At 49.2% G+C, this 60,948-nt stretch overlaps 1 protein-coding gene and 1 long non-coding RNA gene across 8 annotated transcripts; one reads left to right on the forward strand and one right to left on the reverse strand.

Annotated features, from left to right (window-relative positions):
* The first annotated feature begins 8,636 nt into the window (after nucleotides 1-8,636).
* Nucleotides 8,637-12,697, forward strand: LOC308590663. 2 transcript variants are annotated; one of them, XR_014009852.1, is made up of 3 exons: nucleotides 8,637-9,082; nucleotides 10,952-11,647; nucleotides 12,015-12,697. It is a non-coding gene; the product is annotated as an uncharacterized lncRNA (long non-coding RNA). The 2 variants fall into 2 exon arrangements; XR_014009853.1 differs by lacking the exon at nucleotides 8,637-9,082 and adding an exon at nucleotides 9,985-10,079.
* Nucleotides 12,698-17,537: 4,840 nt separating this feature from the next.
* On the reverse strand, nucleotides 17,538-57,280 carry ERF (ETS2 repressor factor). Of its 6 annotated transcripts, XR_014009766.1 has the most exons (6): nucleotides 56,942-57,280; nucleotides 51,194-51,280; nucleotides 24,546-24,780; nucleotides 22,239-22,354; nucleotides 18,647-20,637; nucleotides 17,538-18,566 (listed from the first exon to the last, which is right to left on the reverse strand). XR_014009766.1 is itself a non-coding variant. In XM_081200410.1 (5 exons), the coding sequence occupies exons 1-5, from the start codon at nucleotides 56,985-56,987 to the stop codon at nucleotides 19,403-19,405; spliced, it is 1,719 nt and encodes a 572-aa protein (XP_081056536.1). In that variant the 5' UTR covers nucleotides 56,988-57,280; the 3' UTR covers nucleotides 17,538-19,402. The 6 variants fall into 6 exon arrangements, 5 of the variants coding, with proteins under 5 accessions (XP_081056536.1, XP_081056538.1, XP_081056537.1 ...); XM_081200410.1 differs by having other exon boundaries at nucleotides 17,538-20,637; XM_081200412.1 differs by having other exon boundaries at nucleotides 17,538-20,637; nucleotides 51,199-51,280; nucleotides 56,942-57,277.
* Between the last annotated feature and the right edge of the window lie 3,668 nt (nucleotides 57,281-60,948).

Consider the following 60,948-nt stretch of genomic DNA (forward strand, 5'->3'; position numbering starts at 1 on the left):
CGCTCAGCGCGGACGCCCCGTGACGCGTTTGGCGGAGGGCCCCCGTCCTTCCAACAATTAGCGGACTACACTTCCCATCGTGCACCGCGACGAGAAGGGGCGCGATTGGCAATGGGAGGCCGCTGTGGCTCGGGAACGGCCCGCGAGGCCCTTCAGGCCCGCCACTCTTGTAAGGCCGGCGCGTTATGCGGTGGGGCGGTCCATTCTCGCTTGGTGTAGAGTGGTTCCTTGGCATTCGGGCTCCCGTCGTTCAGCGCCACACTGGGGCAGCGGCGTAGCTCCCGGCATGCACTGCGCGTCTCCCGTAGGGGGTTTGTGGGAGATGTAGTTTTCTCGGCATTTCCAGAGAGCAAATGGAGGGGGTCTCTTCTCTAACGTTATTTGCAAGGAGGAAAACACGGGAACTAATTATATATTTATTTATGTATTCATTCATACACTGCCTTTTCCACCCTGACAGGGACTCTGGGAAAATGCTAGTTGCAGCACAGTCAATAAGTAAGCCCATAACTTAACATGCATTTAACTTACGCACATTCAGCTTTTTTTGGCCATGGCTAAAGAAATAAAAGGGAGCAGAATGGGTGCAGGGTTCTGGGGGAAATGACTTTGGCAGTCCCACCCAGCATTGGACCCAGTAGGTTTTGGCAAGGGCTTGATGGTTCGAGCCCACCCAGGGACCACTGTGGGCAGGATCCCTGCATTGCAGGGGGTCGGACTAGATGACCCTTGGATCCCCTTCCAGCTCTACAGTTTTATGATTTTGACTTTAGGCACAAACCCTGGAACGTAACCCGTGTGTAGGTTGCAGGCTATTTTTTTTAATTAATTACTTTTATTTTGCTTTAAACAAATACATATGAATATAGACAACCAAAATTACAAAAGAAAATTCCTTAATAATAATAATAATGGGGGGGACTTAAAAACTACAAAAAATATCAAAATACATGGCACAGAACATAAGCAACTATGGGAAAGAAAAAAGAAAAGAGGAAAAGGAAAAGGAAGATAAGCCAAAACAGGAAAGCTCATCTATTGTACACTTCTGTCAAGTTCACAACAGATCATTATTCTTATCAATTCTATCTGCATTCCAAAGGATTCCCTCATCTTGGTATCAGGGAGCATTTCTCTATGTGGTATCATTCTATACATAACCAGGTCTTTCTTGTTGAGCCCTTGTCCCCTAAATAATTATTTAAACAGGTTATTAAATAATTATTTAAACAGGTTGCAGGCTATATTATATTTCTCCCACTGGACACCTGCAAAGCTAATGAAGGCAAGAACAAATAGGGTGACCACTTGCGCACTACTGTTTCCCCTGCGGAAAAAGAGTTGTGCAGTTTTTCATAAAATTTGCATATGCACATCTACATGTGGAGTTTCAAATTTATAAATAATGACCAGGGGCCCCATGGGCATAACCAGGATTTTTGTTGGGGGGTGGGGCTGGCCATTTGTTGGGGCGGGGACAGAACCTCAGTTAGCTATGTATTTTTATTGATATGGGAGGGGGCAGCTGCCCTTCCCTGCCCCACCCCCGGTATACCCATGAGTGGCCCTCCAGGATGTTGGTTGACTATAACTTGGGATAACTCAGTTGGTAGAGAATGAGAATCTCAGGGTTGTGGGTTTGAGGTCAAGCCCCCCATTGGGCAAAAGATTCCAGCATTGCAAGGGGTTGGACTAGAATAGATGACCCTCTCATGGTCCCTTCCAACTCTACGATTCTGTGATTCATTGAGGGTTAACCGCTGGCCATGCTGGCTGGAGCTGATGGGAAGAGGTGATTTCAGAATCAGTGCCAAGCACTGTGCCCATGGCATCAGTGCCCATGGCATTTCTGGGCTAGTACCTCCCTACTTCCCACCCTCCCACCTCTGCCAGCTTCTCTTAATGTAGAAGATCTGATTCTATGATTTATGATTCATATATATAGACAGAGAGAGATGAAACTTGAATGCACCTTGAAACAACACAAGAGTTAGATCCAAAAATATTTTTATTCCATGCCCTGGAGGCTGCTGTCGGTTTGCCAGCAATTGGTTTCTGGATGGATATGTTTTAACTATCGGGGCATGGCAGCATAATAGCCACACACCTTTCTAGCCTCGAGGCTTTTTATAAAAGGAGAGCTTAAGGTTGCAATAGGGGAACTTCTAAGTAGGCATGCCTAGAATTGCAGTGTGAGTTGTTTTAAGGAACATTCACCCTAGAGTCATACTTCCAATATAAATCTTGCCATGAAAAAGGCCAGTGCTCTCTCTTTCTCTGCCCCAACCCCTGTAAGTAGTATTATGTACAAAAGAGGTCTAGCAGCTATTAAGCCTTAAGGCTCAGATTACCATCTCAGAAATGAAAGAAGTTTAGGGAGAACAATGGCTGCAACAAGACGACTTAGAATCATGGAAGGAACCGCAACGGCCATCTACTGCAAGCCCCTGCAATGCTGGAATCACAGCTGAATAATCCCTGACAGATGGCCATCCGACCTCTGTTTAAAAACCCTCCAATGAAGGAGAGTTTGCCACCTTCCAAGGGAGTCCAGTCCACTGTCTTACTATCAGAAAGTTCTCCCTAACAGAATCATAGAATCGTAGAGTTCCATTCTGAAGGAAATCAGCCCTGAGTGCTCACTGGAAGGACAGATCCTGAAGCTGAGGCTCCAATACTTTGGCCGCCTCATGAGAAGAGAAGACTCCCTGGAAAAGACCCTGATATTAGGAAAGATAGAGGGCACAAGGAGAAGGGGACGACAGAGGACGAGATGGTTGGACAGTGTTCTGGAAGCTACCAGCATGAGTCTGACCAAACTGCGGGAGGCAGTGGAAGGCAGGAGTGCCTGGCGTGCTCTGGTCCAGGGGGTCACGAAGAGTCGGACACGAGTAAACGACTAAACAACAACACAAGAGTTGGAAGGGACGCAGAGGATCATGCAATCAAAAGCCTTGCATTGCAGGAATATGCAACAGGCCTGTAAGGGGATCAAACCCATGACCTTGGCATTATCAGCATCACACTCTAACCAGCTAGAACTATTGGTTTGGGCCCTACCCCCTGGAGCAGCAGAAAACAAGCTTGCCACATGTGACAGCCCTTCAGATATTTGAAGAAGGCTTAACCCACCTCACAGGATGGTTGTGGGGATAAAATGGGCTTGGAAGCTGTCCCGAGTGAGATAAAAAATGGACTGCATAATAACACAAACTAATATGAGTCATCCCATTTCCTGATGCAGAAATCCTGTCCAGAGTTACTTGATAATAACTTCCCATTGAACCCAATGGGACTTATTTCTAAATGCCCATAAATAGAATTGGGCTGCTAGTCAGCAGGTGAGCTCTTTTAGAAGCTCTCGGGTTTTTGGGGGTGTGGAAAGGAGGTTTTTTTATAGAGTGCAATGCTTTTGCATTCAAACTGTCCAAGATTCAATTCTTGGCATTTCCAAGGATCTAAAGTGACCGGTGCTGCAGCCAATCAAGGCAGATAATCAGGGTGGTTGAGGATTGTGGCTCCAGCGACCTCCAACCATATCAGTTGCTGACCACAGCTATCATGTCCAAGCCAAGAGAGATACATGAAACAGAGAAGGTCTGCCTGTACATTGCGCCTCTAAAACACATCCCCATGCCTCAAAGAATTCTGGGCACTGTAGTTTACCCATCTCAAGAGTTACAGCACCCAGTAACCCTTAACAAACTACAGTACCCAGAATTCTTCGAGGGAGGCAACGAGGGGTGTGTGTTCTTTCAATGTGCCTTAAAGGCATATACAGCCCAGGTTGAAGCCATGCTATGGAATACAGTCGCCACAAGGGGGCACTTGGAGCATTGTGTTCCTACAGGGCAGAGGACTGTTTCCACTCCAGCAGTATAGATCTGACCTAAAGGGAGTTTTGAAATATATATTTGCACAAATCTGCTAGGTGTCTTTAGAAGGCCAAACCTGCCCTGCAGGTGAGCAGCTACAAAGAGCCCCTCATCCCACCTCCTGCAAAGGGGACGATCCTTATGGTAATTATAGGTGGGAACAATGTGCGAGCTTGAGCACATCTTGAATTTAAAGAACGCACACAACCAGGAGTGGTCTCCTGGGTGGATTAAGTGTCCAAACCAGAGTCAGCCAAAGCAATAGAGCAGGCCAAGGCCTGTACTAATTTAGGAATTCTGTGTTCAGCTGCCTGGACCCCGGGACTCTTCCCCAGACTACAACCCCTCAGTGGCTCTGCTCTGATCCCTCCTGAAATGCTGTTGCCTAACTGGTAAGGGCAGACGAGCTGGGGTGATGTCTCTTGCTTGCTTGCTTGCTTGTGCATGTTAGTAGAAGCCCTTGCCTGGCTTTTTGCATGGCAAGAAAGTTACCTACACAGAACAACAAAGCCCTGTGTTGCAAACTTAACGCAATAAACAACACAAGCAACACGAAGACCAGTATACTAGATAGCATTGTAGTTCTTATTGCATAATGTACATGATTTAGTACAGTGGTACCTCGGGTTACATACGCTTCAGGTTACAGACTCCGCTCACCCAGAAATAGTGCTTCAGGTTAAGAACTTTGCTTCAGGATGAGAACAGAAATCGTGCTGCGGCAGCAGCGGGAGGCCCCATTAGCTAAAGTGGTGCTTCAGGTTAAGAACAGTTTCAGGTTAAGAACGGACGTCTGGAATCAATTAAGTACTTAACCCGAGGTACCACTGTACAACAAAAACAAAATATGTACACTTGTAAATTCTCTGATATATCTGAAAACAAATGAACACACGTCTGTCAATCTTGTAGAAGTATAACGAGTCTATGGTTGAAACAAAGTAATAGATGCTATCCTGTGGGCTAAGCGGTAAAACTTTTTAGGCGTTCATGGTGCCGAAGTAGTAAGTGAATAACAATGTAGGAGAGTGATCCTGGATAACCTGACTGTTTCGCTGGAATCTTCTTCAGCACAACCCATAGATTAGAAAAATGCACAAGGGCCACAGTGGTTACATCAAAAATTATATCCTGCTTGATTGTGTAAATAGAAGCTCTAAGTGGATTGCAATAAATAAATAAAAATGGTCAATAAAACAGGAAGATGAAAACAGGAATTCTGAAAAAAAAAATCAAAATATAATTAAAATCAACATTTACGCTAGAAACAGATTACAAGCACACGTCAGTTTTTAAACGCCCGGCTAGGCTTGCCTGAAGAAAGCTGTTTTTAGCAGGCACTGAAAAGAGCACATCGAAGGCACTTGCCAGGTGTCAATCAGCAGGGAGTTCCACAAGTGTTGGAGCTGCCTCCCTGAGAGATTGATTTCTTACAAGTGAATAATGATATTATGCAACACCTGTAAAGGTCCCAGTTTTGCAGATCTAAGCTAATTATTGATATACAGCCTCTTGGCTGTGGAGGTTCCATTTAATTATCATGCCTTCCAGCTGCTGATAAGGCAAATCGATGGAGGTGGAGAGTTCATTCTTTCTTGAAGCTGTCAGAGTTGGTGGCTCCCATTACAAGCTTGTGGCAGGGAATGCTGCACCCTGATTTCATGTTGTTCGAAGAAGTCCTGAGCTATAATTGTTGATCTACTTCACCGGGTGAATCCAGCTTCTTGTATAATTATTGAGTGGGGTGGGAGAGAGAGAATCCATAATGAGACCGAGACATCCTTTGCTTGTTAAAACAAGTTTTGCTGTGGAGTAGTACAACTTCACCTGAGCCAAGTCTCAGCCTTCAGAAACCTTCTTTGTTTGGTTCCCCCCCCCCCCAGTTCCTGGAACGTGCAAGGCAATTATGAAGTGCGGAGTGCTTCTGAGCATGTGTAAAATGCATCTAGCTCCACCCAAGAGGAAAGCGATAGCCTACTCCTCTCCCCACCCCAAATGGACCTGAGGTTAGGAGTAGAGTCCTTGCATGATTGAAACGGCAGCCCTTTTGGAGAGTAACCACTGTTCTGTAATAAACAAATTTCTTTTCATGTAAGACCAGGCACTTGTGGTCAGCCACCCGTTGGTTGTGGCTGGGAAGAGCAAATGGTACCCTAGGACTGCTACCACGGTGGAGAATTCACATACAAACACACCGTTTTGCCTGAAGTACCTTGGAAGATCAGAAGCCAAGGAACCTCAAAGGAGATCTGAGGGCAGATATTACCCTCCGTGGAGAGTACCAGTGGAAAGACACACACTCATTCACTCCAAGGCAACACTGAGCACTTGAGCTACACACCAATTAATTTTGCTCCGCGCTACAAAGCCTGCCACAGTAGCAGCCTGATCCTAAGCATCTTTACCCAGAGGAAAGGAGCCAGGTTTTTTTCTAACCAGCCTCTCAGCCTCATAAGGAACATAGGAAGCTGCCTTAGAGCGAGTCACACAATTGGTCCATCCAGTTCATCATTGTCTACACTAGTCAGCTGTCAGGGGCGGGTCAGCAGTAAATCACTCCGAGAAAGTGAAGTCAACTATTAGAAGAAACAAGGTCTGCTCAGGAGTGCCAGGCCTAATGAGCACAGCAACTCTTCGTAGGTCTGGCCCCTATGAGGCCGTTGTGGAGGCTGAAGCTCCCTGCCTTCCCACAGCTGCCTATGTCTCCTCCACTGATCCTTCCCAAGCAATCTGAGACTACGCCGGGGCACCTGCCTTTGCTACTCTCGCTTCATACCACTTCTGGTCCTGGGAGACCAGCAGGGAAGGGAGCTTGTTGCACCAGGAGGGGGAGACACCCTGGTTTCTTCACCAGCCTGACTCCTCTCTGCCTCTTGGCCATCCTCCTCTCCTGTTTTACCTTCTGCACTTCTCTCTGCCACAGACCCTCCCTGCTCACTAAACCCTATTATCTCTTCAGCTTCAGATACCTCCTCCTCTCAGTCTTCTTCCTCTGACCGCTCATCGTCATCCCACCATCACTCCCCAAACTCTGAGCCATCTTCCCTTGGAGGTTCCTCAGCTGGTGTCTCCCACCCACCACCCCTGCATCCAGCCGGTTCATGACAGGTACATGTTGCAGGTATCAGCCAGCGGCAGGGAGTCGCTCCCAGGCCTCCCTCGAGATGCCAGGGATTGAACCTGGGATTTTGGCATGCAAAGCAGATGCTGAGCTGTGGCCCATCCCCAAAGCCTCTGCCTCTAGAATCAGCACATGATAAACACTTACCCTACAGCTTTGCAAGCAATTACATCAGATTCTTGTTCCCAAAGAAATGCAAAGGCTGTTTGAAAAAAAGGCTTAGATAGCTTGATGGGAGAGGTATTAGGCTGCAACAGCTATATAAAACCTTCACATCCAGGAGGAGTTTATCAGAAGTTATAAAAGGAAGTAAAGGTAAAGGGACCCCTGACCATTAGGTCCAGTCGCAGACAACTCTGGGGTTGCGGCGCTCATCTCGCTTTACTAGCCAAGGGAGCCGGCATACAGTTTCCGGGTCATATGGCCAGCATGACTAAGCCGCTTCTGGCGAACCAGAGCAGCACACGGAAACGCTGTTTATCTTCCCGCCAGAGTGGTACCTATTTATCTACTTGTACTTTGACATGCTTTTGAATTCCCAGGAGCTGGGACCGAGCAATGGGAGCTCATTCCGTTGCGGGGATTCAAACCACCGACCTTCTGATCGGCAAGCCCTAGGCTCTGTGGTTTAACCCACAGTGCCACGCGTCAGTCTATAAAAGGAAGTACTTCCTCAGAAAACACATAGTTAAAAAAACCTCCAAGTGTCCCTGTTTTCCAGGGACAGTCCCAGATTTACAGAAGCCATCCCAGTTTCCAATTTGATCCCGGAATGTCCCGCTTTTCCTTAGGACGTCCCTATCTTCATCAGAGAAAATGTTGGAGGGCATGCAGTTATGCAACCCCTGAACCAGGGAGATAAGTAGCCATACGACCTTTAGAAGACATCTGAAGGCAGCCCTGTGTGGGGATGTTTTTACAGTAAATGTTTTGTTGTTGTTTTTAGATGTTGGAAGCCACCCAGAGTGGCTGGGGCAACCCAGCCGGATGGGCGGGGTGCAAATAATAAAATTATTATTATAACGGAATAGGACATCCCTATTTTCATCGGAGAAACATGGGAGGGATGAATCAATAGAGTCAAGGCGTTCAGCGGCCGCTAGCCACAATGGCTGTGTACTATGCCCAGGGGTCAGGGACGGCATGTACCCAAATGCCAGCTGCCGGAGATCAGCTGTTGACCTCAGCTGCTGCTTGTGGGCTTCCTGTCGGCCCCTGCGGGGACAGGATAGGTGTTGGTCCACCTTCAGCAGCCATACTCTTCCTGGGCAAGGCAACCTCCATCATCTTCTGAGCTACTCAGTGGTCTGCCACTGACGAAGGCAGAGGCCCCTTGGAAGCTAAGCCGTTGTTAAACCCGATTAATGTGGCTGACCCATTGCGGCCTACGCCTTACTGCAAGAATGTTTTCGGCGTGTGCCGAAAGCAAGGACCTTTGTCGCTCGGCCCAGCAGTAGCCGGGCGCGAGTCCATGCCCCCATAAACACTGGTGGGGATTCCTGCCTGCCCTCCCCAGATCTCTACTCAGGAATGTGCGCAACCCAAAGGGTTAAAGCTTCTTCAGCGCGGGGGGGGGGAGGTGTGTGTGGGGAGATGGAGAGGTTAATGAATTATTGAGTAAGTCAAGGGTAAGAAGCAAAGAGCCTCCCACCGGGAGCAGGCAAGATTAATTCAATTAGGGGATGACGGCACTCGGCACTCGCGCACACTCCTGCCAGCTCATGTCAACAGAGTTTGCATGCTGGGGGGGGCAGCAAAATTGGGACGAAGCTCGTGCGCGGGCAGCCGGCCGTTTTATACTGCTGCATGCATCCAGCATCCTCTCTAATGCTGCCGGGCCCTCACATTGCTGCTCCGTAGGGGAGGCATCGCTGTTGCTAAGAGACAACCAAGTCTTTTGGTTCAGGCCTTGCTTCCCAAAATAGCAGAGCCAGCAAGAGGCCGCACCCGCCATTCTTCCCCCGTCTCAAAAGGGGTGGCAGGTGGATTGACCTCCCCAGCCTCGCTCCCTCCTGGCAATAGGTGGCGGGTGCTGCCTTCTGGCCCAGCTCTCGCCCTACGATAGGCCCAGATCCAGCTCTTTGTGGTAGGCCCCACAAGGCTATGTTACCTGCCTGGAAATAAGATTTGAAGGATTTGCTTAATTATTAGGATCCGCACCAGGACAGTGGGGCTTAAAGGTCATAGAACTGTCGGTTCAGAAGGGACCACAAGGGTTATCTAGGCCAATCTTTTTGCCCAACTTGAGTTTCGAACCCATGACCTTGGGATCAAGAGTCTCATGCTCTACCAACAGTCACTGGGGTAGTCGTAGGCCAGTGGCCCTCTCACTCAGCCTAACCTACCTCACAAGTCAAAATAAAAAAATTCCTTCCAGTAGCACCTTAAAGACCAACTAAGTTAGTTCTTGGTATGAGCTTTCGTGTGCATGCACACTTCTTCAGAAGTGAAGAAGAAGAAGAAGTGTGCATGCACACGAAAGCTCATACCAAGAACTAACTTAGTTGGTCTTTAAGGTGCTACTGGAAGGATTTTTTTTATTTTGACTATGGCAGACTAACACGGCTACCTACCTGTAACTTACCTCACAAGGTTGTAGTGAGGATACAGTGGAAGGGAAGGGAACCGCCACATAGCCCTGCGCTCCGTGAAGGAAAGGGCAATTCATAGATAGCCCAAGAAGACTGTTCCAACTGATAAAACACTTTTTATCAGGGCCTTTTCTGATGCCCGTCGCAGGCAAACCACTATCTCTGCTTCGAGATATGCATGTTAAAAAATGTCCTTAGCATGTCACCATCCTTCCTTCCCGCACTCCTCAGATCTTTAGAAATTGAGCGAGTTGTGTACCAAACCTGTCACCGCTGCACAAACATGCATGCACACGAATGCTCAGGCTATAGCATAGTGTGTTTATTGCCATAGCTGGCAAGGTTCCTTTTGCTCATCTGACGATCCGTTCTAGAACAATTGTGTTCCCTGTACAAACACCCTCCCCAGCCATATTTCTTGAACAGAACAACACCCTCTTTGCCTTTCGGGCCCTGCAAGCCAGGTACGCAGGCAGCCATCAGAGTTATGAGGTACATTTAAGGTACGGGGAAATGTCCGTTTCCTTCCGAGAGACACTGCCAGCTTTTGCTGCCGTTCCTTTGGACAAGAGACTCTGCTTTGCACCAGAAGGTCCCAGGTTCAGTTGCCAGGTAGGCCCAGGAGAGACTCGCTTTGTGAAACCCTGGAGAGCATCTACCTGTGAGCACAGAATCTGCGGCGGGGAACCCATGGCCCTGCAGAGGTTGCTGGATTCCAACTCCCATCAGCCCCAGGCAGGACAGTCAATTGTTAGGAATGATGGGTAGCGTAGTCAAAACTCAACAGCCAGATTGCTCACCGGAACAATTCATTTCCGGGCCCAAATCAAAGTGCTATGCAGCCTTACACAGATCAATACCTTAAGGACTGCCTTTCCCCATACGAACCAAGCCAGACCCTGAACTTGTCGTCAAATGTTGTTTTCTATGCCCCCATTCCCAGAGAGGCTCGGGGGGGGGGCGCAACATGAGAACGGGCCTTTTCTGTGGTGGCTCCCCGTCTGTGGAATGCTCTCCCCAGAGAGGCTCGCCTGGCACCATCATTACATGTATTTAGGTGCCGGGCAAAAACACTCCTCTTTACCCAGGCATTCAGCTGTTAAATAATCTATGGCCTGTTGAATGTGCTGTTGGGGGGGTTGTTGTTATTTTGTTCACATGCTGTCTATTGGTGTATAAATTGAATGAATGAATGGGCCATCTGGGTGGCCCATGCTTCCCCTACCTCAGACATGAGTTATCCTAAGTTAAGATGCCAGAATTGGCACAAACCATTTTGCTACATATATGGCACAGAGTCCCTCTCTGGGGCGTCTGCAGGTTTTGGCCAATAGGCAACCGACAACCTTCCTCTTTTCGCTTAGGAAGTCTGCTGTCTCCAGAATGACGGAGCCCTGATTTCTGCTGGGTGGGCAGATTGTTTCATCGCACTGCAGGCCATGGCAAGAACAGGAAGGACAAGATATTCCGGCACCCACAACTGCCCCACATTTCCTTCGACTAATTACTCGCTTCAACAAGGGTGCAATGGGACTTTCAGAGGAGAAACGTTTGCAACAGTAGGAGGAGCTGGCTGCCCTTGAGACCAGCTAACTGTCCGAACATCAGCCATGGTTTGTATCATTTATAGAACCACAGTCAATGGAGGGGGGGGGAGCCTCTTAAGACTATATTTTAAGGGGTGGGAAGAAGTCCTTGTTCCACAGAGCTTACATTCTAAAAAACTTGACACCAGAGAAGCAACTGGGGGAGAAAAATAAGGTGGTAGTAAGAAGGGGAAAGGTATTCAGTTTCAGAAAATTGCAGAAATTTATATAGGATTAGACCCAAAGCTTTTGGGAAGCATGTTCCAGGCAGCAAAGGGATGCAAGGCAGTTGAAGGGACTGTTGGGTGCCTGATTCTGAGGACTTCTTATTAACGATGCGTGTTTTTTGGTCCAGAAAGGTGGGTTCAATGCAAGGTAAAAAACAAGTGTAGAAATGTTAAAAAGGAGTGTAGGAAACAGCCTAAAATGCTGCCCGATAATACGGAATGAAGGTCACAAATAGGGATAGTAAAGGTAAAGGGACCCCTGACCATTAGGTCCAGTCATGGCCGACTCTGGGGTTGCGGCGCTCACCTCGCTTTACTGGCCGAGGGAGCCGGCGTATAGCTTCTGGGTCATGTGGCTGGCATGACTAAGCCGCTTCTGGCGAACCAGAGCAGCGCACGGAAACACCGTTTACCTTCCCACCGGAGCAGTACCTATTTATCTACTTGCACTTTGACATGCTTTCGAACTGCTAGGTTGGCAGGAGCAGGGACCGAGCAACAGGAGCTCACCCCGTTGCGGGGATTCAAACTGCCGACCTTCTGATCGGCAAGTCCTAGGTTCTGTGGTTTAACCCACAGCGCCACCCGCGTCCCTACAAATAGGGATAGGAGAGTGCAGAAATGAGCATCTAGGAGACCTCAAGATAATGACGTTTGAAGACAGAACGATGCAAACACTCCAAGTGTCCCTATTTTCCAGGGACAGTCCTGGATTTATAGAAGCCATCCCAGTTTCTAATTTGATCCCGGAACGTCCTACTTTTCCTTATCATGGTCCCTGTTTTCATCAGAGAAACGTTGGAAGCCACTCAGAGTGGGTGGGGCAACCCAGTCAGATGGGCAAGGTATAAATAATAAAATAATTATCATTATTATTATGAAATAGGATGTCCCTATTTTCATGGGAGAAATGTTGGAGGGTATGACAACGCCTACTAAAATATCAAGCAATAAATATTGGTAGGATTTTCAACGACTGGGGGGATGAGGCTTCAGAGTCCTTGACAGCCTCTTTCTTTTTTTGCAAATCTGCAGAAATTGGATTGCCTGGGTACATCATTTCCAGTCTTGTGTTAATAAATTGACAATAATATTAAAAAGTACAGACGTTGCTACAGCACTTCCATGAAACGCTACTTGCACGGCTCCACATATTGCTGTTTCAGAGATTGCGATGGGTAGCTCAAAGAAACAGGGCCTCTTCTGCGGTGAAACTACAGCAACCCTGGGGAACATCATGGCCCCAGCCAATGATCAGGGATGATGGGAGTTGTAGTAAAAAAACACACACCATACAGAGGTTTGCTGACCCTGAACTATGGCATTCTCTCCCCACCCCCACCCTCGGAGACAGTGGTCTTGTTCATTCCTCAATTGCCTTCTGCAGAATAGCAGGCCTTTATTTTTCGGGAAAGTATTTAGGGATGCGTTATTTTACATGTGCTGGCTCCTGTTAATATTTTTAAATGCTCCGGGTAACTATTAAGGGAAAACACATTTTTTCCTCCCCAGAACCCTGCACAAACCTCACACATTTATTGCCTTAAGTGATACGGCCCACTTAACAAAATGAAACCAAACATTTGATTCTGCCGGATCGTAATTTACGTCAGCTGCTCAATTCCCATGGAAATCAATGAAACTTAACTTCACTCCTTAACTCCCATTGAAACCAATGTGAAAAGTTGAGCAAAATCTAGTTTGCACTCCATCCTTCTCCTCTTACTTACAAGCTCGTTGGGGAGTATTAAGCAAAGTGGTAATGAACGCTCAGACGGACACTGAAAATGCTAAGAGACCTTGGTGCTTTGTTTGAGGGTCCATAACTCTGCTCCAACTTCCTTTTGCACCCAAGGGTGCTTGGCTAGGTTGCAGCCTAGGTGGAAGAGGAAGCGAGTTCTGCAGACAGAGCTTGCCCCAGGGTAGGACCTGAGATGTGCGCTGTCTCTCTTCCCTGCCACCCCCCAGTCTTGTGCAGCACAAACCGGTCTTTCTGGCAGGCATGATGCTGGAGGCTGGCTCCATAGGTATTAAGAGAGGTGAACGAGTGCAGTCCTTTTCAGGCTTGCTCTGGGGTCTTAATATCCTTTAAGCCCCACCCTCTAAAAGCAAACAGGAGCAAAAGGAGGCTATTAATTCTACAAACATCTCCTCAAACCTTAAGAGATAACAGCCCCAAAAAACCACAAACACGCATGGCAGTTTCTAGAAAAGGACTTCAACAACTGGCCTGGGTTTATTTTGTACCGAAAAGAAATTAAGGTCCTGCTTCCAGACATGCCAGATTCTCAAGCCAGCACAAGTTAGGCAAACTTGCACAATTTACTTCCATGTGTTTTCTAGTTGCAAAGACGTCCTATTGCATCCTGATCTTAAGTTTACTTCTCCCTACCCCATTGCCGCTGGCTTCTGAGATTTCCAGAAAGCTTCACTCTTCATTTTCAACGTGTATATTTGCAACTACCAAGTACTAGAAACTGCTTTGCCCCAACGCCTTTGTTCCTTTTAAAAAAACCAAAAACCACAGCATACGTGCAAGCGGAGTTTCCAAAAAATGAATTTGGCAGTCCATACCGCAATTTCACAAAGTTGCACCATAGAGGTGAAGCAAAGTTTTCTCAAATCTTCCACAATAATGGAGATCGTGGCGATGGGGAAAGAAAGCAGCATTTCCAAAGCAATCTCGGAAAAGCATCTGTGCACCAATAGAGATCAGTCTTCCTCTGCTTGTGGTTATCTAGCCAAAAACTACGAGACACTTACCAGCAGACTGTGCATACTTCTGGGATACCCCAAAATTATGAAAAATCTGCAGAGGGGAAAAAACACATCCATAAAAATGCCCCCCTAAGGACATTAGGAGAGCCTTTTTGCATTAGACCAGTGGCTCGTCTAGTCCAGTATCTCAGTGACCAACCAGATGCATGGACTGCCTCCAGCTGCTTCTGTGCGGTTGGTGCCCCTGAATTGTGCAACTGCTTAAGAACCCGAAGAGCGTACTGGATCAGGCCAGTGGTCCATCTGCTCCTGCATCTGGTGAACCAGATGCTTGTGGAAAGCTCACAAGCAGGAAAATAGTGCAACAGCAGCACTCTTCCCTGCTTGCTTTGTTGTTTAGTCGTTTAGTCGTGTCCGACTCTTCGTGGCCCCATGGACCAGAGCACGCCAGGCCCTCCTGTCTTCCACTGCCTCCCGCAGTTTGGTCAGATTCATGCTGGTAGCTTCGAGAACACTGTCCCAACCATCTCGTCCTCTGTCGTCCCCTTCTCCTTGTGCCCTCAATCTTTCCCAACATCAGGGTCTTTTCCAGGGAGTCCAAAGTACTGGAGCCTCAGCTTCAGGATCTGTCCTTCCAGTGAGCACTCAGGGCTGATTTCCTTCAGAATGGAGAGGTTTGATCTTCTTACAGTCCATGGGACTCTCAAGAGTCTCCTCCAGCACCATAATTCAAAAGCATAAATTCTTCGGCAGTCAGCCTTCTTTATGGTCCAGCTCTCACTTCCATACATCACTACTAGGAAAACCATGGCTTTAACTATACGGACCTTTGTTGGCAAGGTGATGTCTCTGCTTTTTAAGATGCTGTCTAGGTTTGCCATCGCCTTTCTCCCAAGGAGCAGGCGTCTTTTAATTTCCCTGCTTGCAGTTGCAAGCAATTGGTATTCAGAGGCATTCAAATGGCCTAGATCAGGGTTCCCCCAAACTCTGGCCTCCAGCTGTTTTTGGACTCCCACCATCCCTAGCTTGCAAGACCAGTGGTCAGGGATGACCAGTGGTCCCTGACAAGTGGGTGGGAGAGCAAATAATGGAGGGACAAAGAGGGCAGTGAAAGTGCCTTGATGTGCTGTGCTGTTTTAATAATTCCATCTGGTCCGCTTTAAAACAAACCAGCTTGATTTGCAGTCCCAAGATTCGCTTGTGGCTCAGAATGCAGTTATCAAATCATGCTTCTGCATTTTGATGTAGAGCTGCACATAAAAATACGTACGATTTAAATGCAACTAGAGCTTTGTTTTTAAATCCACATCAACGGGAAGCCTATCAAACACATGCAGAACTGACACGGAACTAGGAAACACATCCATCCACCCATTGCTAACTGAGTAGCAGAGATGGGCACCCTGTGAAGCTTCAGATGCAGTTAAGACTCTAGTTCCCATCAGGTTCAGCTGGCGTAGCCTATAGTTCGGATTAACAACATCTGAAGGTTCTCCAGCTCCAAAGCAGAGGAAAAACATCTCGTTAAGTGGGCTCGCGTGAGGATTATGAAACCAGTTCTGATCCCGAAAGCAAATTCCTGTGCCCAGGAGCCACCGTGCTCTTCATCTGAAGTGTACTGGAGCAATCTCCGCCATTATTTTGCATCTGGCTCTGGTTGGGGTATCTTCATATCCAAATAATAATTGGGGGGAAAGAAATACCTGAAGTCTGCCTAACCCTGCCCTAGGCAACCATCACTCCTTCCTTCAGGCTCACTTCCACTTGGCAGCTTTTAAAATAAGGTATTAAGAGGCTCCTCGGTGAGAATAATCAATGATGTCAAATGATTGCACCCAATGTGTAGCACTACGTTCCATTAATGTAAGGATTTACACTTGTGCAACAGAACCCCCTCCCTTTTCCTTTTGTACTGTTCTGGGGTTTCCCTCAATCCTCGAGCAAATTTGGGTCCCTTCAAACTCGACAATTTTGTGGAATCCTTGTGCTAATGGAATCCGTGTCTTAGATACTGCCCGTGGTTCTTTTGACGGACAGCTTGCTCACTACAGTACTGTCCTGTCTTCCACCGCAAAGGACTGTCACAAGGGGAGTGTCCCAGGGACCACTTGAATTCATCCAGAGCTACAGTAAGGTCTGCTAGGCCTTGCCAGCATCCCTGTTTATAACTCTGGAGCACACGATGATCCCCATGCCACTTATCACAGCGCTGAGCCTTTTCCAAGCATGCATATTCAACCAGTGTTGACTATGATATAACAGGGCTGCTCCTGTGGATCAGCAGTGTCTCTGTGGGAAATACATAGCCGCAAAACCTACCCCTCAAGATTAGCTCTTTGCAACGGGATTATCTGCAATTTTGCGGCCTTGGAACACTAGGCACAACCCTAGAAGGGATCCTTTAAAATGATTCTCCACAGGTTTCCACTCACAGAATGGAAATGTGGGGCAGGAAGCCAGCCAGCCCAGGGCTCCTTGCAAAGCACATTCGATATTCAGGTTAAGATAGGAAAGGAACATGTGAAAGAGAAGTTTTCCATCAGCCTTGAAGATTTGAGGGAAGGAGAAATCTCATCCTAGAAATTCCATGCATTATCTTTAATCAGAAGCAAGGCCTCTTTGGAGAACCAGTAGCTCTCTCCAAATATTGACCATCCTCGCTCAGGCTGATGGGTGTTGGGAGTCCGAGGACCACAGAATCCTCACCCCTACCATGTTATAAGCAGAGTCATATATGCATCTATAAGGGACGCGGGTGGCGCTGTGGGTTAAACCACAGAGCCTAAGACTTGCCAATCAGAAGGTTGGTGGTTTGAATCCCCACGACAGGGTGAGCTCCCGTTGCTCGGTCCCTGCTCCTGCCAACCTAGCAGTTTGAAAGCACGTCAAAGTGCAAGTAAATAAATAGGTACCGCTCTGGTGGGAAGGTAAACGGCGTTTCCGTGCGCTGCTCTGGTTTGCCAGAAGCGGCTTAGTCCTGCTGGCCACATGACCCAGATGCTGTATGCCGGCTCCCTCGGCTAATAAAGCAAGATGAGTGCCGCAACCCCAGAGTCGGCCACGACTGGACCTAATGGACAGGGGTCCCTTTACCTATATGCATCTATAGCAGCAGAGTCTGGAATTTTACCTTTTCAAGAATCTCAGCTTATATCATCTCGAATAGGTCTACCAAACTCTGCTTGTAAATCCATGGGCAATAATCCCCACTCTCTTAGAAGCTAGAGGTGGAGAAATAAGCTTCCACTATTAAGCTTCATGTGGCAGAATTCAGATGTTCTTGGTAGAGAACTTGCAGTCAATGCAGAACCACTTTTTGGGGAAACATTATAGCAATGCACTCAAAGCAAGAGCAATGCATTAAACAGTAACTTTCCAAGATTCACGAAGCCGTTTTCTTTTTCTAAGGGAGCACAAAGTTATGAAATCTCAAAACCCTTTTTTATTGGTTTTTTTTGTTGTTTTGTTTTTACATTCTTAAAATGAGACACCCCCATTTCCTCGATATGTACAAGAATTTGAATAAGGCTGTATAAAAAAAAAAACCTTTAGCATGATGCCTCGTTATGTCCACCCGACAAACAGCAGGTTATGATCGAAGACCTAGCCTTCCAGGCTAACAGCACTCTTCCCAAACCCGTTTTGAGTGGTGGTTTTGTTTTTTCATCTGGATGCAGAAAAAACAACAGACAACATTTCTCTCTCCTGCTGGGACATGGAAATAGTCTCTTCCCTGCTTGAATGTGGGGTAGCTGAAAACAAAGGCGGGTATATACGCCTGCCTGGGTTGGGGCGCAATTAGGAGGTACACAAGTGATTGTTTTGGGGGGAAAGATCCCTGCTTTGTTTTTTTTTGCAAGGCACTGTCATCCTGCAGTCACCCCCCGGCTCCAAATCTCCCTCTTTGACAGAAGGGGGGAGGTGGGGCAGCTTCCAGCCCTCCCTCTTGAGGAGGGATTTATTCAGCGAGGTGGCGAAACAGTGCCTTAATTTGGGGGTGGGGGAAGAGGCGTGGAGAGAGGAAGGAAGGGGGGTTTCGTGGGACAAAGAGTATTGGAAAAGTAGGGTTGGGAGAAAAAAAGAGAAATAGGAGTGCCCACTCTCTTGGAAAAAGCACTTGCAACAGGCACTTAAAAACCCCTTTGAAATCCCACCCACCCAAGACAACAGTGGGACAGGCAGAGGGGGGGCACACTGTGACCAAGCCTACTATTTCATTTTTGGTTACATAAAGCAATGGATTATGAAGGCGGTTCTTTGGAGGACTGGGTGGGGAAATCCCTCTTCTTCTGTCATTATTCTGGATCCCAAAGTTTCACAAATATACCAACTTACTATTCATAGGAGAGATGGGCTGGGGGAAGAGATTAAGACAATGCTCTGGAGCGAGACTCAAGAGCAGTCCCACTCTCTCTGCCCTAGGAACCTCTAGAAAATGAGGTTGGTTTCTGTGTTTTTTTGGTGGGGCAGGGGAAGAGCGTGGTTGAGGGGCGTGCATTTTATTTTTTAAAAGGTACATCACTTCTACATAATATGAGTTAGAAGGGGATATTAATTACCCCACACCCCACTTCTCGGGAGCTATTAAAATGGAGCGAGATGCGTGAAAAATATGGCTAATTCTCTTCTCAATCCCCTAGAGGATTAAAAAGTGTATTGTGCTTAAAACTTGCCAATCGCAAGGGGGGGGGGGAGAAGGAAAATATTGGGGAGGTGGGTTCTTTTAATAAGACCACCCCTTAAAAACCCCTGTGAAGGCAAAACCAAAATTATGAGCTTTCGTTCTTTTAAAAAATAAAAAACCCTACTTATTCCTGCGGGGTTTTCTTTTTTTAAAAAAGGCCTTGGACTATATAACCGTAAAGGATTTTAAGGGAAAGGGGGTTGAACAGGAATAAAGAGAACCCTTAAAAGTCGTCCCAGCATATTACTTTTTTAGAAATCCCCCCTCCCCGCAAAGAGTTTATATATATATATATTTATATATGTATATAGACACGTAAAAACTGTTCAATATTTTTTTTTCGCCCTGTCCCCTAATTCTTTTTCTTTCCTCCTTTTTTTTTCCTTTTCGTCTGGCTTCCAGATAAGAAATAATAATAAAATTTACAGAGTTTCCGGAATAAACAGGGGGCGGAGGGGTGGAGAGAAGGGAAACTGACAAAAGGTAAAAAGATAATCTCTGAGTTAAGGCAGCAAAACCAGCCCCCCCTTCTTCCCCCTCCTGCCCATTTTGTCCGTCTGTCCTGGGAAGGGAGCCGTGGGGGGGCTGCGCATCCCAGCTCTAGGAATCCCGGTTCTCCAGGGTGAGCTCGGCCGTGGCCCGCTGCAGCTCAGTGCTGATCCGCCGGCCGCCCACCCCATCCCCGTGGTTGCTGGCGTCGTCTTCCCCCTTCACCTTCTTGTCATCCGTTTCTTCGGCTCCCGCGCCCGCTTCCAGCCTCTGGTCCTCGCTCCAGCGGCGCTTGAAGCGCAGCTTGAGAGGGATGCATTTGCCGCTCTCCCCAGCGCGGGAGGCGGAGGGCGCGGCCGCCATTGCGGCCGCTGGGGTCTCCTCCTCCTCTTCCAGCTTTTCCAGAGGCACGAGAGGAGCCTTGAAGACGTCCTCGTCGTCTTCGCTGATGTCGGTCACCTCGACGGTCAGGTCCTCCTCCGACTCGCCCTCAGAAATGGGCTCCACCTTGATCTGGGGCAGCAGAGGCGGCTCCGCCCCAGATGTAGAGGCAGAGGAGGAGGAAGAAGAGGAGGAGGAGGATGGCATGCCGCTGCTGGACTCTCCCGGGGACAGGCCGGGGGGCTGCTGCTTGTCGCGGTTGCGGCGCCCCAACGGCGGCGGCTGCAGCTTGAACTTGAAAGGGGAAGGCGGCTCTTCGGCCTGCGGTGGTGGCGGCGGCGGCAGGGGCGGCTTCTCAAGACGCTGGGGCTGCGGGATGACGATGTTTGGGTAGTGGAGGAAGGCCCTGGGGCTGAGGTGGTAGTTGTACACACTCTGAGTGTGGGCCTGGAGATAGCGCTTCATGTCCTCTGGGTTGAAGGAGAAGTGGGAGCCGCCGGGGTACATGGGGCTGAGGGTGGGCGAAGGGGTGTAGTTCATGTGCGTGGGCGTGAGGGGGAGGGCTGGGGACAGCTGAGGGGGCAGGAGGCCCGCAGGCCCGGCCATGGGAGACACAGGAAAAGGGCTGAGGGGCTCGGGGACCCGTGGGCGCGGGTAGACCCGGAAGAGGCCGTCGTGGGTCAAGCGGGCGTGGCCGGGCATCGGGGGGCCCCGGAAGCTTCCGGGCTCGCCGCCACCGCGACGCTGCTCCTCAGCCAGGGACTCCTCCACCTCCGAGTTGGCAGAGGTGCCGTCGCTGCAGTCGCTGACCGAGCCCCGCGCCAGGCGGCGCGCCACGGCTGAGAAGACGCCCGGCGAGCGCAGGTCTTCGGCGGGAGACAGCACATCGGACGGTGTCGAGGGGGGGAAGCGGAAGTGGGAGCCGCCGGACGGCACGGGAGGGGCGCTCTGGGGCACAGCCCCGCCTGCGGAAACGAAGAGAAGTTAGGGAGATCCAACATACGGGAGGAGCAGGGGTCTGCAACCTTTAAGACAAAAAGAGCCACTTGGACCCGTTTCCGAAGGAAAAAAAACTGGGAGCCGCAAAACCCATCAATAAAAAAAATAACTTTTTGGTCACTTTTTTTATTATTTCTTTGTTTGACCCCTCAGAATTACTCCTCCTCATAGAAATAAACGTTAAGTTAACAAGTTACCTTTTTTTGTGTATGTGTTCTTCACTCCCCTTCAAAACAGTGACCAGCGTACATGCCCCCTTTCAATGCAGTGACCAGCGTACATGCCCCTTACAATGTAGCGGGCGGGCGGGAAGGTGACGTCGGGACGGTGCGTGACTAACGCATGCACTGCCCCCATGCGACATCACAGCCAGAACAGCGCCCGCCACAGTGGGGAGTGTCGGGGCGCACAATGCGCCTCCTCCCCTCGCTAGTATCCGCCCTGGAGCCGCGGCAAATGTGTAAAAGGGCCACATGCGGCTCCGGAGCCGCGGGTTGCAGACCCCTGGGGAGGAGGAAGTAAGAAGTAGCCAAAACTGACCCAGTCCTATCCCCACTTTCTTTGTCTTCTATCACATCCCTCCAAAATTCTATTATTATTATTAAATTAAATTTGCATACCACCCTTCATCCATAGATCTCAGGGCAGTTGACAACATAAAATTCTAGCATGTACTTATCCAGTCTCGGCTAGCTGTTCCGTTTCCAGGCCTAATTCAAGGTGGCCACCATTCGTGTATAAAGCCTTGATTGACTTATAGAATTCCAACCCCCTGCAATTCAGCTGCCCCATACAGGGATCGAACCTGCAACCTTGGAGTCATCAGCACGCCGCTCTAACCAACTGAGCTATCTTAGTACAGTACCTGAAAGACGACCTCCCTCCCTACACACCCTCCTGGGCTTTTAGATCAGCCAATCTTCCACCTCCCTCAGAAATTTGCGTGATAGTGGTAGCCCAGGAGAGGGTCTTCTTGGTGGCAGCCCCAAAAAGTTGTGCAATTGATTCTGGCTTCTTCACTGCACATCCACTGATGTTTCAGGCTTCAATTTCTATCAGCTGTAGCACAGCCCCAAAAACCTTTTGGGTAGGAACATAAGGGACTCAACCTCATGTACGGAACGCATGCATTCCTGTAACCGGTGACTTTGCCCCTGGCCCTGTGCACAGGGAAGAGCAGGCACTTGGATTCTAGATTTAGATTCTACATTATGCCTTTATGTGTAGCCACCACCATATAGAGGAGGGGTGTTTTGTTTTGTTCGTACACCAAGGCAGCACCCCCAATCTTTGCAAAAAAAAAAACCCCAACCCATCACTTTCACCTCTTCTGCATGTTGACATGCATTTGCCGGCTAAACATTCCTCTAATGAAAACCTTCGCTCGAGCCAGGTGCAAGGAACCTTTGGGCCCTCCAGATGGTGCCAAACTACAACTCCCAACATTATCCTTGGCCCATGGACTCCCGATTGTTGGGACTGATGGGAGCTGTAGCTCAACAACATCTGGAAGGCCCTGCACCCGGTTTAAACTTTTCGTTTCTTTGGGCCCCCCCCCCCAACTCACCTGCCATGCCCATGTCAATGAACGGATAGTTGACCAGCACCAACTTGTTGAAGTTGAACTTGTAGGTGAAACGTTTGCCCTTGGTCTTGTGTAGGATCCGCTTGTTGTAGTAGTACCTGAAGGAGGACAAGGCGCAGGAGGAGGAGAGGAAGGTCAGTGACTCACAAGCCCCGTTGAACACCCACTACAGAAACTCTTCAGGCTCTGAATACTTGGTGGGTGGTTCTGTGGTTCCTCCACACTCAGAGCAGATTGGAGTTTTTTGCAGCCTGGGCACCTATTAAGCACAACCTGTCAACAACAGACAAATTTCTAGACCTCATGGTGGCACAAGAAATTTATCACTTGCTTGGATGCCTGGGATACCCATCTCCTCCAGGTGATGGCTAGAGAACATTCATAAAGCTTTATTTTCACCATCTCACAGGAGGCGGAAACAGATTTAAGCCCCTTACTTGCTGCCAATTCAAGAGTGAAACCTCTGTTCTATTTGTTTCTTTGGAGTTGTCGGCTCCCACAAGCATGCATATTATTTCCTGCTGTGAGGTTATGTTCCCCGTTGCATAGGTGGGTACCGGAGGTGGGGAGACAGTGATTTATCAACCTCCCCCACCACATACACGTGCATGCGCACAAACACACACAGCTATGCTGCTACAATTCAAGAATGCTTTATCAGTCAATCTCTCTACACAGGGAACTCTGGGAATTGTAGTACTGGGAGGGGAACAGAGGGTATCCTGGCCACTCTCAGCATCCTTAACAAACTACACCTCCCAGAATTCTTTGCAGGAAGTGGTATCATAGTTTTAAATACAGTGGTACCTTGGGTTAAGTACTTAATTTGTTCTGGAGGTCCGTTCTTAACCTGAAACTGTTCTTAATCTGAAGCACTACTTTAGCTAATGGGGCCTCCCACTGCTGCTGCGCCGCCGGAGCACAATTTCTGTTCTCATCCTGAAGCAAAGTTCTTAACCCAAGGTACTATTTCTGGGTTGGAAGAGTCTGTAACCTGAAGTGTATGTAACCCGAGGTACCACTGTATATGGCGTGAATGTGCCTTTCTGGCTACAAACTCTGTACAGACTCCAAAATGGCCATCATGCCAGCTTGCAGCTCTGGCACTATGAGCTGCCTTGTACCATGTTGGACTTTGGCCATCCTGCCCAGCACAACCTGCTCTGAACGGCAGCCGTTCTCCAGCAGAGGTCTTTCCTCATCACCTGCTTCTGAATCAGACTGAATCCAGCACCTTCTGCTCTGCAGCCATCCCTCTGCAAAAGTGATGGAACCTCCCGGCAGGACTATACGCAAATCACTGTTATCAGGCATGGGGGACCTTTGTCCCGCCAGATGTTGCTGAACTACAATTCCCATCAGCCATAGCAAGCACAGTCAACGGCCAGAGGGTGACGAGCATTGGGGCGCAGCAAAAAAAAAAAAGCCACAGAGGTCTTCCATTTAGATACACAGAACCAGCGCAAACCTGAGCCTGTGGATTTGGGGTGATGGGAAGACTTGTCTCTCAGGGAGGAGCAAGAGAGGCCTACCTCACAGGGTCGTTGTGAGGCACCGTTCCAAAAGCAATACTATGGCCGGGCACAATGGGCTGGTGCGGTTTCACACGCGTGCCACACATTTTGAGCCGAGCCTCTTTTGCAAAGGTGAGCAGAACAAAACAAAGCAGAGAACTGGGAGCTTGTGTGTGTGGCACTAGTGTCATGCGTTTGTGCCCCAAGATGAATGAAAGATTCCTGCACTGCAGGGAGTTGGGCTAAATGACCCTCATGGTCCCTTTTCCAACCCTACAGTTTTATGATTTCTTAAACATTATGTATTATGTACCAACGAAAGCAAAAAATAAACTCAGAATGAAGGAGGCAACATTTGACGGCTTCCACAATTCATTCTGCTCTGAAGATTCAGAAAACAGTGTATCTGTGTGTGTGGTCAGACAGGGGAAAAGGATTAAGCAGAGAAGAGTGTTCACAAACAAAGTGGGAGGCAGACAATGAACTCTGGAGTCTCCTCCTCTGTTCACTCAGCCCTGTTTCTGGATTTAACCAGGTGCTGCCAAGCTGTTTCTGGAGCCGTTAAGGACTAGCACCATGCAATGTTTAAAAAATAAGAAAGGCTGCAGTCTCAGGATACATATTTCCACTCCATATATTGGTTCCCAGGGTTTACACAGCAGTTGCACAGGCGTGAAAAACACAGCCAGGTTCGAACAGCCCAGGAGGGCAGGGACAAGGGAAGCGGACTCTGGGGGGTTTCCCTTTTCTGCCAGCTCCCGCCCCCCAGACTCACCTCAAGGCCCTGCTCAGCTTGTCGTAGTTCATCTGGGGCTTGCACTTCCGCACCCCCCAGAGGCGAGCCACCTCGTCCGGGTCCTTGATGACAAACTCGCCGTAGTCCCCCTGCCAGGCGATGACATCATGGTATTCCTCTTTGCGCAGAAGCTCCAAGATGAAATGCCACAGCTGGATTTGGCGCGAGCCGGGGCTCGACTCTGGCTTGTAGGCCCAGTCTGGGAAGGCGAACCCTGGCAATGAGAAAAGTAGAGTTAGCCAGCTCGGGGGGGGGAGGAGGCAGCAGCCAGGTTGCGGGGAGAGGGAGAGAGAGAGAAGCAAATAATTTCCCTGTTAAAAGAAAAAGAAGGGGGAGACTTGGAACAAAGGTACTGCCATTTCCCATACTCTGATCCGCTTCCCGCATCCCATCGGTAAGTGCTGGCAGTAGGGCACAGTGGTTACAGCCAAGGGAGGGCTGGAAGTTCAGGACTCCGCCGGCCCATCTCCCCGCAGGATGAAACTATGAGGCGCATGGATTTTTCTCCCCTCCCCGCTACCCCCCCAGCGCACACACAGGGAGGGGAAAAACAGGAAACCGGCGGCGGCTGCTGCCGCCGCCGCCTCTCCTCTTGTGCAGCCAGGAGGCTGGGAGGCCGGCCAAGCCGCCTTGCGACTTCCAGGCTGGGTCCCAACCAGATCCTCCTCCAAGCGTGGGTGGGAGGGAGGAACAGCTCAGGCTTGCCTCTTGATGTTAAGCCTCCCTCTACCTGGGAGGGAGGGAGGAGGGGGGGCGAAGCAGCCAGAGCTGGCGGCCTCCATCAGCAAACTTACAGAGTCCTGCCCCGGGGACCCATACCTGTACAACAATCTCCACCCCGAGAGCAAAACACACACTGAGCAAAGGGGGGGGGAGAGACCTAAGGGGTGCAGCTCAGCAACTCTGGGAAGAATCAGCCCCATTATGGCACAGAGAGAGAGGGAAGCATCAACATGTTTGAAAGGGGGGGAGGAGAAAGGGGGGGGAGGAAGGCTCTTTGTGCCATGTTCTCACTGGGCAAGGGGGGGGATGGTTAGTGGCTGAGGTCAGCAGCTCCCAGACAAGGGGCCCTTTTTTCCAGCCACGAGGCAGCAGCCTAGCCCAGCCCCAGAGCATTCCTGGGGAGGGGGGTGGCTGTGGGGCTGCAGCGGGGGGGGGGGCTGGAAAACACAAGAGGATGTCAGAAGCACACCCAAGGCCTAAGACTACCAATAGGTAGGCCTGCGTTGGCAGCACCAAGGGTCAATTGAGGAGGGTGGGACACAGGCGGGGGTCCCCAAACACCCCACAGACTTGTTTCTGACACATCCTGGGATTGGGGGGGGGGGAATAACACGCCTGTTCCCACCCACCTCACCAAATTTTAGCTGCCCTCTCATAAACAGGAAGTCGGAAGGGAAAACAATAGGGCTGTTTCCATGCTGGCCCTGCAGGGAATGGGGCCTCCCACTAGGCCCGATGAACAGAAGGGGTGTGCCCATCACCCACAAGTTAAAGCGATTTTTTTGGGGGGGGAGCTCTCCCTAAAGGATCCTGGGGGCCCTTCCAGTTTGGACACGCTCCGACCTCTACGCGCCTCACAAACTCAGTGCCACGCGAACCCACCGTTTGGTTTAAAACTTATTTACATCCCCATCTTTCCTTTCATCAACAAGGCTCACAGGGTTGTATGTAAACCCTCCCAACAGCCCTGTGAGGTAGCTCAGGCCGAGTTACAGCGAACAGACTGGGTGGGGGGATTTGAATCCAGGTTTCCCAGGTCCTGGGTCCAGCAGCCTCAGCTCCAAGGGCAATGCCACTCTTGTGTACGGGTCAGTAGGGCATGCCTGGCACACAAAATGCACACAGAGAAAGCAGTTGAACTCCCTCACGCAGCAACGAGTATATGGGTGGTTTTAGGGAGACCACCACCCCACAGCCTTCTTCGCTTTTCTCTCCACCCCCCCCTTCGCCAAACCCATCATGATCTCCTTGGCTTGAAATTGCTGAGCCTATGCCCAATGCCTTGGGGGAGGGGGGTGTCTGAGCTTTGTCGGGGGGGGGGGAAGGAGGGGGGGCACTGTGGTTTCCCATTTCCCAAACCCCAGGCGCTCTGAGCCCATCAATAATTCAGGGCCCTGTAATGGAGGCTGGGGACGCGGGCGGGCGCCGGCTCAAGGGCATCTCGGCGCACAGACCAAGCCATTAGGGTGGTGATGTCATCTGGAGGGGGGGTGTGAGAGCTAGAGGTGGGTCCCATAGACGCATGCCTTGGAGGGGGGGCGCTCCAAAGCTATTCCATGTTGTGTGTGTGTCCCAACAACCCCGGCACCCATGAATTCCCCAACAGGCAAAAGGGCAGGGCTAAGGTGTGATCCAGGCAGGGATGGGGAAGCAGAGTTGTGCAGTGCCCCCCCCCCGAACCACAATTTCAGCTGAGCATCTTCCTCGCTGCCTTGCTCCCTGGCACCACAAGGGCCTTTTACAAACAGAAACCACCCCGCTCCCCCCCCCCACAAAGTACCAGTCTCCAAGCAACAGGCAACAGCAAGGGAGACAAGAGGCTAAAAATAAACGGGGAGGAAGGGAGAGAAGGCACAGCGTGAACTGGGCAGCACCCCAAGGAGAGGCAGCCACAGGCACCCCACAACTACGCACTGGCGGCATGGGGAGGCACCCCAATGCCCGGCACAAAAGCAGCCCCGGATACAGCAGGTGCCCATGCAGGACTCTTGGTTCGAAAAGCAGCGGGGTCCCTTCTCCCCAATATCAGCCACGTTTTTTGGGGGGGAGAGGAGAAAGTTTGGAGCAAGTTGCTCCCTCTTCTTCACAAAAGGAGTGCATTGTGAAGCATCAAGCTCAGTAGCACCTGTTTGGGGCTGGTGGAAGGGGGGGGGGAAGAAGCCATTTCCAGGTACTTCTTAGGTTCCCCTATATGCCCCGCTTGACTCCTGGTTTCGCGCCCCATCCAGGCCCCCCAATTGTTTTCCACCAGCAGTGGAGTGGGTGGACGACATCCCATCTCCCAGTTCCTGTGAGTTTGAAGAGGGTGGAAGGGGGGGCGAGAGAAAAAGAGGGGGCCGGGGAAAAAACAAGCCAGCCCTGCTCCCCTCGCCTCCCCCGGCTGCAGCATGTGAGTCAGCCCCAACTCTCTCTCTCTTACACACACACAGTCCTGTTCTCACTAATTAGGAAGGCGGTGGAGGAAAAAGGAGGGGGGGGAAGGCCGTGACATCAGCCGCCTGCAGAGAACTAAACACAGTGTGCTGAATGGGCTACTGTTCTCCGGCTGGTGCTACCAGATACACTCCCCCCGCCACCCCCACCAGCGGAGTCCTCCCGGGGTGTAACAGAGCCGGAGGAGCAACCCCCTCCCCTCCGTCGTGGAGTTTAAGGCGGGTGGGGGCCCTTCACATGATTATGACAATCAGGGCATTTCTCCCAGCAATGCAAAACTTCCCCCGAAATGTCTTTGCATAGGACTGCTTTTCCAGACGTGGACACCACACATTAAAAGAAGCAGAAACCTCATGTGCCAGGATAGCCTGGGTGTCAGCAGGAGGACTTATCTGTGGGAGAGGGCTATACCTCCACCCTTTTAAAAAAAGAAATAGAAAAATGGCAGTGTCCATGTTGTCAAGACAAAAATTGTGTATGTGTATAGTGGTACCCAATTGCACCTGATGCTGCGAGATGCAGGCTGGCCCTCAGTGATGCTAGGGAACATTTGCACGGCCCCTAAAATAAAAAGTCTGGGATAGGGAACATGTGGCCTTCCAAATGGACTGTAAACCTCCATCCAATGTAAGCTGGGACCCTAGACGCACCTACAGGGCCCCACTGATGTGCTAAATGATGCACAAAGAATGGTGCGTGTGCCAATGATACTGCATGCTGGAACCAACTCACCTGTGTACATCAGACCTCAGGTGAGTGGTGGTGGCTGGGGGGAGAGGAAATTTGGCTTCCTGGTCCACCCCGCTCTTCTCTTCTCTGCAGGGCAATCCTGCAGTCCGGCTTGACCTCCAAGCTGGCACAATCATTTTGGATCAGGGCGGTTGGAGGGAAGGGGGTATAGAGTCCCGTCAGCTAAAGAGGAAAGGCCTCTTGCAAAACTTTGGTCTCCTCTTAACGAAGTGTGGGGTGCCTGCTATAGGGGCAAGCCAACTGGAAGATCCTATGGCAGGAGAAGGGGAGGAAGAGGAAGAGCCTGGCAGAGCTGACAGCCGGTTAAAAGGGCAAGCTCTTCCAACACCCCCCTCCCCTTCAGTTGCCTATCCTGCAGACCCTGTCCTGCTGTTTAGATTCTCACCAACTAACACCCTCCCAGGAACGCACCAGGCACATTCCTGTTCCTATGAGAGAAGAGGGGAGAAAGGAGGATGGCGCTTGTTGCATTGCCCCATTGCTCAAAGACACAATCCTCTTATCATTTTACACCCACCCAGAAGCTCCCTCTCAATGATCAGGCTGCAGAGATTTAATCTTCCAGGGAAAGGGTTTAGGTTGCTATCTCCTCTACTAAAATAAAGAAGTAGTTATGCAGACACACACACACACACACACACACTTCCTTCTTTATTCACAAAAGTCCCATTTGCACCCAAACCGAGGAACCCAGGATCACACCCACCCTATTATCCTTCCCTTCCAAGTCCAACCACAACACGCCACAGCCAAGAGGGTTTTCTCCCCTCCCCCCCCCACATTATTCCAAAGTGGAAGAGGCACAAGACCGTTTCAACAAGTCCTCTGCTGCCACCCACCCTGAGCCCATGGCTGTTGCCACCATGTCTCCACCAACTCAGCCACCTCCTTTGCCAACCCACGGGGAGGTTGGCGGCAAAAACCACCGTCTGTTGGCTGGCAGTGCCCCCAGCTCTGGCACGAACCAGAGCCAGGCCTGTGCCAAGGGACTGGCTGGCTGGGTGGGGTGGGGGAAGACGACGAGACACCAGCCGTCCCTACCACAGAGCTCGTGGCAGGTCCTTGCCACCCACCCAAGCCATACCATGCAGGGAGAGAGAGCGTTTGTCATCACCGCCAAACCCTTTCCAGCCACCTCTCCCAGTCTTTTATGGGTCCCAGATGCCCCACTGGCAAGAGATCTCTCCCATCAAACGAAGCCCACCCCGTTTCCCCATCTCTGCAGGGCTCCAAAGCAGGGAGTGAGGTCTACCAGCCATGCCACACAAACCCATCCGTGGCAGGAGGGCAGCCCGGAGCCACAGCTCTGTCCCAGAGAGGGCAGGCAGGGGGAGAACACCTCTGACCCATGCACATGCCCCAGATAGGGGAACTGAAGGCAATTAGGGGTATTTTCCCTGACAGCGAGAGAGCAGCAAGGCGCACGCAAAAATGTACACACAATGCACACAGTGTTCGCAACCCCAGGCTTGGCTTAAGGCTCCTCTGGCCAAGCCAAGCCCTCCACGCCCCCCTTCCTATTTTCCACTGCTTCCTAAGAGAGAGAGAAAGTGTGTGTATGGGGGGGGGGGGCTGAAACTGCTCCTGCTTGCCAGAGTTCTAGCATGTGTGTGTGTGTGTGTTTTATTTCAAAGCTCAGCTGAAAGGGGACTCCATCTTAAAAACACTTTACCTCCTTTTGTCTGGTTGACTAACTCAAGGCTAGCCACACAGAGACCCTCCTCCCTCCCTCCCCTCCAAGGAACTATGGTCTGTTTTGAAGAAGGGGCTCTATGGTTATTTGCTCAGGGATTTCCTGGAAGACAGCAAAGAAGAAGAAAAAGTGGGAGGGGGGAGGGAGAAGAAAACTGGAAATTAAGTTGATATCTCTTTAAATCACACCCCCCCCTTTTACACACTCCAAACCACACCACCCCTGTGACTAATCCCCGGAGCCAGAAGCTAAAAGGGCTGGAATTCAATCCCGGCTTCAGAAGGGGGGGGGGGACGACCCTTAATATTACATCACTCCCCAATACTAACAGCTTTCTTAAAGCCACATGCACAAATCTACCATTCTCTGGCTTTCAGCAAGGCAAGCGGGGTGAGGGGGGAGGAGGGAGGGGGGCCCGCTCTCAGCTAGTAGAAGCCACATCAGAGGCCGTCTGCATGAAGCATGCCAGCGAGGGGTGGCAATAAAGACGAAGCCAGACACCTCTTTCCTCCCCCCCCCCCTCCCGCGCCAAAAACAAAGTTGATGGGTTTGTTTTTTTTAAAAAGCGTTTTTCAGACGGTGGAAAAACTAAGCGCCTTGCAATTGGGATCTGAATGCTTTCAGATCTGGGATCTGCGTTCGCTCTGTGTGTGCGAAAGATTCCAACATGGGGGTTAACGCTGCAAGATTTTATTTTCCTAGCGGCTTGGGCGAGGCCCAGGAATTATTATTAGGGTTTCTTTTTTTTTCTTTTTTTAAACAGACGCCCAAAGAAAAGAACTTTCCCAGAGTTTAAGGGGAAAGGGGGGGGGGAAGAGAAGAGTTTTCAGTGGCCTCGATTACTGCAAAAGAGGAGGTGTGAGGGAAAGACAAGTCCGAACAGAAGCACTTAAAAAAAAAAAAAAAAAAGACACACAAGATTCCAGGAGACAGACAATCGGGCTCGGAAGGGAGGGGGGAGGGTGGCGCCAGGGGGGGATGGGGTGGAAGCTCTGAACAAAACCAGAGAGTGAGAGAGAGGAAGGAGAGGGGGGGTGAGAGAGAAGAAAACAGAGGAAAGAATCTGACCCCTCCCCAGAGCCTCTGCCAAATAAAAATAAAATTTAAAGGAACTGCTGTCTGTCCACACACAATGCAAAAAGGTTTTTTTAAGCCCCTTTCAAACAAATTGTTTCTCCACCTCCTAATGCAACCTCAGCTTTATTTCGTATCCGCCTCCCCCCCCCCGCGCAAACTCCTTTCAAGGAGCAAAGTCCACCAACCACTTGCCCTCAAACGGAAACCGCTGCAAGGCCATTTTTAAGACGGCAACCCCCCCCCCCGCAAGAGCCCAGCTTAGTAAAAGTGATCCGACAACACTCCCACACACATCTAAGTGTACCCCGCTTAAAGGCGTCCTCCCCCGCACTCGCCAATCCAGTGAATTCAACTCAGGCCGGATTTTGAATCTTGGGGGGGGGGTGTTTGTATTTCAAGAAGCGGGGAGGGGAGGGCATTCTTCTACAGAGACACCCCCTTCCTTATAAAGAGGTTAAAGTCCAGAATTTGAGGTTGGAGATTAACCTCCCCCCCCAACCCGCTACAAGAAAACTGAAGCTACATTTAAGGTAGCATTTGCCAGCTGGTGTAAAAGAGGGCCCCACCCGCCAAGTACCTGGCTTACTTATGTTTGAGGTGGTGGGGAGTTCGAGGGTGATAAAGGAGGCATGAGATCCCCCCACCCCCAAACCAACTAATGCACAACTTGCGAGGCCACCCCCCACACCGCCGCGCTTCCACTGACCATCCCCGCCAGGCCACCTTAACACCACGTTGTTTGTCGGAAACAAAAGTTCCTTTTTCGAACACAGAATTTCCAGTTCGGAACGCTTTGTAACTTTTTCTCCGTTCCACGGGCTCCCCTCTCTCCGTATTTACATACACACACGCCGCGATGCGCCGTGAACCGTTTCCACTTGCCAACAATATTCTCCAGATTTGATTTTTTTTTTTTTTGCGGGGGAATATATAACACACACACACAGTAACCAGGGAAAAGGAAATCACATGCCTCGTTTGTCTTTTTACCGTTTTATCACTTTTAATCGCTTCCAAGGTGACAATGGGACGGGAGGAGAGCGCCCCGGCCACTTCCCCAGATCCGAAGTGCACCCCTTTCTCCAAAGCGAACGCAAAAATCCCCCCCCCCCAATTCGGCTATGGATGTCTAATCCGGTTTCGGCAACGTGGCGTTGAGTAACGTCTCTCCAACATCTCCCCACCTCACAGCCCCCCAAAGAAAACCCACCGGGATTCAGTCTATCCGAAACCGAAGCTAATCCGGTTTCAAAAACTCCCACAACCCCACGGCAGTGGGACGGTTGGGGGTGGGAAGTAGAGAGCGGAAAAAAGGGAGAGAAACACACATAGCCCGAGGCCTCCACAATTGCCACACACGCAGATTCCACCCCCACAAATCAGGGCCCACACAGCCTCAGTCACCCCCCCATTCATTTCCCTGCCCCCTCAGTCTGCCAGCAGCACCCACTGCAGAACAAGCGGGCCGGAGGGGGGCGGGAGAGAAGCACCCAGGGCGCCCCCGATCCCCCCCACCTCCCCAAAGTCGCCCCCATAACTCCGCTCACGCCCCCCACCCCCTCCATTCCAAGACAGCAGCGGAAACTCCCGGCTGGAGCGCTCCGTCCCGAGGCCAAGCGGGCAGCGCCACGCGCGAAACGGAGCCGGGCAGGGAAATGCAACAGGTCCCTGCGCCGCTCCTGCTCGCAAACTCCGGCGGAGCCCGGAGAAGAGAGGGGTGGGCTGCCTCCCGCTCCTCGCCCGCCTCCCAGCGAAAGGATCTCCCCCGAGAGGCTCGATGGACAGGAAACAAGAGTTAAGTAGCCTCCATTAGCTGCCAGAGATGGACTCCGGGAGGGGGAGGAGGAGGAGGGGGCGGGAAGGGAGAAAAAAAAACTTGCTTGCACACCATTCCCTTCCCTGCAGGAACCTCCATTGCAGCTTCACTCCAGGCACGGGAGCCGGAGACCGCTGCGGATCTTGCCTCGTCTCCCTCCCTCGCTCCCCGGTGGATCCCTGCCGCTCCTTGCAGGATTGTATAGAAACGTCTCCCCTTCCTCCTTCCCCTCCTCCGGAGCAGGATCCGTCCCTCTCGGTTCACCCAGGAATCTCTTGCGCACAGATAACGCACGATTACCCCTTTACCCCTCCGGGACCCCCAAAGTCCGAACTCTCCCGGGGTCGTTTTGCTGGGAAAACTTCCCCGCATCTTTCCAACTTTCCAAGCCCACGTGCCGCGGCCGACCCCCCCTCCTTAAGCTACACCCCCCCTTTTACTCCTCCCCCACCGAGGGACCCCCATCTCCCCACCCAAGCTTGGGACCTTCCCGCGGTCCCCACCTGCGTCCGCCGGGGTCTTCATGGCTCCTCGCGCTGCAGCCGCCGGGTTGGACTCGGGCTCTGGCCCCCCTCGCTTTCCCCCCCTCCGCCTCATATGGAGCCGGGACGCCCACGCCCCCCTCTCGCACGTCACCGCCGCGTCGCCATGGACACGCTGAGCCCGCCCCTCCGCCCCAGCCTGGCTCGGCTCCGCCCACAGAGCTCGGGGAGAGAGGGGGAAGTTAAAGGGGCCGCGCGGAGTGGAGCCGCGGGCCGGAGTGGGATAGAAAGTTGTGCACTTGGGAAGTTAAGGGGGGAAGGCAATTGGAAGATGGGTAGGTGGTGGGTGGGAGTCTGGGAGAGAGATGAGGCACGCATCTACGAACCTCCCCCCCCCCTTTCTGTAATAACAAATGTTAGTAGCAGGAGTGCCAGGAAGATTTTGTTAGGGTTGCCATATTTCAAAAAGTAAAATTCCTGACATCCGCAAAATTGTTGAGATTTTTTTTTTAGGAAACCAACAAAATTGCTGAGATTTTCTTTAAGAAACACACCAAAATTGTAAAGCTTTTTTTGGGAAGAAACCCAAAGTGTTGAGCTTTTTTTGGGAAAACCTACACCGAAAATAGTGATTTTAAAGCTTTTTGAGCTGCTTTTCCCATTGCACTGCCATACACCCGGGTTTTCCCTGACATTTTGCCAATTCAGCAAAATCCCCCAACGCCATTTTTACACCCGAAAACCAGGACATGTAAGGAATTTCCCCGACCTATTGCAAGCCTAATTTTGTGCCGAGGAAAGCTAGGCTTCATTTTATTTTATTTATTTATATTTATTTACAGAAGGTAGAACCTGTGTAAATTACTGCATGCGGAAAATTAGCCAGTGTGCACCTATTGGATTTGTTTCCCCCACTTTTTTATATGTTAACTTGAGGAATTACTGTCACAAGACTCAGCAGTGATGGCTGCTGGTTAAAATGACTTTGAAAGGGGGTCGGGCAAATCCAGAGAGGAGAGGTCCATCAACAGCTATCAGCCATGATACCTAAACTGAACTTCCACTTTCAAAGGAAGTGTATCTTATCAATACTGGTTGCAGAGGAAGGCGATTGCATCCATGCCCTTTTTGTGGGCTAGTGTTGTAAAGAGCATGCTCAGCCCAATCCTATTCACTCAGAATTAAATCCTGTTGCATTTAATAATGATAATAATAAAAATAAAATCTGCACACTGCCCTTCATCCATAAATCTCAGGCCTTACACCCCTAGGGCTGGGCAATATTTGGTTTGCAACATCACAATATATCAATATCACCAGCTAAACTTTGTGATATAATGATATATCAAAATGTCTGAAATAAAGATGGAGTTATGTAGAGGTATTGGCTGAATTCAAGGTTTTCCCCACTTTGTGATTTTTGCATAGCGTGCACACACACATCACGATTCATTTTCTAATTCCAGGTGAAAAAATATAAAAACCAATATTACAATATAGATGTCAAACCAATTTTGAACGATATATCAATATATTGCCCAGCCCTACTTCCCACTAAGTATGTATAGGATTGTAGATTTAGTAGTCTGATACAACAGGGCTCATCATTTTAAGTGCCAAAAAAAGGAAAGTAAAAGATGCTGTATAGGACACGGTACCTTATTTATAAAATTCCATAACAGCCTTTCCTTAAAAGCTCCTTAAATATTAAAAACCTATATAAAAAACTAATACAATAGTAAACACAACTAAAACAAACTCTCTTTGACTATAATATCAGAGTTAACCATTCTTAGACACTGAATAAATAAAACATTTTTAGAAGTCTTAAACTAGAAACACACACTATGATTTTATTTTTACAGTACTGTCAATGTACAGAGGCACTTTAGAGTGCTCAAGAAAACAGGTCACTGTCCCGAAAGGCAACAGGAAGATGGAAGGGAGAGTAAAGGAATAAAAGAAATGAAACTTCAGTACAGTGGTACCTCAGTTTTCGAAAGTAATCTGTTCCGGAAGACCGTTCGACTTCCAAAATATCTGAAAACCGAAGCATTTACTTACGGAAAACTCAATATGGAAGCTACGTGGCACGTTCAACTTCTGAAAAGCGTTCGAAAACCAAAAGAGTTACTTCTGGGTTTTTCGCGTTCGAAAACCGAAACGTTCGACTTCCGAGACGTTAAAAAACCGAGGTACCATTGTACTTATGTTTAATAAGCCATGAGGGCTGTGGCTGAAATCTTAAACCTGCTCACCAGGGAGAAAGCCACACTAAATGCAATGGAATTTAAGTAGACATGGACACGTTAAACTAGGGAACTCACTCCCACTAGAAACAGCGATGACCACCAACTTGGGTAACTTTTAAGAGGACTGGACCAATTCATGGAGCATAAAGCCATAATGGCTACTAGCTATGATGGTGATGGTTGTTTGGGGGCGATAATGTTTCTAAATACCAGTTGCTGGAAACTGCAGGAGGGGAGAGTATGTTTCCGAGCACAATTCAAAGTTTTGGTGCTGACTTTTAAAGTCCTAAACGGCCTTGGCCCTGTACAGTGGTACCTCAGGTTAAGTACTTAATTCGTTCTGCAGGTCCGTTCTTAACCTGAAACTGTTCTTAACCTGAAGCACCACTTTAGCTAATGGAGCCTCCTGCCGCTGCCACACCGCCAGAGCACAATTTCTGTTCTCATCCTGAAGCAAAGTTCTTAACCTGAAGCACTATTTCTGGGTTAGCGGAGTATGTAACCTGAAGCGTATGTAACCCAAGGTACCACTGTATACATGAAGGAGCATCTCCACCCTCATCATTCTGCCCGGACACTGAGGTCCAGCTCCGAGGGCCTTCTGGCGGTTCCCTCACTGCGAGAAGTGAGGTTACAGGGAACCAGGCAGAGGGCCTTCTCGGTAGTGGCACCTGCCCTCCCACCAGATGTCAATGAAATAAACTTTTAGAAGACTTTTAGAAGACTTCAGGGAAATTTTTAATGTTTAATGCTGTATTGTGTTTTTAATATTCTGTTGTGAGCCGCCCAGAGTGGCTGGGGAAACCCAGCCAGATGGGCAGGGTATAAATAATTAATTATTAATATGGACTAGAGGGGCCGTTGCCCGAATCCAGCAGGCTATCCTTACGTTCCTCTTGGATAATAAGACTGTGCTCTAAGGAGCTAGCCAAGGGTTCGAAAAAGTTGCACTGCAAGGAGAGAGTATGGAAGGGAAACGACGACAGTAGGTATCATATAGGTGATCAAAAGGGAATTCCAAAGTCACATAAGGAATCCGTCCAGTGGCTGAGGCTGAAGGACCAAAGTTCATAGGCAGGACTGCATTGAGACATATGTGTGGAGAAATTCGGAGAGAAGTGAAGCAGTTAGATAATTTTAGGCTTTGGACCTCAGAGTCTTTTGTGGGTTTTAAAGATAGTATTGTCTGCTGCTTTGCTTGCTTTTTACATCTCATTCTGCCGAGTGAAGTCCTTTGGCAAAGTCCTGCCTGGCAGCACCACAGGGGAAAGGCCAAGACCATGAAAGGCCTATACAAAGGCTGCCCCTGGTCAAAATTATCCCATGATTTTGGCACTACCACTGAGAAGGCCCTGCTCTTTGTTTTTTTGGGGGGAGGGAATGGGGAGTGGCACACTGGGTTTGACCCTACTTTGCCTAGCCATAGAGAAGGTCTAGAAAGAGCTGTGCGAGGCACTCAACTGGAAGTCCTGCTTGGGAGCTCCACCCAACTTCAGAGATTTTACCTAAAACATTTTGAAGGGCTGAACATTTTGTGGTGAAATCACACTATGCTCAGTACAGAACTCAGTGAGTACTGAGGAGCCCCATCCATGCAGGGGTGGGGGGACAGGCTTTTATGGGGGGGTGGACTCTAGAGTTCGAAAGAAAGAAAGAAAGAAAGAAAGAAAGAAAGAAAGAAAGAAAGAAAGAAAGAAAGAAGAGTAGATAGATAGATAGATAGATAGATAGATAGATAGATAGATGATAGATAGACCTTGGCTGCCCAGGGCTCCCTTGGGAGGAAAGACAGGCTACAAATGTAATATAAAAATAAATTGGTAAGGGATAATAATAATAATAATAATAATAATAATAATAATAATAATAATAATAATAATAATAATAATAATAATTTATTATTTGTACCCCGCCCATCTGGCTGGGTTTCCCCAACCACTCTGGGCAGCTTCCAACAAAGACCAAAAATACACTAAAATGTCACACATTAAAAACTTCCCTGAACAGGGCTGCCTTCAGACGTTTTCTAAATTTTAGGTAGTTGTTTATCTCTTTGACATCTGATGGGAGGGCGTTCCACTGGGCGGGCGCCACTACCTAGAAGGCCCTCTGTCTGGGTCCCTGTAACCTCACTTCTCACAATGAGGGAACCGCCAGAAGGCCCTTGGCGCTGGACCTCAGTATCCGGACAGAATGATGGGGGTGGAGACGCTCCTTCAGGTATACTCCATTCCCCCAATTTTAGTGACCTCACAGGGGTTGTTTTTTAAAGGGCTTTTAAATGTGCTTTGTGGAGTTGATTTGTGGTGTTGTTGTTTTTTGTTTTATGATGCATTTTAAAGTTGTGCACCATACCGCTGAAGGGTGGTATGCAAATATAATTAATATTAATATGAGGAACAACCATACTGAGTTCCAGAACATTTTTTCATATAAAAGAACCTTTCAACATCCAAGAACCAGAGTTACGGAAGCCAGGGTCCAAAACCTGGATAACTGGGACAACCGTGGGCCAGCCATTGTCTCTCTCAGCCTAATCTACCTCACAGGGTTGTTGTGAGAATAAAATGGGGAGAGGGGGAACCATGAGCTCCCTTTGGGGGGGGGAATGTGGGTGATAAATGTAATTAGTAAATAAATAAAATTAAGTCCACCACCTTTGCCTTACAGAATCTGGGAACAGGGCACAGAATCCAGCGGCTTCCAAGACTTTGGAATAGGCCAAATTGCAGCCAGGGATGCAGGGAAGGCCATGGAAGAAGATGTTTGCCACTTGTTACAAATAGCCTGGGGGTGTATTTAAAATGGGGGGGGGGAGGGAGGCCAGCCAGCAATTTGCAGAGGATCAAAAACAAAGAGCAAGAGTGAATCTGGGGAAGAGGAAAGAACTGCAAAACATTCTGTGAATAGCCTGGAGGAACAGGGAAAGGATACAATGCAGATAAGAGGAGGAGGAGGGTGGGGGAGAAGGTCCAGACAATGGTCTGATGGCACATGATGCTATTAAGGTATGTTTGTTAAAGCTAAGCAGGTCTCCAACTTGGCCAGTTGCTTAGACGGGAGACTGAATAACCAGGGCTGGCTCAGTCAGAAACGCAGTTTGTAACTTAGCATGCCAGGGGAGACGGCTGGAGCACTTAGGTCAGGCATGTCCAAAGTCCGTTCCAGTGGCCTAATCCGGCCTGCCGGTCAGTTTAATCCAGTCCCTGTGGCAGTTTATTTCCGGGATAAGGTAAAGGTAAAGGGACCCCTGACCATTAGGTCCAGTCGTGACTGACTCTGGGGTTGCGGCACTCATCTCGCTTTATTGGCCGAGGGAGCCGGGGTACAGCTTCCGAGTCATGTGGCCAGCATGACTAAGCCGCTTCTGGCGAACCAGAGCAGCACATGGAAACGCTGTTTACCTTCCCGCCGGAGCGGTACCTATTTATCTACTTTGACGTGCTTTCGAATTGCTAGGTTGGCAGCAGCAGGGACCAAGCAACGGGAGCTTACCCCGTCGAGGGGATTCGAACCGCCGACCTTCTGATCGGCGAGTCCTAGGCTAAGCTCAACAACTTCAATCCTTAAAAAAAGCTCAACAACTTCAATCTTAAATAAAGGTCAATAACTTTGGTGGGCCCTCACGCAAGTTCACCTCATCAAATCTGGCCCTCTTTGGGAAAAGTTTGGGCTTCCCTGACTTAGCTCCTCAGAGGCTTCTCACAGGCAACTGGTTGGCCACTGTGAGAACAGGGTGGTGGACTAGATAGGCCACTCGCCTGATCCTGCAGTTCTCTCCTTACGTTCCTGTGCCAAGCTGGAGCCCCGCACAAAGGAAGGTCGTGACCCCAAGTCGTATGTGTCATGTAAGTGTCTCCCACAGGGAGCTGCAGAAAGAATGTGGCTGGTCAAGGGAGCCATGGACTCCCAAAGGCTGAGTGAAAACCACTGCTCTACAGGTTTCTATGTGCAAAAAAATAAAATGGAAAGGAAGCAAACCAAGAGGTCGTTGCAAAGCACTTTTGATGCATATACAGTGGTGCCTCGCAAGACGAAAAGAATCCATTCTGAGAGTCTCTTCGTCTAGCGGTTTTTTCGTCTTGCGAAGCAAGCCCATTGACGGATTAGTGCTATTAGCGGCTTTTAGCGTCTTATCGGCTTATCGGATAAGCCGGCTTAGCGGCTTAGAAAAAGGGGGTGAGGGGGAAAAACCGCAGGAACTCGCAAGACATTTTCGTCTTGCGAAGCAAGCCCATAGGAGATTCGTTTTGCGAAGCACCTCCAAAACGGAAAACTCTTTCGTCTAGCGAGTTTTCCGTCTTGCGAGGCATTCGTCTTGCGGGGCACCACTGTACTTAGATAGGAAAGGTGAAACGAAAAAGAAAACGGCACCTACAATTTACAGTGCGTTTTCTCAACTTTTCTAAAAAAAAGTTCAACAACTTTTTTGGGGGGGGGGTCTCCTAAAAAAAGCTGTGCCTCAGGAGCCGGGGGGTGGGGTTGCTACGCTGTTGACAAAGGAAAGTTTGGGGCCAACAGAAGTTTGAAACAGAAGCAAGGCCTTTGTGTAAACAGGTTGGAGCCTGGCCTCGTGAGACGTGAAGCTCCTCGTCCAGATTTGTGCCTAGCCAGGGGTATTCCTGGGCTCACAAACAGTCTGTCACCGTCTCATCTCCCCATCTGTAAAGCAGGAATATTAATGATCTGGCTGCTCGGTGCTACTGTGAGGTTGGGCGAGGTGATTGCCGCAAAGCACGGGGAGCATCAGCAGACACTCCAGGGGGAAGGAGTGCAGCTGAGAAGGTGCTAGCACAAAAGTGAAGGATCAGGGGTGGGAACGGCAACTCACTCGTTCCTGGGCCACGGGGCACAGAGGGAACAGGCAGCAGCAGATCTGAAGGAATGTGAGCGGGGAGGGATCCCTGTCCGGGCATGTTGGGGAGCTCAGAAGATTCCATCCTCCAAGCAGACAGGCAAGGGTGGGGAGAGGCAGAGACCGGGGCCTGGCTGCAGGGAGGGAAGAGCTGATCAGGAAGCTCCCCTGAGGACAACAGGCACAGACCACTTTCCTTTCATGTCCATGGAGAGTGCCATGAAGACTCCACCTCTCTGCAAAAGCCAATTTTGCAGGACTTGCACAGTGCAGATCTGGGGATCTGGGCGGTGGGGGAATAGGCTTGCTAGCTCCCAACTTCCTTGCATGGCTCAAAGAAGCAACGGTATCAAGGAGGCCACTAGGACACAGCGCCAAGCTGCATTAGGACGCTGATATTTACATTGTACACAACCCATGTGTAAAGCACATTCAACGGATATTTAAAGTACGCAGCTTCTCCCAAAGAATCCCAACCCTCCAAGTGTCCCTATTTTCCAGAGACAGTCCCGGATTTACAGAAGCTGTCCCGATTTCTGATTTGATCCCGGAATGTCCTGCTTTTCCTTAGGACGTCCCTATTTTCAATGGAGAAATGTTGGAAGGTATGGAGTTATGTGAATCCTGAGCCAAGGACATAAGTAACTCCACAACCTTTAGAAGACATCTGAAGGCAGCCCTGTATAGAGAAATTATTATTTTTTAACGTTTAACGTTTTATTATGTTTCTATATATGTTGGAAGCTGCCCAGTGGCTGGGGCAACCCAGTCACACAGGCAATATTGTTACAGAATAGGACAGCCCTGTTTTCATCGGAGAAAGGTTGGAGGGTTGGAATCCTGGGGATTTATAAGAAGCTGTGATTCCCATTACATTCTACTCATGTAAAAACACGCTGATTCCTGGACCGTCCACGGGCCGGATTTAGAAAGCGATTGGGATGGATCCGGGCCCTGGGCCTTTGCTTGCTTACCCATGGTTTAATGGAACCTATTTCCATGTAGGGGTCAATTTTGATTGTCTCCGTTTCCCGTTTTTCCAGTCTTAAATGCATCTCTGGGTTATTTGTGGGGCATTCATTCATTCCCCCCCCCAATATAGTCCAGTCCCCCACGAAGTCTGAGGGACAGTGAACCGGCCCCCTGCTGAAAAAGTTTGCTGGCCCCCTGCATTACATTAACAAACTACAGTTCCCATCATTCTCCGGGGGGAAGCAATGTCCTTTAAATGTTTGGTGTGGACCTACGTAGTTGTCTTCTTAACCTATATGCCCTTGGTTAAGAAGACACTTACGGCAGCATTCCTAGGAAGATAGGAACATACAGTGGTGCCCCGCAAGACAAATGCCTCGCAAGACGGAAAACTCGCTAGACGAAAGAGTTTTCCGTTTTGGAGGTGCTTCGCAAAACGAATCTCCTATGGGCTTGCTTCGCAAGACGAAAATGTCTTGCGAGTTCCTGCTGGGTTTTTTTCCTTCCCCCCTTTTTCTAAGCTGCTGAGCCACTTATCAGCTGATCCGATAAGCTGATAAGCCGCTAAAAGCCACTAATAGCGCTAATCCTCTAATCCGTCAATGGGCTTGCTTCGCAAGACGAAAAAAACCGCTAGACGAGGAGAATCACGGAACGGATTCTTTTCGTCTTGCGAGGCACCACTGTACCGAGCCACAGCACCGGTCCATCTACTTCAGTATGGACTACACTGATTGGCAGAGGCTCTCTGGGTTTAAGGTGGGTCTCTCTCAGCCTTGAGATGGCCAGGATTGATCCTGGAACCTTCTGCATGCAACACATGTGGCCTGTCACTGAGTGACAGCCAAGTATCGCAAATATTCTGAACAACTGGTCTGCAAATAAACCCCGGTTTCTCAAGTAAGGTGGGATACACAGTTTGAAAATAACAAAAATGGGGGGAGGGGGGGACCAAGCACTACAGAAAACACAAGTTTCCCCAACGTGGATATTAAAGCTCTGTGTTTAAAACAGGATGTACAATGCAGTTTTTGCTCCATGTAATCTAGGGGCACGAGGACTGCAGAGCATACAAAAATATGAGTGCATAAGAAAAGTCTTGCTGGGTCAGCCTTGCTTTTGGGGGAGGAGAATGTAGCTCAGGGGCAGAGGTCCCAGTTTCAATCCGCAGTATATCCAGTTTGGGCTGGGAGAGAATCTTATCCCAAATCCTGGACAGAGTTGCTGCTTGTCAGTGTAAGCAAGGCTGAGGAAGGTGGACCACTGGCCTGATTCAGTGTACAAGGCGGTTTCCCGTGTTCCTGACGAAGTGCCCATCTAGTCTATCTGGTATGCTGCTGCCTGATGCCGCTGAGAAAGTGTGGCCCAAGAACAAGAAGGAGAAGGAAAGCCCACAAACCTGAGCTATATACTGTATTTATCGCTCTATAAGACACACTCGACCATAAGACGCACCTAGTTTTAGAGGAGGAGAACAAGAAAAAAAAATATTCTCTCCCTCTCTGCGCAGTGCCCCTTCAGCAAAGCGGGAGAAGAAATGGAAGGGGCTCCGTTTCTCCTGCGGCTTTGCTGAAGGGGCGCTGCGCAGCTATCCCTGAAGCCAGGAGAGCGAGAGGGATCGGTGCAGACCATAAGACGCACACACATTTCCCCTTACTTTTTAGGAGGGGAAAAGTGCGTCTTATAGAGCGGAAAATATGGTATGTGGTGAAAGGGGCATTCACACTGGGGAAGAGTACTATGGGAAGATGTGCAGGCCCAAGCGAGAGAGGATACAGGCCGGGGAGATGTGCTATGCGCCTGCTTCCAGCTCTAAGGAGGCAGGGGAATGGTAAGCCCCAAAAGAGATGTTTAGCAAGGCTGCATTGATTCAGTACAAAGGCTGCAGAATTCAGCATTCTGAGGTTCTCAGGTTCCACTTAGAAAGAAAGAAAGAAAGAAAGAAAGAAAGAAAGAAAGAAAGAAAGAAAGAAAGAAAACAGAGAGAGAGGTGGGGAAAGAGAGAGAAGAGCAAGCTCTTGGGCCTTTAAGGTGTCAAGAGTTAAAATTTCAATATTTATTTATTTTAATCCTGTTGCGTGCAACACCTGGAAAAACCTCTGAAGCCTTCTTGAAAGCTCATCGCCAAAGGGTCTTTAATTTAATGGCATCTTAACTTAAGGGTCCCCCCCCCCGCAGCCCCACCCTCCCAAGAGTAAATAGTAATGGCATGCAATATTGTAAAGAGGAGGGTTTTCCCTCGCAAGCAGCGAAGTCTCAGAGGGGCCCACAGGGTGTTGGCTTGCAGAGGGGTGGGGAGGAAGGTGCACTGGACAGAGAGAAAGGTTATGCAAAAAAGCTCTGAAAAGCCAGATGATAGGAATATCAGCAAGGAATATATTGAGGTCTTCTTCTATCCCTGAGAGTAGGAAGGCAAGGCAACAGAAGTCTTTGAAAGTTTCAGGCTGCAATCCTAAGCAGCCCAGGAAGCAAACCCCATTGGGCACAGTGGGGCTTGTTCCTAAGTAAACACACGCAGGATTGTGCTGTTATTAAGGCTATAAATTAGGAGCAAATGGTCGAGAACACAGACCTCCTTACACCATATACCATGAGGTCCATTTTTAACCTGAAACTGTTCTTAACCTGAAGCACCACTTTAGCTAATGGGGCCTCCTGCTGCCACCACACCACCACTGTGCAATTTCTGTTCTCATCCTGAAGCAAAGTTCTTAACCCGAGGTACTATTTCTGGGTTTGCGGAGTCTGTAACCTGAAGCGTCTGGAACCCGAGGTACCACTGTACGAACTTTCTCAAGATCTGGCTGTGTTGATGGGCAGGCCATGGACTTCTAAGGGCTTGCTTTTTTATATAAATATCAGGATGCGGTTTGAAAAAGTCATCTGCAAAACAAGACGTAAATGAGGCTGTGCTACAGGATTGGTCGTAAGGAACTGTTTTCCAGTGCATGTTGTTTGGGAACAGGACAGATCCATCCATTAGCAGACAGGTGAGTCCCTGGCCCTGTAAGCTGTCTGGATAGGAAAGCACTTTTTGGAACCATATTGTTATAGATTTGAGGGGATTCCCTCCCCCCCCCCCAAAATCCCTAGAAATTAATAAATGGTAGTTGTTGTTTAGTCGTTTAGTCATGTCTGACTCTTCGTGACCCCATGGACCAGAGCACGCCAGGCACTCCTGTCTTCCACTGCCTCCCGCATTTTGGTCAAACTCATGCTGGTAGCTTCGAGAACACTGTCCAACCATCTCGTCCTCTGTTGTCCCCTTCTCCTTGTGCCCTCCATCTTTCCCAGCATCAAGGTCTTTTCCAGGGAGTCGTCTCTTCTCATGAGGTGGCCACAGTAGTATTTTGATTAACTGGGATATGGATGAAAATACAAGCTGCAGGACTGTGCCAGAAAGGGAATCCCTGGGCTGGCTTATGCAAAACAGGCTGGCTAGCCTAAGGAAGAGCAAATAAATCTATTAAGATGACCTAATGGGCCATCCTAGAAGAATCCTTGGGCCTGCCTGGGAAGACAGATGTTGCAAAGGTGATGGTGTGTGTGTGAAGGGACAGGAAAAGAAAGTTTTTGAGCAAGGTATCTTAGGAAGAAGAACCAGGAAGAGAGACTGGGGTCCATTTGCATTTGCTGGGTCCTCAAGACTGACCAAGGGTGCAGCCAGCACACAAATAATTACCGGGCTGCATGTCCTGCTTCTTCCAAAATCCTGGAGCCAATACTGAGTACTGGACACACCCGGCATATCTGTTGTAGAATGACAATACACCCCTCTGCAGGAGCAAGAGCTGGGCACAAATTCAACAAATAGATGAACATCTGATAGCAACACAGTGTCGACCTCCTTTCAGTCAGACACTGCATGTTGCCAGACAACGTATTGAAACTTGGATCCTGCCCACCAAACTAGAAAGGGGTGGGATTTCATTGCAATCTATTGGCTGCTCCCCCTGCTTGCTGGGAAAAATATCATGGCAAGGAAGAGACTAGCTTGGCCCCATCTGTTGACCAGAAAAGGAGCAATGCAGGGAGCTTGTTTCTTCTTTCCCTGCCAGAAGAAATAACACCTTACAACTAAGAACTAGAGCTTGGGTTTGCTTTCTCCCCTCCTCCCTCCCAAAAGCTTTTCCTTTTGTGTCATGTCTTTTGTAAGCCTGGTTTCAGGGACTGATGGTTTCAAGAAACTCTGGGAAGACCCCCCCCTTTTTTTGGTTGAAGAGCAGGGTGCAACACACACAAGTAAATAAATAAATACTGGTGCTGAAGTGGGAAACCCAGAATTGCTAAAGTCGCAGTTGCTAAAGGATTGGATGCTGCCGGATAGCTCAGTCGGTAGAGCAGGGGTCACCAACCTAAAACCCATGGGCCGGAAGCGGCCCGTGGAGGTCGTCTGACGGCCCCCGAACCACGCCGCCTGCTCTTGCGCTGCGCTAAACTGGTGCAGCGCGGCGCGGGGACTCAATTCTGCAGCGCGAGAAATCACGTCTGCGCAGACGCAGATGCCAAAAATCACGGGCGGGCGCGATCCAGCCCACAGAGGGATCTCCGCGATCCAGCCCAGGCAAGATAAACCTTGCCGACCCCTGTGGTAGAACATGAGACTCTTAATCTCAGGGTTGTGGGTTCAAGCCCTACGTTGGGCAAGAGATTCTTGAATTGCAGGGGGCTGGACTATGGCACCCTGGTGGTACCTTCCAACTCTACAGTTCTATGATTCTAAAATGTGGGAACACCAGGAGAGCCCCGCCAGATCTGAGCCAAAGTTCATCTCCCCTCAGCAGCCAGCCCCCTGCCTCTGGGAAGCTTTACAAGCAAGTAATGAACGCCGCAGCCCCCTCTGCTGTTGCCTCCCTGCAAATTGAATTCCGAGGCATACGGATTCTGCCCCTGGAGTTTCCATGCTGCCATCGTGATGGTTGGTGGCCAGTTACAAAGCGCTCTCTGCTGTGAGTTCCCCCTGATGCACTTTTAAAGCCGTCCAAACGTGTGGCTATCATCACCACCACGTCTTGGGGCAGTGAATTCCAATACCACACGAGGTTTAGATTTGCCATGCCAGCTAGATCTGGGGACCCTGGGTAGCTTGTGGAAGGTGATTTTCTCCAGCAGGAAGATGAATAAAAGAGGGCAGATTTCAGAGAAAGATTGCTTGCCCACCGGTCCTGCGTACCAGGCTGAGACCCTACCTGCCCACGGACTGTCTGGCCAGAGTGGTGCAAGCTCTAGTTATCTTCCGCTTGGACTACTGCAATGCGCTCTACATGGGGCTACCTTTGAAGGTGACCCGGAAACTGCAATTACAGTGGTACCTCAGGTTACATACGCCTCAGGTTACAGACTCCGCTAACCCAGAAATAGTGCTTCAGGTTAAGAACTTTGCTTCAGGATGAGAACAGAAATCGTGCTCCGGCAGCGCAGCGGCAGTGGGAGGCCCCATTAGCTAAAGTGGTGCTTCAGGTTAAGAACAGTTTCAGGTTAAGAACAGACCTCCGGAGCAAATTAAGTACTTAACCCGAGGTACCACTGTAATCCAAAATGCGGCAGCTAGACTGGTGACTAGGAGCAGCCGCCAGGACCACATAACACCGGTCCTGAGAGATCTGCATTGGCTCCCAGTACGTTTCCAAGCACAATTCAAAGTGTTGGTGCTGACCTTTAAAGCCCTAAACGGCCTCGGCCCAGTATACCTGAAGGAGCGTCTCCACCCCCATCATTCAGCCCGGACACTGAAGTCCAGCGCCGAGGGCCTTCTGGTGGTTCCCTCATTGCAAGAAGTGAGGTTACAGGGAACCAGACAGGGCCTTCTCAGTAGTGGTGCCCGCTCTGTGGAACGCCCTCCCTTCAAATGTGAAGGAAATAAGCAGCTAGCTTATTTTTTAAAGCCATCTGAAGGCAGCCCTGTTTAGGGAAGTTTTTAATATTTAATGCTGTATTGTTTCTAACACTCGATTGGGAGCTGCCCAGAGTGGCTGGGGAAACTCAGCCAGATGGGCGGGGTAGAAATAATAAATTATTATTATAATAAATTATTATATTACACAATTGTGGGGGGACCCTGTGCCTACATTAAAAGGTCTAGGATGCTCTCAAGAGTTTACCTAGCATAAGATGCCTTAGAACAAGCCCCCAGAATCCTTTGCACCATGCAGGGCTTCTACAGCAGGCGTTCACAGGGCACAGGGCAGAATGTGAACTCGGAAAGGGTTCCTCGAGAGCGGAAAGTTTTAAAAGCCACCGGTTTAACACATAGAGTTTAATCCAAAAATTCAGGGCAATCTTATTTGACAACAGCCCTCTCTCATTCTCTGAAAGCTGTTATCCACTACTTGGATAATCTGTTTCAAAGCCATCTTTTAAACCTCAGCATTGTCTCAACAGAAAAGCAGGGCTTGGGTGAATGCTCTGTCTGCTCACCCAGGTGCCTCAAGAGCGGAGGGTTCCCCCCCCCCCCCAGGTTCGTGCTCCTTCCTAAAAACTGAGAATCGGCTCCAAAAAAACTGGGAGCAACTTTTTTCCAGCTCTGCTGCTGATCTAGCTAACAGTTTCAGCATCTTTCTGTCAAGTCTTTATTATTTGTCGTCGGGTAACATTATATTGCTGTTGTTGCAACACACCCCAAGGAGAATTGACAAGCCATTGCTTTTGTGATCTACTGGTGAGCTTCCAAAGGCATCAATACCTGATCGTTACTGGAAAGAGGAGGGGCTAGATGGGGCTTCCTCAGATTCAGCAAGGCGGTCCTTGCGTCCATTTGTGCCCAAAGCATGCATGGGAGAGACCTGTATCATCTATGCATGATCAAGTGGAATATATAACAAGTGAGATCTGCAATAAAATGTTGCAGCACACCAAGTGTGGGGCACTTCTGGCCCTCAAGATGCTGCTGAACCACAACTCCCATCTGCCTCAGCAAGCATAGCCAATGACCAAGGATGATGGGAGTTTAGCAACATCAGGAGAGGGGGCAGCAAAGGTTCCCCCACTCCTCCATTATACCCTATCACCTAATAGTGCTCCTGTTCAGGGTTCCAGTCAACCATGTCCTATGTCAAGAAGCTGTCAAGGGCTCAAGCAGTTCACTCTCCCTGCCCGATTTTTTGTTTTCCCTTTCCGACTGACACTCAACATTTTGTGATTCCCTTGCTTCTACATAAATTGGGATTTACCTAAGCACGCCCTCTCGATTTCCAGCAGCCCCTTTTGGGCTCTAATTATGTCAGGATCCTACCTCCGAGGGCACAATTCACAGGGAATGATGCTGAATTGCATGCCCTGTCTCCCCAGGTCTCTGAGCATGCGTGCCTGCTTCTGTTTAAACAAGGGGTTTGGATGATGGGTTTAAGATTGCAATCTAACAGGTTCTTAACCTGCCTGACTGTTTCAGGTTGTAGCCTCCAGTGTTTGTTTTAGCGGCCATTTTAAGCCATGACAACTGTTTTTTTAAAAAAAATCTGAATACATCTAAATGCATTTATGGGTGCACATGGTCAATAGTTTGAGAGTGGATAACCCAAAACAGCATTAGGATGTTTGTGGAGAAAGCAAAGAAAAGCTGGCCTACTTGCTAGCCTACGGGATAGAATTGCTGCTGCTACATTTATCCTGGTGCAAATTTGTTTTATCCCAGTATATGTCATCCGACTACATTTTATGCTGCCAGAAGCCTTTGAAGTTATCTTCTGGTAGATTCCCACCCTTAGGCAATCAAACAAGCTATGGTTTGTTTCCCCAAAGCTCAGTTTGTTTTCCAGCTGCTCTTGCCTCAAGACTCCAGGATGGGGTCAGTAAAAAAATAAAAATAAAAAAATCAAGGAAGGGTGCTGAATTCACACATGACACCAGGAAACCAAGTTTCATAAGCCAAATAGATTCAGATCATTCTTTGTTAATGGGAAACAAACCATAGTTAAGTTGCTGGGCATGGTTCATATGTAACAATAAAGGTCTTAGCCAATTAAGTTCTACTGAAATCAATGAACCTAAGCTAGTTATGTCCTCTAAGGGCTATCAAGATAATAGTTTACAGTTAGGCTTATTCTTACGGGCAATGTTCAACTCTAGGCATTACTAGTTAAAGTAGAGGTGGAGAACCTGTGGCCTCCAGGTGCTGATGGACTCCAACTCCCATAATTCCTGGCTGCCTGGACTCCAACTCCCATAATTCCAACAACATCTGGAGGACCATAGGTTCTCCATCCTCAAATTAAAGGATCTCAACATTAAAACCAGTGTCTTGTTTCTAACAGGAACTAGCTGGAAGCTTCCAAGAAGAGTGCAAAGGCACAACATCCTTTCCAAGCTGATTGCCCTCGGCGTCTTGTATTCACACAGGCATATTGCCCTCTGGTTCACAGAATCAGAGAGTTGCAAGGTATCTCCAAAGGTCATCTAGTCCAACCCCCTGCAATGTAGGAGTTTTCATGTAGCTCTCCTCTGGCTAATAGGTGCTGGAAGACTGGTTATCCTCCGCAAATATGCCTTCTTCTTTTAAGACCTCTTAGCTAGCGGCCATAAATATATCCAGTGGCGGTGAATTCCGCAAGTTAATTGCACGTTGTATATGAAATACTTCTCTCTTTCGGCTCTCCGGAGCCTTGAGCTATTAATCTGCCGGGGAGGTGCCGCTGCGAGATTACGACCGGCTCCAAGGCTGCCCCGTGAACTGCCGTAGCAAAAGTGGGATTAGAACTCTGCACTCCCAGATCAAAATATAATCCTCTCCTTGGTGCACTAAGCTTGTGTATATGTTGCGTGTGCGCAGACACCAATGCCTCACACAACTGAAATTTCCCGTGGGGACGCCCCTCTCTTCTCCAGGTCTCTGGGCTGCCTGCCGTTGCCCAAGGGGGTAATTATAAAGGTGTTTGTTTTTGATTGCCTCATTTAGACACAAGTGGCTTTTGCTCAGCGCAGAACCCGCCTTGCGTGTGCATGTGTGTGTGTGTCTATATATCTATATCTGCCTGTCTGATGCAACAGCTGAACAGCTTTCTCTGAGAGGGAAAGATGGGGCCCACTCCCCTCTTATCTAGGGGGAGATGCGCCTCTGTCATTCGTCGCTAAGGGGGAAGACTCCAAAATTGGCTGGAGGAACACACGCTTTTGACCCACGTGAATTTTCCAAAGGGGGTGCCTTCCATCTGTATCCCCCCCCCCCCGCAACCCCTACATCTTAGGGCTGTGAGAAAGTGAGGCCTGGAAAATCCCTAGAAATGGACTCTTCTGAGACAGCCGCGACTAAAATTAGAAGTGCCGTAACTATGGGTGGAAGCGAGGGAGGACTTTGTGGCCAGGGGAACAGGCCCAAATTATCCCTAACTTTATTAATTATGGTGTTAGAAACACCTGAGGTGGCCTGGAACACACAGACACACACACTCAGTGTATATCTCATACATTTAAAGAAAAGAGAAAAGAATCCTGGGAACTGTAGTTTCTGAGACAGCTTGGAAATGTTACTGTGTGAGGGGGAAACTACAGTTCCCATGATTCTATGGGGGGGGTGAGAGGAAGTGGAGCCTAGTAGGCGGGCATGAGAATGAGAGGGAGAAAGAAGGGTTGTGGGGCTTACCGTACCTTGCCTCCAGTCCGCAGCGCCATCTTGTTTGCTCGCTGGAGATCGACATCTGCAATACATTCGACTTTGGCGAGAGGATGGCTGTGCAAACAGAGCAGAGGGTTAGGATACCAGCACAAAAAGTGTGTGTGTGTGTGTTTTGGTGTGGGGGTAGAATCTCTGCCAAAAGAATCTGGCTTAAAGATGTTGAGGACCAAAGAGGAAACCTCCCTGCTCCAAGCCCAAACGAAAATTAACGGACCAAAGACTGGCTGTGTACATGCCATGCATTTAAAGCACATTACGGACCATCCTGGAAACTGTAGTTTACTCCCAACATACCTACCATTCTCAGCACATTTATCAAACTACAGTTTCCAGGATTCTTTGGGCTGGGGTTGCTTTGAATATATGGCTTATACCACGGCCAGCCCAAGACATTTGGGCACCTGAGGGGAACCACAAAATGGCGTTTGCTCACCCCTGCCAGGGAAGAAGGGGTGAGTAAAGATCAACCTCAGGAACAAGGAAGGAAGAAGTATCTACATCAGGATCAGTGATTGCAGCTAGTAGCCTTTAACAGCCTTGGTAGTTGCTGCTATGTTACAGCTCCCAAAATCCCCTGGGCAATGCAGGCGGAAGCTGATGTTAGTTGTAGTTTGAAAATTTGCAGGGCAACAGGTTTTTGTTTTTATTTTATTATGAGATCTGCCCTTCCTCCTGGGAGCTCAGAGCAGTGTACATGGGTCCTCACACTCCCCGTTTTATCCTGACAACAACCCTGCGAGGTTGATTAGGTTTGGGAGATTACGATGGGCCCAAGGTCGCCCAGCGAGCTTCATTGGAGAGTGGGGATTTGAACCCAGCCCTCGCCTACAGTAACATCAAATTAATGTTAACTTTTCCTGCATTAACTACAACAGAAAACACCAGAATGTCACATCGGTAGAGGGGAAAGAGAGGACTCAGAAGGTGGAGTTTTGGGGTCCCAAAAGTTTGTGCGAGTTTGCAGCCCGGTGCCACTTCTAAACACTTGACGAGGGTTTAATGTGTGAGCCCAGAAGTTCCAAGTTAAAATTTCATGTCTACCAGAAACTCAGTAGGTGGTCTTATGCATATTCCCCGCCTCCCACCCATATTATCATACGGACAATAATGGTTTACAGAGGGGTAGCCATAGCCTACATTACAAGGCTGTTGTAATGATTGCTGAGCCTGTGCATTCACAGCACTTTGAAAGGCTCTGTGTAGGAATGCACGATTCTTAAATAGGAATGAAATGCAAAGCAGCTGAGGGATATTACCAGCAGAAAGGAAGCTGTCTCGATCTATGTCGGAAGCGTCGGAGAAGACAGCCTGCGTATGGCACGATATTGCTCAGAGGCGCTTCTTCCAGTAAAACTCTGCAAGCCCCCCCCCCCTTTGTTAGAAAATAAACTTCCGAGTGGGTGCATACGGAGCAAACATTTCCACACTAATGCGTCCACAGTGGGTGGGATGAACTTAATAATGAAAAGTTTTGGGGAGCCCAAAGTAACTCATTAAGAGAGAAGGGTGTCTGTTGTGTTTCTGGATGAGTCACTTGCCAGATAATCCTGCCCCATACAGTATCTGGAAAGGACAGGGGTGAGTGGGGAGCCTCCAGATGTTTCTGGACTTCCACCAGCTGTGGCCAGCATTGCCAATGGTTAGCGACGATGGGAATTTTGTAGCCCAACCTCTGGAGGGCTGCAGGTTCCCCAAACCAAGACGCAGGCAAAGATTCCCTGCCTTCAGAAGGAGACGTACTCTGCAAGTCACGCAGATTTATTTATTTATCACATTTTTATCCCGCCTTTCCTCCAAGGAGCTCAGGGTGGTCATGTGGTTCTCTTTTTACAACAACCCTGTGAGGTACGTTAGGCCGAGAAAGTGTGACTGGCTCAAGGTCGGTCAGCGAGCTTCACTCAGGATTCGAACCCTGGTTTCTCAGGTCCTAGTCCAACACTCTAACCACTAAACCACATGGATTGGGTGGTGGTGTTGCGCTCTTTAGAGGGCAAGTTGCTTTTTATTCCTACGTGCTCTTAAAAGGTAAAGGGACCCCTGACCATTAGGTCCAGTCATAGCCGACTCTGGGGTTGCGGCGCTTAACTCGCTTTATTGGCCAAGGGAGCCAGCGTACAGCTTCCGGGTCATGTGGCCAGCATGACTAAGCCTCTGGCAAACCAGAGCCGTGCACAGAAACACCATTTACCTTCCCGCCAGAGCAGTACCTATTTATCTACTTGCACTTTGACATGCTTCTGAACTGCTAGGTTGGCAGGAGTAGGGACTGAGTAACGGGAGCTCACTCCGTCACGGGGATTCGAACCGCCGACCTTCTCATCGGCAAGTCCTAGACTCTGTGGTTTAACCCACAGCGCCACCTGCGTCCCTTAATTCAGGGTCCAAGATTCAGGGTCCAAGAGTAAAGTGGCCTTGCAGTTTTAAATCAGACCTTCTCAGTGTTGGCTCCCAACAGTGTGGGACGCCCTTCCTATAGAGGTGTGTTGGGCACCATCCTTGCCAAGCTTTAAGCGGCCAATGAGGGCTGGCCTCTTATTATTGAATGTTATTGACCTATTGTCCAGCCGATATGCGCTGCATGGCATTTTGGGGTGGGGTCATTTTCGATCCAATCTATTGCATTATCTTTCCTGGACGTAACTGGCATTTAGGGTGAAGGGCAGTTAACAACCAGAACCAAATAATGAAGACCACGAAGGAAAAGACGTGCTGGCTACCAGTACTTTCCATCGGGTGTAGAACACAAATGCAAAAACCAGTAGAAGGACAGTTCCCACTAGGGCCCGGAATACAAGGGGTTAACCCGAGGAGCTTGAGGCCTGACACCTGTTTAAAGAGACATGTGGGAATTTTCCGGTCTTGACCCCTGCCGCTGACCCCTGGCGACCAGGCTACTGGGGAACCAGGCCAAAATATGGGAACAATCTCCCCAGGCATGAAAACTGACAGCTTGGGGGAATGGAATGACAGGGGGGTGGGGGTGGGGAGAGGCTATACAAGGACCCACGGCGGAGGGGGGGGGCTGGAGATGGGGCGAGGAGGGCGGGCTGAATAGCCCTTGCACCCACCCGCTCCCTGCCCCCCACCGCACAAATCCTGACCTCCCAATTCCTTTTTTTTTACTTTCTTTTTCAGTCTCCTATTGCACCTCCCAGAAAAGACCCCTTTGCAGATGCAATTTCTACCCGGCTCCCCCCCCCCCCGCCACCCTTTGCCCTGCGCTGTCCTTGGGACTCCCTCTGGGTGAAGGGAGGGCGCGAGGCAAAGAGGGTGGGGAGGGTGCGGAGGGTCACAAGCCCAGGGAGCAGGCAGCAGCCGAGAGGTCTGGTGCCACATTTTCTGGGGCCCGGCTATAAATAGCCGGCGTTATAAATAATACAGCATTATTCCCTCTATAATTATCGGGTGGGAAGTTTGTGGCCGGGCTGGCGTATTACATGGCTGTGCAGGCCGGCACCCTCCTGCCTCCCTTACGCCAGTCTTCCTAATTTACACTCCTTCCTCGCGGGGCCCGTCCCTCCTGCCAGACGGACAAATCGAGCAACCGGATCCCTCCATTACTCTGGAGCAAAAGGCTCCACGGCGCAGACCGCATCCTTTTCATTTAAACTCCCAGGGAAATAACGGAGTGGGACCCTCGCCCCACTGTTGGGAGGGGAAAGGGAGCCAGCCTCCCCACTTCACCCCACCCCACCCAAAAAGCTTTGGCAATTGTAGCTCCTGCTAGGCTGAGGTTAATTTCGAAGGCAGAAATTTTGACCCGCTCGGCTTTAAGCCTGTCCAGAAGACGTGCCCCGCTGACCCACAGAGCCTGTTCCCTAATCCGACATGTGTGTGGGTTGCCCGGGGTTACTTGGTAGTGAGGGAAAGGCAGGCGAGATATGCTCAGAAACACACTTGTCATGTTACAGGGTAGATTCTGGATATTTAGCATGCTCTGGGGCTCAGTCCCGGCATAAATTAAGACCCACTTCATTGTGACATCATCATTAGTATTATATAGCACCATCAGTGCATGGCAGTTTATAGCATGCAATAGGACAGGTCTCTGTCAACGTCCTTACAATCAACGTCATGATATTAGAGTTCCCTAGGTATATCATTTAAAATGCATCTACTTTGTTAGGGTTTTAGTCCTGTTTTAACTGTATTTGCTGCTTTTAATCTTGTGTGTTATATCATCCTGAGGTAGTTGTTTGGAAGGCAATTAACAAATCACTGATATCCAGTGGTAATTAATATCCAGCCCAATTGTTTAGCTCCCTTGTTTAGAGGCAAACTGTCAAATCTGCTTTCCTCTACACATGAAAACACCTCCAGGCATCTCAGAAATATAAGCAGTACACACACTAACAAATTTTGACGACATCCAGAGTCTTAGCAAATTGGGGGTGTCCAAGCCAGCACGGGTGGGGAAACTGAGGCAGACACAGTGAACAGAGATGATGAATGCACGCCTGTTTGTTCCTAACAACACCCTCTTGCCTTAAGGGAGATGGGAATAAGGGGTGCCCCTTTCTGCTGTGGGAGAATTGCATTCTGACCTCCCTATGCAGGTCTACTCAGAAGTAAGTCACAGAGGTAAATGGAAGTTTGTTTCAAATATGTACTCAGTTCACACAGCTCACTGGGTGGCCTTCAGTTACTCAACCTTGCATACCTCACACAGTTTTATCAGACGCATAGGATTATATATATATTGTAACTCACGGAGTCCCTCTAATATGGTACAGTGAGAAATAAATCTAGATGAATTCAAAATAAACAAGCCTTTTTTGGCTCGGCGAAAATACGGAACCCAGGAATTCAGGCTTTCATTAAAAGGCCCTGTCAGAAGTGATGCTTACATGGCTCTCTGTTTTAAAACCTTCATCTTCCACAAGTCTACTGCAGATGAGGTTTCGGTCAGGTTTTGGGGTTTTTTTACACTGAAACCGGTTCCCTACGCATGCTGTTAAAGCAATATTCACAACAACCGACCAACCGGCAATCTGGGTTTAAAATGGCTCCCTTGTGATTCCAACATCCACACATGGACCAAAGTTTTTGATGCAGCTGAACTGTATCCCACGGGGAAAGAGGGAGGGAGGGAGAAGAACTTTGAGAACTGTAGCCCCTGATAGGCAAAAGTTAATATTTAAAAGGCAAAAATTTCCACGCTGGGGCCTTGAGTCTTTCGAGAAGACCTGCTCTTTCCAATACAGTTTAAAGCACACACCCCAAATTTGTAATATCAACTTCTATCAGTTATAAGTTTCTGGGGTTTTTTTAAAGTCACTCTTCTGCTTTCACAATGATGCAACACATTTTAGGATTCGGTGGTTGTTGTTTTCAAAGACCTTCTGAGCACCATTTAGAATCAATCATAGCATTTCATTTATAAATGTCCTTAGGTTTAAGCCTTTTTTCAAGGGGGGGGGGGGTTCAAAAACAAAGTCTCTCCCCTACCTACCTACCCACCCACCCACTTCTACCTGTACTGTATTCAAGGCTGTTCTTCTACATCTTCCTTGGTGTCCCCCCCAAAAAAAAAATCATAATAATTGGGGAGTTTGTGATCACCCCATTTGGTGTTGGGTCCAAGAATCAGAGGCATGCAACGTCTGGACCGATTATGCAAAGTGTTCTGCCCCACATGCAACACTCCCCCCTCCCAAAAAAATAAGAAGACAGAGCTGAGGGTGGGGAGGAGAAGAGAGAGAGAAAGAGACTTACAGAGCAAAGAGGAAGAGAGGGCTTTCTTTGTGTGGGGCTGCCCCATAGACGGGCTAAGTCGTCCCCTCCCTTTTTGCCCCTGGCCAGCTGGGAAAGTCAACTCCGGGGAGCCGGCCGGAGGGAAAGAGCGAGCGAAGCGGGTATATTTAGCCGCAGGGCGGGGTCGGCCGCCTGAGGAAGGAGGGAAGGAGGAAAAGAAGGAGTAAAGCGGGATTAAACTCTAGAAGGGGACGCCCGGCGCCTTGTGACTCCTCCATCGCCGAAATAGCAGCGCGAGGCGAGAGGAAAAGTTTGTTCCTGCGGCGGAATTAGCAGCAGGGCACTAAAAACAGCTGCAGCGAAAGCAGCGCCGCCGCCGCCTCCCTGGCCCGGGGCGCCTGCCAGCTGGCAGCCAGCTCCGGCCCTGCCCTGCCCGGCCCGCCTGCCCGCTCGGAGCGAGAAGCGCGGCAGACACAAGCACAGGCCCGCACGGCCCTTCGCACGCACGGCGAGGCTCCCTTTGTTGCCGCTTCCTCAGCGCCGCCGCCGCCCGTAAGAGGCGTGGGTTCCGCCTCGCTGGCGCCCTCGGCCGCGCAGCGCCTCCTGCCGGCGGCGGGGGCCCGGCGCGGCCGGCAGGGGGCGCTAAGGACGAGGCGCCCGGATACGAGGCGACGACAAGGCAGCTCCCGCCGCGCCTCTGTGTGAGTCTCCGCTCTGGCTTTCCTCCTCCTCCTCCTCCTCCTCCCCATCAGCTTTTTTTCTGTTTCTCACCAGGCATCAGGATTTAGATTTAGATTTGGTGCGGCCCTAAGCTACTGAAGGCAATGGAGCCTTTTATATGGCCAGCGGTCATTTGTCAACAACAAATTGTCGCTGTTTCTTGTGTTGACTTTATGCTGTATGGTAATTTATGGACCTAACAGGTACCTAAAGCCATTTGCACATAACAAAATATGTATTTTATCAAGGTAATTGTTGAAAAATCCATGCAGAATGTAAGCCCCCTATATATAGAAATGAGCAAAGCAGTGATATTTTAGGGAGCAGGCTAGCAGACCTGCTTACATCATAGGAGCCTACACGACACAAAACACTGTTGCTGTATGTAGGTTTTATTTTATATGTTTTTTATCTTATATTTTGGAAATGTACATCCACTTTTTTCCCTTTAAATTTTTTTGGGGGCCCCAAGAGAGTGGGGCCCTAAGCTATAGCTTCTTTAGCTTATACGTAAATCCGGCACTGATCAGGAGTGCCACCTTGAATAAAATATTTGCGGGGAGGGGGAGCAGGCAAGTTCAGACTCTCCAAATGTCCCTCTTATCCAGGGACAGGCCCAGATTTACAGACATTTCTGATTTGATCCCGGAATGTGCCGCTTTTCCTTAGGACGCCCTGATTTTTGTCGGAGGAATGTTGGAGGGAATGCAAGCTCCGCCCCACATAATTGGTCACGGCGCAAGCACACCATCTGAATGGCAATGCCCATCAACTTGGGGGGAGGGGCTTCAAATATTTTATTAGGGGGTCGGAAGGGTCCTTAGCCCCTAGGAATTTGCTCCTATGACACACACACACACACACAACCCAGCTTCCACAGCACTCAGTGTGATTCAGATATATCTTCAACCTATTAAGCGGTATAGAAATCAAATAATCAGTCAGTCGATTCATTCACTCCTGATACAAAGAGCCAGTGGAATTGTTGGGCTTCAGAAAGAGGCTGCCCACTGGCTCTCTTGTGCCCAGATCAGTGAAATACAGGTGGGCAGGGGACCCTGGAATTGTAGAGTTGGAGTGGATCCCAAGGGTCAGCTAGTCGAATCTCCTGCAATGCAGGGATCTCAACACACAGTCCCCTATCCAGTTTGGAACCATAACCAGATCCTGTTTAGCTTTGCAAATGTGCTAGCCGTTTTGTTGTTGAAGGAGTTTCCTCTCAGTATATATTACTCTCAAAACAAAAGTTTTATGGTTAGACATAGAAGTGCATCTAACTGTAATGCAATTAAAAAGAAAACAGAAAACCGGTAGTTATCAGCAGCCTGGGTGCCAGGAAACATCAATTTGTCTCCCCTCCGCTGGGAGAAGGCCAAACTGCTGAGATTAGCAGTAGTTACGTTAAAGGTGGCCTGCATATGTCAGAGGCTCTTCACGTATTTCTTTATGTTCCAAAACTAAAGGGAGCTTTTGTTGTTTCTGTTTCTTTTCTTTCTTAAAAAAGAGAGGTGCCCATCGTTTTAGAGGCCACCTGGTTCCAATTTTGAAACCTAAGGGCTTCAAAGTGCGCTTAAGGGCCTCTGTGTCTGTCCACTAGCTGAAGGGTTTTGTAGGGTCAGAGGCCACCTGAACCTATTTTCTGTGTCAAATCTCAGCTCTGGAACCTGTCAGTGTGCAAAGTAGCCTTCACTCATGCAGCTTGGGACAATTTGTGTATGTGTGTGATCAGATGCGGATGAGCTTTTAAGCACCACGGAACTATTTATCATGGCAAAATGGAAACCCAAGAATACAGAGCACAGCTTCTTGGATAATTACAGCGCCCTACTTGCCAACATTTAAACTGGGGGAGAAATGTGATTAAGTCGCAAATGGCAAATATTTGTTTTGGTGCTTCTGACATAGCTGAGAATCAGGTATATTTTCATTCCACTCAGTTAAAGATTGTAACTCTAAAGCTTGCGTGTTTGTACACCAACAGAAAGGGGTAAAAATAAATTTCTTTTCTAGTTTTGCATTTCTTGTGGCTACCCAATGAATCCAACAATTTCCTCCCACTCATCGAGGACCTCTACAGTGCTCCCAGCAGATCCCCCCCTGCTATTGTTTACATATCAGATCTGAAACACCAGCAGCTGCGTTGCAGAAAACCCAGTGGCCCAATATTCTGATGCAACACATAATATTTAACGTATTGAATAGGTGGTGCAGAGAACCATGCCTATCTGGAAGTGCTGTCCCTAACCCCAACTGCATAAAGGTGGTAAGAAGAGGAAGAGACTTTTCACATGCTCAGAGACACTCTTTTCCAGCCAAGCTGGAAGTCAAATGTAAATCAGTCCTTGGCTAATATGGATAGATCCAGATCATATCTCCAGAGCTGAAACAGTTCCCATTGATTCAGGCCACTGTGAGAGTTGTTTGAGATTAAATATTACACCGTGTGTGTGTGTGTGTCTGTGTGTCACTGGACTGCTTACGGAAAGCTAACTGGAGAATATGTTCTATTGCCCTGGGTGGGGACTAGCTTCTAAAATAGAGATTATGTTCTGCATTCCAAGGATATCCTCAGAGCATCAACACAGTTCTATTTAGGAAAAGTGCTAGAGGAACTTGCAAGGCTAGCTTCAGAGGGTGGCATGACTGGACATTTGTGGGAGCTTCAAGAGCAGCAAAGCCCATTGTACTGAGAATGCTGCCGTTTCCACCTTGCACAGAGTATCAGATGCAGCCAAAGATAATTCTCTTTAAAAAAAATATATTTTTATTGCTCAATTTCCACATAACAAATTATCAAACCATATAACCGCCTACATAATTTTTTTCCCTCCTTCCCCACCATGGACTTCCCTCAGCTCCTCTCCCTGGTTTCGCTGCACATATTTTCTCTGCATATTATAAAATTGAATATATCCTTACATATTTTTCCATCATGTTATCAACAATAAATTTGTGTATGTTTATTCAAAACCTGCCAAGGAGTCCAGTTCATTTTGTTGTGTTTTTAAATACCGCATTTTTCGCTCTATAACACGCACCAGACCATAACACGCACGTAGTTTTTAGAGGAGGAAAATCCGTAGGCATGCTACCCGTAGGCATTCCCTCCATAACACGCACAGACATTTCCCCTTACTTTCTAGGAGGAAAAAAGTGAGTGTTATGGTGCAAAAAATACGGTAATTTGTGTAAAGTTCCCATTCCTCCTTAAAGTCACAGTTGTCCTTGTCTCGCAGTTTGTATGTCAGTTTAGCCAGTTCTGCATAGTTCATCAATTTCTCTTGCCACTGTTCTTTTGTCGGGGCTTC

The sequence above is a fragment of the Podarcis bocagei genome (assembly GCF_964188305.1).
Source record: "Podarcis bocagei genome assembly, chromosome: 7".
NCBI lineage: Eukaryota > Metazoa > Chordata > Lepidosauria > Squamata > Lacertidae > Podarcis > Podarcis bocagei.

What these genes read in the sequence shown, in the direction of transcription:
- ERF (XM_081200410.1), bottom strand. Translation starts at nt 56,987, where the DNA reads ATGGGGCAGCCCCACACAAAGAAAGCCCTCTCTTCCTCTTTGCTCT. An exon ending in AAGCTGAGCAGGGCCTTGAG is followed by an intron (nt 22,355 to 24,545) that starts GTGAGTCTGGGG and finishes GTCCTCCTTCAG; the next exon opens with GTACTACTACAACAAGCGGA. An exon ending in CATTGACATGGGCATGGCAG is followed by an intron (nt 20,638 to 22,238) that starts GTGAGTTGGGGG and finishes TCGTTTCCGCAG; the next exon opens with GCGGGGCTGTGCCCCAGAGC.